This window comes from Gossypium raimondii, chromosome 13, assembly GCF_025698545.1.
Source record: "Gossypium raimondii isolate GPD5lz chromosome 13, ASM2569854v1, whole genome shotgun sequence".
In the NCBI taxonomy this organism is placed as follows: Eukaryota; Viridiplantae; Streptophyta; class Magnoliopsida; order Malvales; family Malvaceae; genus Gossypium; species Gossypium raimondii.
In genome coordinates, this window is record NC_068577.1 from 39,574,885 (window position 1) to 39,646,973 (window position 72,089).

The following is a 72,089-nucleotide window of genomic DNA, read 5'->3' on the forward strand; positions in this document are numbered from 1 at the left end:
TTTAGATACATGACAACGATGCAATTACGCAAGTCTAGAAAATTAAAATTTCTTGTTATTTTTCATCCAGTTCTTCACGACCCTTAATCTTTAGACTTCAATACTTTTTCCTAGGCTGATGTAACAAAATTTACAATTACATTTTATGAGTTATAATTGTACCTTATGAATATTTAATTCTTGGATTCCATTTGATCAAACATTCGACCTACGAGTCGGATAGTGAGTTAAATAATTTTAACATTTTAATTTTGAATACTAGTGGTTGATGATCTTATCAAGTTGATGGTATATTTTGATATAGAATATATCGTTCACTTAATTAAATATTCGTATGAAGTTTTGCTTCAGAATCAAAGAATAATAAAGCCCAACCCAAAGTCAGGTCTATAACTATAAATCCCCAAAATTGACCCCCAAAGTCAGGTCTATAGCTATAGACTTGGGCTAACTCCTCAATCGCTACCAAATTTAGAAAAATGGAAAACCAGCCCTTCCTCCAATATTTTTATGGCATTATATCCTTTCCTACAGCCTAAATATTGCAATATTTTCAAAAAAAAAAAATTATACTCATTGAAATAAAAATCATGATGGATGCACTTAAAACCTAAAACCTAAATTGAAATAATTAACAGCATTAACAGACGCCAACTTCCAAAAATGAAGTGAATTCAATGGCAAAACACTCCCTCTGCATATTTCACATCCCAACCGTCGTTCTTGCTTTTTTGCTTTTCTTGTTTTTCAGAGTGGCTGGCTTCCGTTGCTTCTTGTATTCTTCATATAACTGTAGGGCTGATGTTGTCCGATCCAACTCACCCCTTAATCTCTCGTTCTCTTTAATGTCCCAAAGAAGAATGAAATGCCTTCTGAGCTTCTTGCTCACCTCATTTTCATCTACCGGAGGAGGTTCAACACTAGCCAATGTTGAGGCAAGTGCAGTGCTTCTGCCTTTCCTCTTATTTGACTTCTGTGTACCGCCCTGTTGGTTGTACTCGAATGACCCCGCTTCCAGCAACAAGTTCTTAAAAGCTTGTTGAGGAGAAATGGAGATATAAACCTGGTTCTGTGCAGAATTCATGCTTGAGATGCCTGATGCCAGTGTTGAAATGGCCGGATGATAGTGTTTAGATAGAAGATTTAGTTCCCAAAGTACCGAAGCAAGTGCACCACTTAAGCTGGGATCTGAGCCATATGGTTGGTATTTCTGTTTTTACATTTATTACAATGTCAAAACAAAAGCAAAATCCAACAATTACATCCATGTTACTTAAATAACCAAATTCATAAACTAGTGTTTCTTCTACCAATTAATCAAAATAGTAACTAAACGGACATCAAACCCTTCTTTTTTGACACAATGGAGGTCAAAGTTTTGGGCTAGGAGTAGCATATGTTGGAAATCAAACCCCAGACCAATCAGCTAGCCTAAATTGCGGATTAGAGGGCTAATACTACAGCCTAATTTGCAGATTAAAGCACTAACCCAAATCAAATTGCCACAAAATGTTCACTAACTAAAAATTTCACGCTTCAATTCCTATATCTCTTCTGATCATTCTTCCCATTAATGACTCGCAAAGCATATAGGAATAGAACATTGTAAAAAGAATGACAATGAATTTGCTGGGATATAGGAATAGGACGTTAATGCAGCAAGTGTCACTTTCAACAAAAAGCATATGAGAACTTATTCTATCATTTAAAGAGTAACAGAATAACTTACAGCAATAGATCCTGACACAGAGCCACCACCAGCATCATTTTCTAATAGGTTTCGGCACTTCACATTTCTCTGAAGAAGCTGTTTTAATGTTACCAATGCTGCAAATCCGAAAAGGAAAACCAAATAAAAGAAAAAGAAAAAGGCCTTAACAAAACCATAAAAAAGCACTAGAAATCAAATTGTCCAACTATTCAAATAAGTAAACCCACCAGCCATGGATTCAGCAGATCCAAAGCACAAAGCGAATGTGGCTAAGCGTTTTATGAATGCAGCTGCCTTTTGCATGTCATGTTGCCTATCATCACATAGCATTATCTTAAGAGCCTCAGCTAAAACTTCACCTTCATCTCTGCAACATAGACAAAAGCAAAAAATTAACACCGGCTACACGCTTTGCAGTTTTTCCTCTGGTGACTGGCTTTTCTTAAAAGAAAATAAACCTGTTCTTGTTTCAGAAAGTTGATTTCAGCTTTTGAAAGCGTTTGCAATAAGCTAGTCTCAACCAGATTTTGCAGCTAGAAAAGAATTTGAGAAAGCTATATTTACTCCTAAGCTCTGATATTCATTAGAAAATATTTATGGAGCAGCAATATCCTACTAACCTTCCAGGCCTGAATTCAAGTACAAGATTGTAAAGCTGGACAAAAAAATCTTGTAAATCAACATTCAAAGCATCAAGATTGCCCCTCATAACTTTAAAAGCAACAATGCAGCAGCGAAGGCGCTCAGACACAGTCAAATTTTGCACTTTCTGGGCAGAACTATCTGAGCTGCTACCTCTAGCAGCAAGCCTTTTCAAATAATTCATAAGATCTCCAATGTAATCCATGTCGATCAGATGAGAAAACTTTCCCAAACCACTTAAACAAGGAGCTAGAAGAGGATGTGCCCCAGACCCACCAGAAGTTATATTACCATTTGCTTCAGAACTGGAAAGAAAATGACAGAATTAACTGGTTTGCTAGATATTTTTAATTATCAAGATAAGACTTGAAAACTTCATATTAAATAAAAACCAAATTGGTATAAATATTCATATGGTAATTACTTTATTATTTCGTCAGTATTAACCATCCTAATCCACCATTGTTTGGAAATCTCAACCAACGTTAACAAAATTTCACTCTTTTTTTGACAAAGACAATCTGTTTCATCTATATTACTACATTCTGATACATTTTTTCCCCTCTTATGGTTATGAAACACATACCAAAACTTAAGGAAATTTTAAGATATCATACAAAGACTAGTAATTAAACAAAACGAGATAGGTGTAAAGATTCATCTCTCATCACTTTATTTCACATATAAAGTAGGAAGAAATCCTGACAAAATACTAATAGTAACCATCTACAGTTAATACAACCCTCCCTCCCTCACACCCACACAGAGAGACAGGATCCTGATCATGTATTTTGTTAACAAGAGGGAACAAGTTTGGTTGGGATTGGGTGAGGTTCAATAAAAGAGCCGCCTATCAGAGAAACACAATGACCCAGAAACGGCAGTACTGAAAAGTGCAGGAATTCGTTTTTGCAATTGGTTAACAAATTCTATCTCAACATACACTACATCTGTCAAATATATAAGAGATTTTTCAATTTCTTAATGCATCTTTTTTTAAGGACAGGGGGTGTTGGAATCTAAACTTTGAACCTCAGTTGGAGTCATCAACCTCTAAATTAAAGGTCGCTGGAAATTAAATTTCATGCTATTTTCGGTTCATGTTTATGGTTTTCTCTTATCCTCCATTATTGATCAATAGGATAACTAGGCAGCATATCACACTGCCTTAAACAAATTGTAACTGAAAAACTCACAGAGTTCCAATAACCAACCACACTGTTCATTGTAATTGTGTAATGAGTAAGGACCAACACACCTGGCTACAGAAGATTGCATGGTATGCCTCAAGATGCGGAAATATGTCTCAAATACAGCAGAAAGTGTCTCAGATTGCATCCTCTTCCGTTCCTCAACATCTGGAGTATAGGAAACAGCTTTATAGTCTGCAGCAACCTGAGCAAAGCATTCAAGCATCAATGCAGTAATATTTATAAAAAGAAAGGTAAAGCAAACATAAAAGAATTATAGCTATTTTGGGGATACCTCTTCCTTCATCTTAGCTATAGTCTCTTGCTTACTTCTCTTTCTGTCATTTCCTTGAGGCTGATTTGACTCCTCAAAATTCTTTCTCTTTTTATTTTTCTTGTTCTTCATTTTGTTATTACCTTCTTGAACTTCAGGCTTCCCAAGATCATCATCAAATGACAAAGACATTAAAACCTGAAAAGTATCGAAAATTAACCAAAGAAAAAGGAAGTAAGGAGCAGGTAGACAGTTACACAAAAAAGTACATATCATGTGAATTAATAAGGAAACAGTTATCAGTAGCTAATTTGATAAACGGCCACCTGGCAGATTATCAGTTAAAAAGAGAGGATGACATTTCCACATCTTATTAACATCTTAAAGACAAACATTCATAATACAATCTGAAGTCTTCAGTTGCCGAGCTCCAACTGGCATTCCATATAACAACTTCAAATCCCTTTTATGTGAGAAAAGGTGGAGAAACAAAATGGAAAAGGAACTTGAACAAAGTCAGTATCTTCTATAGCAAGGTTATGGAATTAAAACAGATTCTAATCATGCAACTATTTCAGCTTACCATTATTTGCACAAAAAGCAAAAGGCATACAAATAACCATAAATGCAGCAGAAATGTATTCAATACCTCAACAGAATCAGGATGCAATTGACAGTCATGAACCTTGACGTGATCTGCAATCAACCGAACAGCCTCAACAGTAGCTTCACCACCATGTTTCCCCTCACTGGTAAAAAGTGACTTAATTGTTGAACAACAAATTCTCCTGTAAACAAGTAGTAGGCCCTTTAGAAAAAAGCAACAAAAATGTACTTCATGCAATCATCACTGAAGCAACAATAGTGGCATGTTTCAAGTAGGGTGCAAGACATAACTATCCAAGGTTATCCAGGATGCGCAGAAAACTCAAATATGAATGGAAGAGAACATTACAATTTTCATTGATGATATTAAAGTGACATCTGCCAGAAATAAAGTGAAACAATGCACTGTAGTCTACTCCATACTTCGTATGGATTTGGCCTTTTGGCAAGGATTAACAGATTAACACAGTGGCTGAGTAGCAGACAAGTAACAGGACCTTTCTTTAAAAGGAAGCAACAGACAATTACCATTCCTCTATGCATGAAATGATCATAGGAAAGGTATGGATGTTTAATAGGATTAATTTTCTTTAGCATAAGCTCAAGCTCATTAGATAAGGTGATATGAAATTATCGGCTGGTTTATGATTTGACTTCTCAACTATTTCTGAAACACCATCTCTCAAAGTTGATTTTAGAAGTTCTTTTATTCAAAGATTCATTATGATTAATAAGATTAGAATAAAACTTAACCTATATCCCCTCTTCCTATTAATCAGTTAGATAACTGTAATATTTCTTGTTTTGGCTTTTTTAAAGCCCATCTATTTATTTATGAGCACAGCAAATTCTACTCACTCAAAAGGATGAAATTTTATAACAATAAAGGCGGTGATAGGAAGGAAATGAAGTGAAGGGGAGGAGAGAGTTGGTGGCAGCTGAAAAACCACTTGATCATGCAGCAGCAAAACATTAGGCTAAAACACGTCTAGCAATTAAGCTAAAGGAAGTCTTTTAGATACTTTAATCTATGCTTCTTATAACTCTGTTTCAAGAGAAGAAGTGCTGAAAAATAGTTATGTACCAATGAAATGACTCCTCCAAGTCTATTTCTTATCACTGGAATAAAGTAGCAAAAGATATGCAATGCAAATAGGTTCTACAAACTAAATCCTGATCTTACAAATATGGAAAGTAACAATCAAAAAGAAAAGAACAACAAACGTAAACCAGCTATGCCATCAATCTTCCGAAATCTCAAGCTTAAAGTTTTAAAATGACCTAACATTTAAGACCAATTAGCAACAAGCCACGTGATTAATGAAGCCCATACATCAGAGGAGTAGACCAAATACATTAGATGAGAGTATTAAATTGCTTCCATGAAATTCGACATGCCAGTCCAAAAGATAGTTATAGGAGGATTTTCACATTGAAACAAGCTTTCATTTTCCTCAACAGTTTAGTCATTGGTACATATGTCAATCTCCTATAGTAGGTTTTAGAATTTTGAAAAACAAGTAAGCTGACCTTTTGTATCAATTTTACGTCATTGTGCTATCCAAGCTCAAATTATTCTACTAATATATTAAATACATTTTAATAACATCAAAACTTATAAGGCCTTTGACAAATTACTTGAGGATTTTTAACATTTCAAAGAACATCAATACAGTATACCTTACAACATCATCTGAGGAGCCTATGTTTCTGACAACAGCTACTAACAAGCTTTCTCTGAAGTTGAAGTGAGGAACAGCATCAAGCAAAGTACAAATACAACGAACCACAACATGATGAAACCTGGGCTGCTTTTCTAATGCTAACAACTTCTGCAGGTATCCCTGTTGCATATTCCCATGAATAGTATGAAAGATGCATGCCCAAATTAATAACAAGTTATTGCACTAAAAATAAACTTGAGTGATGTGGAAACATCAAATCTTATTATTAGACATACTATAAAACCAGCTAAAAGTTGGAATGCCCATAACATATCTTCACAATAGACCAATGCTTCTACAACCTTTTCATATTCATCAGCACATAATATGGTTGCACAAATCCATAGGCCAACTAAACCGTGTTGAAAGCTTTCAGATAACGGTGATCTTTCTAAAAGAAAATGTGGCAGAAAACCCTGTTTAATTCTGCTGAATACCCACAACATGCAAACTCCACTCAAGAACTGATCATATAAAGTTAGCAGTTCAAACCTTGTAAGCAGAAAGAAGTGTTGATTCATAGAATCGCATTTTCTTAACTTCCTTGGAAACTTTCATTTCTAGCTCTTTTTCAGTAGGTAGCCTAATCCGATAGCTGTATTTAGCACATTCAAAAGTTGAGTAAAAATATAAATATAATGCAGTGAAAAGGAAGATTAATTAAAAGTAGTAATTAAGGGGCAGTAGAGAAGAAAAAAAACTATAGGTACCCTGGAATAATGTCTTTGAAGACAGCCAACAAGGACAGCAGTCCAAGCTTTACAATTGAGTGATCACCATCTTTGGCAAATTGCAAAATATCTTTCAGAGACTTAATGTTTGCCTCTGGGTCTGCAAGTAGTGCCATTCCAAGCTCAGCTAGCTTACGCTTTTTGGCTTCAAATGCTTCCTCAGCCGTGAGGTCTTCTTTTACCTCTGCCTAAAAGACAAGCACTCTTAGAATATTGAATATATATTGGACCATTTGACTCCTAGACGTTCTCTAAGAAAGATCACCAATATTGTCTGAGACACTAGTGTAAAATCTAATATTCATAGTTTTTTGTTTAAATTGAAAGATACATAGAAGAGCAATCTAACAACATACTAGTGCAGCTTCTTGTTGAGTTGGTTGCACTTCTTCAGTTTTAGCCAATTCCTTCCCCATTTTCTTGGCCTCTTTCTTTGTTTTTTTAAGCTTTGCTCTCCTTTCAGCTTTCGTCAGCTTAACTACGCTCTTATCAACGTCTCCTTCATTTTCAGTCACTTCTGCTGTCTGGGAAACTGCATTATATAACAGCATAAACCATTTCATTCTCTTCCATAAGTGAAGACACTTTCTTTAGCACTGAAAGAAAGTAAAATAACTTTTTTCCATTTTTTTCCAAGAAAAGAATAAGATACATGTACGGTAGTAGACTTCTCCATCCAAACTCTTGACAGGAAGGGCATCAACAGGGTCAACTTGAACAACACTTTTCTCATTCTCTTTCTGCTCCAATGTCTTCCTTCTTCGTTTCTCATACAAAGCCTCCAAAGCATCTTCATTCACACCCTCCACCCGAGTGACTTGCCTATCCACAAAACAAAGTTCAATGGAAATATCTAATTCCCATTTCAAGTTGCCACAGTCGAATGCCGTTTTTAAATTTTAACTAATTTACACTATCCAAATATCAAATCAAAGCATGTATAACCAAAACAGAAATTAAATCGACAAATAACAAATGATTTTATTTTTATAACTAAAAATAGAAGTTGAATTTGAAAATTGAGGAAAAAGAGAAGAAATGGACTTGTTAATAGAATGAGTGTCCAAGCGAGAGACGAAGCCAGCGTAGTCTTTGTTTTCATCCACGAATTGAAGGTCCTCGTCAGAGACTTCAATATCATCATCTGCTATTTCTGGTGGGAGTTCCGGCGGCAGAATTATCTGCTTCCGCTGCTTGCCCTTCCCCTTCCCCTTCCCCATGGCAATTTTATTATTATTATTTTTACTTTCTGAATTAGATACACATACGAAATTTATATCTGCAGCAAGGAGGGATGCTAGGGTTTAGGGTTTATCCCTGTTTGGAAACTTTAGCCCACGTCCAATCTGGTCGAGTCGGGCTTGCAGCTAATATCTCGGTCTTCAATAAAATCAACCTTTTGAAAAGGAAACTATTTAAGTAAATATATTTGATATGATATGATATGATACTTTTATTCAAAATTTGATATCTTATTTATTAGTAAATATATTTATATAAAAGTAAATTTATAAATTAGGGAAAATAAACTGAATTTATCAATGCTTTTCAAAAATACTTTCTTCATTCTCGATGATTAAACGTTGTTGTTTTTATTTTTGTGACCTAAATTCGATTATCTTCTTAACTTTTTATTTTTTTATTTTTTCATGTTATTTTAAGTTTTTTTACATGTTTCAAGCCCTTTTACTTTTAATTAATAAATATGTTTCCAAGTTTTTATTTTACTTTAATTTCAATTTTTAATTAATAATTTTTTATATAAAATAATAAATATGTAATTATACAATTAATACATATATCATTATATTAAAATTTAATGAACCAAATACATAAATGTAATTTTTTTCGGGATTTTAGTTAGTACTTTCTTCCAATAACAAACGTTGTAATATTACATTTTTAGTAATTATATTCCCAAAATCACATCACATTGAAATATTATCATGAGAATGTACCAAACGTCACTTATGAGTAAAATAAATGAAAGCAAATTACATTTAAGATGAGTTTGGACATCACATTAATTGGATGAAAATGTAATTATTAAGATGGTATTTTTATTTTGCAATTGTAAAGAATTATACTTCCTTAATTACAAAAAAGATATAATTTTTATTCTTAAATTATATTTTCATCCAATTACTCTATTGTGTTTAAAGTTTAAACACAAAATATGTTTAACTAATAGAGTACAATTACATCATAATTTCCTATGTTATTTGTAAGGCCCAAATTCTACCCGTGCCCAAATTAAATAACCCCAAAAAATAAAAATAAAATAAGCCCAAAAATACAATGGCCCAAACGGCCCAATGAAAAAAAAAACCCTAGCCCAAACAACATTAACATTTTCGGCAGAAAGGAGCAAGCCCTAACCCTCTTCAGCCGCCACACCTAGGCCTGCCGTTGTTGCCGCCTCACGCCAGCCCCCTCCACAAGCATCGCACGCCTCTGACACCTGCAGATAGAAATTAATGCAAAGCAACAGAAGAATCTAACAAAATAAAGAGTAAAAAAACAAAAAAAATGATGAAAAGCAACAGTTGTAATATAGCTATAAAAGCCGAAGTATCCTCTTGTATTTTTTTTACGAACACTAGAAATTAAAAAGCAACACGGAAATATTAAAAGGTGTATATCAATCTTTAAACCGTTTTTTTTCTTTTTTCTTTTTCTTTTTTGCTTATTTTTTTATTATTTCAGTGTATTTTATTTTACCCTTTTTTTTTCTTTTTTCTTTTGCATTCAAAATAAAAAATATATAAGAAAAGAGAAGAATGAGAAACTCACCTCCCCGTGGTTGCTTGTCGTCGGCCACCAATACGTTACAGAACATGGAGAAGAAACAAAACGAGAGTTTCAGGCAGTAAGCCCAACGATGGAGGGAGGTGGCAACGCAAGTCCAACCACCCCTTTTAGAAAAAGAGGTCACCATACTTTTTATCAATACTTTGAAAGCCCCATTCATCAACCACATGTTGGGGAGTGCCCAACAAGAGCTTCTCGGATATGGTAATGTCTGGTGAAATGATTGAAAATGCAATAAGAAGCGGTAAAATAGACGCGAGGGAAAGCTCCAAAAGACCAGCCCCAAGGAAAAAGGAAAGCGAGGTGAACAACATAAGCACATATAGTAAGAGTTATTCGAAACCGATCATTGTTGGCCCTCCAAGAAGGTAGCCACTAGACATCAAGGCCCTCAAGGCAAGAGCCCAACACTAGGCCTAACACAGAGAGACTTCAATTCACGCCCATTCCAATAACATACAAGGAACTGTATCAGAATCTGTTCGATGCACACGTGGTGTCTCCATTTTATCTGAAACCCATGCAACCTCCGTACCCCAAATGGTACGACGTGAATGCCCAATGTGAATACCATGTAGGGATAATGGGGCACTCGATTAAGAACTGCACTGCGTTTAAGAAGGTGGTTGAAAGACTCATAGATGGGGATTATAAAGCTTGACGACCCATCAGGACCAAACGTAGCAGGAAATTCGTTACCCAATCATTTTGATAAAGGGGTAAACGCGATAATTGAGAGTGGGGGAAGGAGAATCAAAGATGACATTACGGAGGTAAAGACCCCATTGAAATGGGTTTGGGAACGAATGATAAATGGAGGTTTAATCAAGCAAGAATCAAAGGACAGGCCCGAAGGAGCAGGGAAATATTGTGAGTTCCATGCCAAAAAGGGCCATGATATTCAAAACTACACTGAGTTCAAGGCCATGGTACAAAATCTGATGAACAACAAAGAGTTGGAGTTTTATAAAGAGATCAAAGGATTAAAGGAGGGAGAAGTTTATGCCTCGGAGGTAGGATTTACTGGAAAAGCCCAAAAGGTTAATCACCCGGTGGTGATTATTTCGCGGCCAAGGAACATAGAAGCTGGAATACAAATAGCGGGGAAAGTCATAATCCAAAAACATGTATCCTTTCCATACAATGATAACAAAAGGATTCCTTAGAATTATGACTGCAACGTGACGATCCCGGGAGAGGAGAACCTGGTAAACGCTTCAAAGGAGGGAAATGATGTAGGCTTCTATACACGTAGTGGAAAACGCTACGATCCAGCAAATGCAGGAGTGGAGCCCATAAAAGGAAAAGCCTTGGCAGTTGAGCAAGAAAAAACAAAGACGTCCAGAACTGAATCGCATGTTAACAAACCGGTGACTGAAAGCGAGGCTAGAGAATTCTTAAAATTCTTAAAGCATAGCGAGTATAGCGTGGTGGAACAACTGCATAAGCAACCGACTCGCATCTCAGTGTTCGAGTTACTTCTAAGTTTGGAGACGCACCGTAATGCGTTGATAAAAGTACTAAATGAGACTTATGTTGCTAACGATATCTCAGTGAACAAGTCGGATCGCCTAGTTAACAATATAAGTGCTGACAATTTCATCTTCTTTAGTGATGATGAAATACCGTCGGGGGGAAGAGGAGCCACCAAAGCCCTACATATCACCACTCGCTGCAAGGGATACACATTGTCAGGGGTGTTAATCGATAATGGATCGGCTTTAAATGTCTTACCCTTATCCACCTTAAACAGGTTGCCAGTGGATGACTCTAACATGAAATCACCAGAATATAGTGAGAGCATTTGACGGCACTGAAAGGACGGTAATGGAAAGAATAGAAATACCCCTTTTGATTGGCCCGAATACGTACGAGGTAGATTTCTTGGTAATGGATATCAAGCCTTCGTATAATTGCTTGTTGGGAAGACCCTGGATTCATTCAGCAGGAGCGGTGCCTTCATCATTGCACCAAAAGTTGAAATTGGTGACTGAAGGTGGGCTGGTTACGATAAGCGCTGAAGAAGACATCATTGCGTCGGTAACCAGCGATGCGCCATATTTAGGAACGGACGATGAGGCAATTGAAAGTTCCTTTCGATTTTGGAATTCGTAAACGCAACCTTTGTTGTTGAAGGGAATAAGATCCCAAGGCCCAACATATCCAAAACCACGAGGATGAGACTGCAAATGACAGTTGGGAAAGGAGTCTTACCTAGGAAAGGACTCGGAAAGTGCCTTCAAGGAAGGGTAGAGACACCAATAATGAAGGATAAACGGACCGTTTTGGCTTAGGGTTTAAGCCAAATGCAAATCAAAGAAGGAAAGAGTTGGAAATGAGGCACGAAAAGAGGAGGGCGCGTCTGAGCAGAAGAAAAATTGATTGGAAACCTATGACCTTCCCCCACATATCCAGAACCTTCGTATCAGGGGGAACCATTTATCCTGAACGAAGGACACCATAAAGAAATACTGCAGAAGAAATGTTAGAAAACCTGAACATCAATGTCATATTCAAAGAAGAACTCGAAGAAGAAAGTATGTCAGGCATCCGCCCTTACGAGCCTAGAAGTGTTCTAGACAACTAGACTATAGAAGAGATCCCTGTAACATTTAGAACTAATTCAGAGTAATATTTAGAAATCACTTATTGCTCTAAGCCTGAAGGCAATAAGAATCTTATGAAAAAAGCACATGTCCAAAATCTTATTTCAATGAAAACATATCATTCAGTTTCACTTTGAGCAAATATTCTTTCATTCTTTTCATTCCATTTATAATCATACTGTGCATACAACTATTCTTAGATTCTTCTTTCTTTGGACCTCCCTTCGTCCTAATAACAGGTCTTCAGATATCAACGATGTGAGCGACGCTGTTACTAACTCAGGGTCCCTATTTGAACAAGACATGAGTACGGATGATCCTTAGGATTTTGAAGATGACCAAGACAGTGTTTTATCTACTGATTTGTTAAGAATGGTAGAGCAAGAAGAAAAACAAATCTTACCTTATAAGGAATCAGTAGAAGTCGTGAGCTTAGGAGAGGGAAGAGAGGTAAAAATTGACGTTTTCATTACCGAAGAAACAAGGCGAGACCTCGTTGGGTTGCTTCAAGAGTTTAAAGATGTCTTCGCATGGTCCTATCAAGACATGCCCGGTCTAAGTACCGATATTGTGGTACATCAACTACCCATAAAGGAAGAATGTAAACCAGTCCAACAAAAGCTCCGAAGGATGAGACCTGATGTCTTGCTGAAAATAAAAGAAGAAGTTAAGAAGCAGTTTGATGATGGGTTCTTACAGGTGGTCAAGTATTCAGAATGGGTAGCCAACATAGTCCCTTGTAATACCCCGAAAATTTCTACAGTAAGGAAAGTAAGATAATATCTCTGATATAGTAAAATAAGGAAATAAAGTGCTAAAAAGGGGTAATTTTGATTTATGGCAATATTGGGAAGTATATTATAACATATTAATTCAAGAAAGGATTAAATCGCAAAAGTGAGAAAAGTTTTGTTACCAAGAGTAAATACTCAAAAGTTGAGGGGTTAAAGTATAAATATGAAAAAGTTGAAGGACCAATGGTGTAAATATTTTAAGGGTGGAATAATCTAGAAACTAAGAAAAATGGATGGATTGGGACCAAATTGAAAAAGGTGAAGAAGTTTGAGGGACTAAATCGCAATTTTACCAAATTAAGTGATGACTCAAGGATGAAATTTTAAAAGATCATAAAGGGCAAAATGGTCAATTAGAAGAGAGATAAATCTAGAAGATAATGATGATGTTGGAGATATTTTAGATTAATAAATAAATAAATATTAGTTTATTAATATTTTAATTTAATTTTTTTTAAATGATATTATTTTATTATTAATTTATTTAGTATATATATGTGGAAAGAAGGATGAAAAGCATCCATCCCCACCATTTTTGCATGCATTAACGTGAGAAGAAGAGGAGAAGAAAGAAAGCTTTATTTTCTTTACAATTTGGTCCTTTCACCAAAAATCCACCATTTTCACTTAGAAATCAAAGAAATCTCCATAGCCACCAAGAGAGAAAATTGACAAGGAGACTATGGGGAGCTAGAATATCAAGTTAGATTCAAGAAATAGAGGCTGGAGGAGAGAGAAAATCAAGTTAAAGGTTGAAGTCAATTGAGCAAGGTAAGAACATCATGATTTCAATATATTTTCGAGTTTGATATTATTGAAAAAGTATGAGATTGATGTTAATGTAGGGTTTTATTATATAAGGTTATAAGTTCTTGATATGTTAGTAAAGAGAAAATAAGAGAAAGTGTTGAGAAATAGTGTAGAGAAGGAAAATAAGAGTGTTATAGACTTAGTAATCAACATTTTACACTAAAATAGTTTTGAAACAGCAGCAGTAGTCTGAATTTGAAAATCTACCAAAAATCGTATAAATTGAATTAGAGGATGAAAAAAATATTAAATTAAATCTTATTGAGTCTAGTTTCTCATAGAAGAAACGGTGTAAGCAATGGAATTGTAAAGTATGAGATATAATAGGTGTTGTGAGATAAGGTCAGAATGATTTCGGGTTCCCCTGTACTGACTTTGGACAATCATCAAAAATTGGAGAAAAATAATTAGAGGCTTAAATTTATATGTTTAAATCCTTACTGAGTCTATTTTTAATAGAAATAAACGGTAACATCATTCGAATTCTTTACGAGGAGATAGTTAATTTTTAGTGAAGAAGGGTTGGAACTGTCAGACAGCAGAATAGGGATGACTTTAAAGAATAAACTGTACTTATTGGCTAAACCAAAAATTCTGAAAATTTTATGGTAAGAAGATATGGGAATCTAGTTTTAGAGAAAATTAACAGATCTTAATTTCGAGTTCTGTAGCTCAAGATATAAATAATTTAGTGACTACGACTCATGTGGACAGCTTTGAATGAATATATAAGTAAATGGTGAAATTCTAGATAATGTTACCTATAAGCATGTTATATGCATTAAGGATGTGGAATGGAGAGGAGGAGGAGGAAAATATATGATTACTCAACTAGCATGAGTTTTCATTAAAATGACCAATTTACATGTTTTAGGTTGACTAAATAGAACAAATGTGAAACTTTATGGGTAAATTTGTAAAAATGTCAAAAAGTGACCAAATTGCATGAAATGAATTGTTTTATTATTTAAATTAGTAAATTGAATGAAATATTAATTTATATCAAGATTGGGTGGAAATTGAGAAAAAATAGAAATTTTCCAAAATATCCCTAAATTTTGTTATTTCGCAATTTAGCTTGGTAAGTTCGTATGAACTATATTTTGTATAATTTTAATAAAAGTGAATGCTATTTGGTAATGAATATTATATATGTGTGTATTTTATTATTGGAATTGAATTATTATTGGTAATAGGTATAATTATTAGATGTTTTGAAATAATTATCGGAAGCTTGATTGGGTTGGAAGTTTGTTGGAGACATATCACATTATCCATTGGTTCTATTGGAAATTTTGAATAATTTGATTCTGGTTATAATGACTTGTATAACTTAATTGGTTAATGTTAGCTCATAAATGTTTTGATTTTGATTGGTTATAAATATGAATGCTTGATGAGATGAAATGTCTGAAAATTAATTTGTAAACTCCGATAATGCTCTATAACCCTATTCTGGGGAAGGATACGGATTAGGGGTGTTACATCCCTATTCCTAAGAAAGATGGGAAAGTGTGACTGTGTGTGGACTAGAGAGATTTGAACAAAGCCAGTCCCAAGGACAATTTCCTATTGCCCCATATCGATACCTTAGTCGACAACACGGCTGGATACTCACTATTCTCCTTCATGGATGGTTTCTCCGGGTACAACCAAATTAGGATGCATCCTGCAGACATGGAGAAGACCATATTCGTAACAATGTGGGGGACATTTTGCTACAAAGTGATGCCGTTTGGACTAAAAAATGCAGGAGCGACGTATCAGAAAGCCATGGTAACCTTGTTCCAAGACATGATGCACAAAGAGATAGAACTCTATGTCGACGACATGATCGCAAATTCTAGAACAGAGGGGGAACATGTGCAAGTCCTGAGAAAACTATTCCTAAGGTTAAAAAAATTCCAGTTAAAGCTTAACCCAGCCAAATGCACTTTCAGGGCTAGATCGGGAAAGTTGCTAGGATTCTTAGTCAGCGAAAGGGGAATTGAGATTAACCCAAACAAAGTCAAAGCCATACAAGAATTGCCGCTGCCAAATGCTCAGAAAGAAGTTCAAGGTTTTCTAGGAAGACTAAATTACATCGCTCGGTTTATTTCACAGTTAATTGAGAAATGTGACCTTATTTTCCGTCTCCTTAAGAAACACAGCCTATGTAAATCAAAAGGCCGTAAAAGGGAGCGCAATAGCAGATTTTCTAGCTAGTAGAGCCCTGGAAGATTATGAGTCTTTGAACTTCGATTTCCCAAATGAGGATCTGATGTATGTGGCAACTGCTAAGGCAAACACACAATAAGGCAATGTTTGGAAATTGAACTTTGACGGAGCCTCAAATACCGTGGGTAACGAGATCGGGGCAGTCTTAGTATCTCCAGACGGTGATCATTATCCGTTCACTAACAAATTAGATTTTGATTGTACAAATAATATGGCGGAGTATGAAGCATGTATCATGGGAATCCGTGCGGCTATAGAACGCAAAATCAAGGTACTTAAGGTATATAGAGATTCTGCACTAGTGATTTATCAGGTCAAAGGCGAGTGGGAAACAAGAGACCCCAAGTTGATTAGTTATCGAAAGCTAGTCCTAGAATTAATTGAGGAGTTTGATGACATCACCTTCTGTTATCTCCCACAAGATGAGAATCAGATGGCCGACGCTTTGGCTACATTGGCTTCTATGATCAAAGTAAATAAACAAGAGGATGTGAAGCCTATCCAAATGAGCATTTATGAGGCTCCAACCCACTGTTGTAACATTTACGAAGAAGAAGGAAAAGACGACCACCCTTGGTATCAAGACATATTGCGATACGTGAAAAATTGTGAATACCCAGACCAAGCAACTGAGAATGACAAGAGAATGTTGAGGAGGCTGGCTAGTGACTACGTTTTAGATGGAGAGATCCTATATAAAAGAGGAAAGGATCAGGTGTTGCTAAGATGTGTGGATGCTATTGAGGCTAAGCAAATCTTAGAAGAGATCCATGATAGTGTCTGTGGAACACACGCTAACGGTTTTACAATGGCCGGGCAAGTTATGAGATTCAGATATTATTGGTCCACCATGGAAGGAGACTGCATTAAGTATGCCAAGAAATGCCATAAGTGCCTGATTTATGGGGACAAAATTCATGTACCTCCTTCACATCTTCACGTCATGACTTCTCCATGGCCTTTTTCCATGTGGGGCATAGACGTCATTGGGCCGATATCACCAAAAGCTTCAAATGGACATCATTTCATCTTTGTAGTGATTAACTACTTTACTAAGTGGTAGAAGCTACTTCTTACGCCAACATCACGAAATCGGCAGTCAATAAATTTCTAAAAAAGGAGATCATATGTCAGTACGGGATGCCCGAAAGGATTATATTTGACAACGCATTGAACTTGAATAACAGCACGATAGAGGAGGTCTATAGTCAATTCAAGATCAAGCACCTAACTCATCCCCATATCACCGAAAAATGAATGGCGCGATGGAAGCAGCTAATAAGAACATCAACAAGATTGTGGGGAAAATGATAAAGACTTATAAAGATTGGCATGAGAAGTTACCATTTTCCCTTTATGCTTATCGAACGTCTGTCAGAACCTCTACCGGGGCAACTCTTTTCTCATTGGTCTATGGAATAGAGGAAATTTTGCCCATCGAAGTTGAGATTCATTCCCTCTGAGTTTTATTAGAATTGTAACTAGATGTAGCAGAATGGATTCAATCCCGATATGATTAGCTGAACTTGATTGAAGAAAAGAGGTTAAGAGCTATCCGTAATGGTCAAATGTACTAGAAACGAATGATACGAGCTTACAATAAGAAAGTTCGTCCTAGGGAATTTCATGAAGGGGATTTGGTACTAGAGAAGATCTTTCCCATACAAAAAGACTTCAGAGGAAAGTGGATGCCAAACTGGGAAGGACCTTATGTAGTAAAGAAGGCCTTTTCTGAAGGAGCGTTAATTTTGACTGAGATGGATGGAAAATGCCTGCCTAATCCTGTGAATTTGAATTCAGTGAAAAAGTACTTCGCCTAAAAAAAAGGAGAGGCCAAGATGAAAACCCGCAAAGGGCGTCTTGAGACCAAAGGGGTTTTGAATTGAAAACCCAGGAATGGACAATTCAAATTTTTTGATCAAATGTGGGGCATGTGGTAGTCTTGCCCTCTCCAAATTAACAAGAAGGAGGGATGCTACATCGCGAGGCATCAACAAAATCTTCTAGAACTTCTAAACACATATCAAGTTCAAAAAGGTCCTCAAGAAGTTTGGGCAGAGAAGCTCATGCTGCGATATTTGGGGAATCTATTTTATTCATTTATATTTTGGCAAAACACGCCATCTTGATTAGTTTATTCTCATTTTTGTATTCTAGAAAAATTTGCTATCTTGATTAATTCATTCATTTCGAGCTTTGCTCTCAACGAAACTTTATCTTGTCCACTTTGATAATCTTTTTCAAGCATTTTTCATTGAAGTAACGATTAATGGACTGACAATATTCAAGCAGAAAGAGTTCTGTATATTACTCTGAAAGCTTCTAAATAGTACGAGGACCTGAAACATGGTTATTATTTAGAACTAACCAACTTAAGGGTTAGAAGCATTGGAGAAAGAATAGTCTAAATTGTGACTATTTCTTTGGTTTTTCTGTCAAAGATACCAGCTGAACAAGAAAACATTAGTGATAGAACCTTGGTGAACAACGAGGAATGACAACCCAAACATTAAAAAGGGATCATTCTCGAAAAATGACATTCTGCATTCATGCAAATATTATACATACACATCTAGTTAGGAGCATTTGATTCATTATAATTGTGACATCCTAAACATTAGGCATAAATAGGCCCATGAAATGGATTTTGTAGGTTATGTTTCCCAGAGAACAGATCAATGAAGTTACCCATACCTCTGAAGTTGTAGTGGGATGGATTGAAATCATCATATCAAGTCTTATCTCCCTGAAGTTGCAGCAGAGTAGACTAAAAACAACAGACCTTATCTTCCTGTATTGGCAGCGAAGTAGATCGAAGACACCAGCCTGACCTCTTTGAGTTTGCAGCGGAGTAAACTGAAGATAGCAGATCTTTTCTTCCTGTATTGGCAGCGAAGCAGATCGAAGACATTAGTCTAACCTTTCTAAGTTTGCAGCGGAATAGACTGAAGATAGCAGATCTTGTCTTCCTGTACTGGTAGCGAAGCAGATCAAAGACACCAGCCTGACCTCCCTGAGTTTGCAGTGGAACAGACTGAAGATAGCAGATCTTGTCTTCCTGTATTGGCAGCGAAGCAGATCGAAGACACCAGCCTCGCCTCCTTGAGTTTGCAGCGGAGCAGACCGGAGATTGTAGATTTTGTCTTCTTGTACTGGCAGTGAAGTAGATTAAAGACACCAATCCTATCTCTTTAGCATTATAGTGGAATAGATTGAAGCTACAATGACGAATCTGACTTCCCTGGCGGTGCAGTGGAACAGATTGAAGCTACAATGGTGAATCTTGCTTCCCCGACATTGCAATTAAAAGATTGAAGCCACAACAACGAATCTTACTTCCCTGGCAGTGCAGTGGAGTAGATTGAAGCTACAACGGTGAATCTAGCTTCCCCAACATTGCAGTTAATTAGATTGAAGATAGCAAATCTTATTTCCCTAAAGTTGCAGTGGAATAGATTAAAGCTATAAATTACCGATCTTATCTCTTTGAAGTTGCAGTAGAGCAGATCGTATCAGGTCTTATCCTCCTGAAGTTGAAGTGGGGCAGACTGAAGATAGCGAGTCTTATCTCCCTGAAGTTGCAGAGGAGCAGATTGAAGCTACTAATCCAATCTCCCTGAAGTTGCAGTGGAGCAGATTAAAACGATGAATCATATACCTCTGAAGTTGCAGTAGGTCGAATTAGATCTAATCGTGTCAAACCTTATCTCCATGAAGTCACAGTGGAGCAGGTTGAAGCAACAAGTCCTATCTCCTTGAAGTTGCAGTGGAGCAAACTAAAACCAAATCTCATCTCCATAGAGTTGCAGCAGAGTAGATTGAAGTCATATTTCTCTAAAGATGCCGTGAAGTGGATCAAAGTAATAAGACGCAGTGGACTAGAATGAAGCTACTTGAAAAGAAAGCACCAAAACAAATCAAGATCCGGTGAGACTGGGCAAAATTGGTCCTTTTTGAAGTATTTGCTCTATTCCCGTTACACGACAATGAGCAAAGAGGGGCAGTTGTAAGGCCTAAATTTTGCTCGGGCCCAAATTAAATAACCCAAAAAAATAAAAATAAAAATAAAAATAAAACAAGGCCAAAAATACAATGGCCCAAACGACCCAATGAAATAAAAACCCTAGCCCAAACAACATTAACATTTTCGGCAGAAAAGAGCAAGCCCTAACCCTCTTCAGCCGCCGCACCTAGGCCTGCCATTGTTGCCGCCGCGTCGCCTCACGCCAGCCCCCTCCACGCGCATCGCACGCATCTGACACCTGCAGAGAGAAATTAATGCAAAGCAACAGAAGAATCTAGCAAAATAAAAAACAAAAAAAAGTATTAAAAGCAACGGTTGTAATATGGCTATAAAAGCCGAAGCATCCGCTTGTAATTTTTTTTACGAACACTAGAAATTAAAAAGCAACACGAAAATATTAAAAGGTGGATATCAATCTTTGAACTAATTTTTTTCTTTTTTCCTTATTTTTTATTTATTATTTCAGTGTATTTTATTTTACCTTTTTTTTTTCTTTTGCATTCAAAATAAAAAATATATAAGAAAAGAGAAGAATGAGAAACTCACCTCCCCGTGGTTGCTTGTCGTCGGCCACCGGCCATCGTGGTAGTGCGGCGAACCACCGAGGTGACTCATCAGTCGGTGTTAAGGGGATTCGAAACCCTAGCAGAGGGGGGGAGACTTTTGAAAGTTTCTTCTTTTCTTTCTCTAATCCTGCAGCAAACCTTTTTTTAAAAAAAAATTGGCCCTTTTATAACACTAAAACGACAGTGTTTTGGGAACCCTCCCCAGACGCAAAACGACCTTGTTTTGGGAGGGGGGAACCCGCGTAACCCGACTTGAATAGTTGGGGAACCCGCGTGTTTGGTTCTTTGGGGTTATTTATGCAGATAGTCCCTCTGCATTTTTTGTGCTTTTAATCCAGTCCTTTTTTTTAATTTCTTTCCTTTTAATTTATCCGCATAATTTTTTTCTTATTTCGTTCTGGCCCATGTCAAAACGCACAACATAAGGGACTTCGGGCATTTATTATTTCTCCCCTTGATACTTTCAGCATGTGGCGAATCAGTCCCTTGTTCCATCTTTTAATTTTTAATTGAGCCCTTTAATTTTATCTTGGTTTCAATCACACCGTTGACCCTTTAGCCCCATTTTTCCATATATACTTTTTTTTTCTCTTTTTAAACTGCCTTCGTTTTTTTTATAGTATTTAGGAGTTCCCCTTATATATTATTTTAAACTGTTTTAAATTCATCATTATTTATTTCAAGTTTTTTATATACGTTATTTATTTTAAATATATATATACATTATCTACTTTAGTTCACAGTTTAGTTTAAAAAAATTTCTCGTCCTTTTTACATACTTATTTTAAGCTTTTATATGATATAAAAAATTTAGCTATTTATCTTAAGTCGTTATATATTATTTTATCTTATATGAGAATGCATTATATACACTAATTATTTTAAAATTGTTTTATACTTTTTCAACTCTACCATTTGTTTTGTTTTCTTATGTTTTATCTACTAGTCATTTTAAGGTCTTTTATTGGGCAAAATACCATTAAAAGCCCCTTTTTTTTAAAATTTACTGAAATGGCCCCGATATTTTATTATTTACCAGAATGGGTCCTTTTCCCCGAAAACGCGTCCACGTCAGCGCGATGTTAGGGGACGTGTCAGCAAAACGCGTCCCTGAGGGCGCGCTTTACTTACATGGACACAAAGCACGCTTTGCTTACATGGACACAAAGTGCGCTTTGTTGCCATGTAGGCTAAGCGCGCCCTCAGGGACGCATTTTACTGCCACGTAGCGCACCCCTGGGAACGCGTTTTCCCCGCGCGTGAACAGTACAACGGTCATTTTTTTGACTGTAGCAAAAGCCCGTCCACGTGGGCGCGATTTCAAAAATTCTTCTGATAAAGCATCCTGCTTGAAGCGTTTTTTATACTATTTGCTCAGAAACGTCAACTCGAAATTATTTTTTCAGGACCTACTGTAGCAAAAGCGCGTCCACGTGGGCGCGATTTCAGAAATTCTTCTGATAAAACATCCTGCTTTGATTTTATCTTAAAAACCCATAAACACGAAACCTAATATAATTTTGAAAAAATTATAATTAATTTAATTAAGAAACCCTAAACCCTAATCCCTTATTTGTTTAATTTTTTCTCCAAAACCCTAAAAATCCTAAAAACCTTAAACCCCAACCCTAAAAACCCAAAACCTAACATGGGAGAAATGACAAAAACGCATCCCCAGGGGCGTGCTACGTGGCAGTAAAATGCGTCCCTAAGGGTGCGCTTTGCCTACATGGCAACAAAGCGCGTCCTTGTAAATGCGCTTTGTGTCCACGTAAGCAAAGGGCGCCCTCAAGGACGCATTTTGCTAACACGTCCCCTGACATCGTGCTGACGTGGACGTGTTTTCAGGGAAAAGGGCCCATTCCAGTCAATAATAAAATACCTGGCCCATTTCGGTAAATTTTAAAAAAATGGACTTTTTTTGGTATTTTGCCCTCTTTTATATATCTCTTATTTTACGCTTTTATACGTACATATATATTATTTATTCTAAAATTTTTCATATACAATGTTTTTAAGTTGTATATAGTTGATTTTTAAATCTCTTTTTCTTGATTATTTATTTAAAACTCACTTATTATCATTTTAAAATTGTTCTATATTTTATTTATTTTAATTTACTTTATACTACTCATGTTGAAATTGTTATATATGTTAGTTAATGTATTCGTCTTTCATTATTAATACTACTATTTAAATGATGTACATTGTGTGATTATTGTCATCGTGTGAACTATAACTAGTTTGTTCGTATTTCCATATTATTGTCATTCATCGATGCAATATTTTATTCATAAATTGATTGCATGTTCTATATTATCATCCCATTTCATTTCATCACTTCAAAAGCCGCGTTCGATTTGTATATACCTATAGTAATAAACCAGTCTATTTTATCACGAACAAAACAAATACACCTCGTTCAAGTGTTGCACTCGTCATTATTCAAAAAAAAGAAAAATTTTAAAATAAGGTAATATTTTGCGTTTGGAAATTCGAGAAAACGTGCCCTAACGTGCTGGGTTTCGATTTCTCGTTTGACCAAATAGCCAAGTATCCTCTTAAAATTTTAAAGTATAGGTTCTAAAACCATAAGGTGATTTTGGTTTCGAGGGTTTAAAGTATCGTATTTTAACGTGCTGGATGTGATATTCCTTCAGAACAAGAGAATCTTAAATTTCAATCCATGTTATTCAAATTCTTTTTCAAGGATCGTATTTTTAAAACTCTTCAAAGTTTTCAATCTTCGACATTAAGACACTAATTAATCAACTAGGTACCAATTTTTGGGCATTACGAGGGTGCTAATCCTTCCTCGTACGTAACCGACTCCCGAACCCGTTTTTCTGAATTTCGTGGACAAAAATCGTTGTTTTAATAAAATCAAATCATTTATTAAAAACAACCACTTTTTGAGGTGACCCGATCACACCTCATCAAAAAAGATTGGTGGCGACTCCCCTTTTTTTTCGATTTCAAAATTAAAGTCGACCCCGTTCGAACAAAAAAATGGTGTCAACATTATTTTTTGTTGGTAAAAAATATTGTAGCAGTCAATGTATTATATTTGGGATTGCATTTTAGTCCCTCTATTGAAAAATAGGCAAAATGATCCTTGTATGTTAAATGAATGAACTAAATAGTCCATCGGTTAAAATTGTGCATTAAATGCTTATTTATATAAGGCATAATAATAAATTTAACCCTCAACCTTTACATTTTTTTTCTCAATTTGGCTCCTACTCTTCTATTTAGAGCAAAATGACCCTCTAGGTCTCAACCTTTTATTGATGACGTGGTCCTATTTTATTTTATATGTCATCACATAAAATAACTTAAAAATTATAAAAGAATTTAAAAATTATAAATAAAAATACAATTTCAAAAATTATTAAAACTCTTCAAATTAAAAATATATATATATTAAAAAACGCAAATTTTTTTCCAAATTTTCCATAAAAGATTTACCATTTTCAACAATCTAAGGTGTGGTCATTTTACAGACTTGATAATACTACTATCAACAATTTCATGGCAGTTTTGTAGTGTGATACACATCCCATAACATGTGTATGTTATTTCACTTTCACTAATAGTTTTAAATATTTTTGTATTGAGATATATTTCCATCGAATTAATAAATAAATAAACATTATTTTTCAGTATTAATTAAAAACTTAGTGTATTCCTTTTATGCCTCATTCAATAATAAATATACAAATATACGTATGATATTTATAAAACTTATATAGAATAAGGGAAAGCTTTATGTTAAATTATAATCTTTTGGGAGCAACAATGTAAATTTACTTTACTTTTAGCAAATGATAAATAGTATATTGCAAAACTCATGCTTGCATTCTCTTAAAATCATAAGGACAAACAAAATGCATATACACAAAATTAATTGCAACAATGTATGACCAATTATACTTCTAACAACAGCCTGATTGATTTGATATATGATGAAATTAATTATGATCTTAATATCTACTAAATATAAATAACCTTAATATTTATAATAAAAATTTATCAGTACTATAACATAGTGATGGATGGTTGAGGGTATAAAAAAAACAGAGTTACATTAACAATTATAATTTAGTCTATTATATAATAACTCAATCCGGGATCTAACCTAGAGAATCGATCCAAAAAACTCACTAAAATACAATTTCAAGACCCTTTTGAAAAAGAAACCACTCATCTCCATCTTTTTCACTACTTTCAATGTAGTGCATCAACAATTGGTGCGGTAAGCGTTGATCAAATCCCTCAAAGAGTTTGTCGTTCTCTGTGATGTTGAGGTCTCTGTCATCGTCTCTTCAATACTGACAAAACTCCTTAGGTTTTCCATTTCTGGTTCAAAAAACAGCAGCTAAGAAGCAGTAGTGCCCAGTGGCGATGGGGAGATGTCGAGAGGAAGCGAACGGCATCGGCAAAAGATACATGCACCAATTGCGGTTTCACGGTTTTATGGTTTTCTGCTTTCTGCTTCTAATCCCTTTTAAGCTCCCACATCCCTAATCTGATCTATTTATTCTCTAATTTAATCTATTTATTTCCTTTTTGAATTTGATTGTTTACTTAGCATTACATGGCTAGCACATTTCTAATCTGAGGATAAAGGGAACAATTTTTTCTGAAAACAGTAATACAGTAGTAACTACTACTATCTGAACTGATATAAAAGCTTCTCTACATCATACAATTTACATGTCACCAAAATCCTCAATCTTGGCTCAAGTTAAAATTGGTTTGCTTTTACAGCTACCTGCATTTTATTTTTGGTATGATATGCCTTCCTTTTCTTGTAATTTGTACTTCTACTTCTTCCTTAAACTAGTCATCTTCTGAATTTACTTTCGGAGTTATCTATTTTGACTTTGTTTACGGGTAAGTGCTCAAATTTTTGAACCATCAAGTTAGCTAGTTAATGGAAAAAGCTGATTTTAATGTGAATTTGCAGCCTCATCACTAAAGCGTCCCAGTTAAGTTTCCTTGCTCTCATGAAATTGCAAATTTTCTATCTTTAGCCAGAAAGTTTAATAATTTTTTTTGTAGCTGAGAGCTGTGATGCCGTTGTATACATGATGTTTTAGGCATTAATGGTCCATCTAAGACGTGAAGGGTCTGCCGAAGTTGAATGGTTGAATAAATTACAAAATCATTGGAGAGAACTCCTACATGGAATAAGGAAGGGAGTAGAAGCACCAAATATTGCAGCAGGAAAGAAAGAAGTTCATCGGAATAATAAAAATGCGGTGAACTAATATTTTTGGAAATTAGTGAATGTTCTAGATCTGATAGATTCTGCTTTGCGTATACTGTGCGTCTTCAAATCGTAGCGTCAAAACCAAATTAACTAACATTGTTTTCTCTTTTAATTTTTAAACATTATTTCTTGCAATTAATGTTACCAACTTTTATTTTTTATTATAAAATTCCATAATTACTTTAATAAATATGAGTAGGTTTTCATATTTATTTGAAAATTTCTATATTTTATTTCCAAGTTTACTGAAACTATAAATTATTAGTAGAAAACTAAATGAAGTGGTATACTATTTATTTAATTTTGTTCTTAATAATACGTTTTCTAATTCCAACTCAATAAAATCGACAAAAATATTCATACAATATGGAAAGGAAACATTTGCATTAATTATCACAAAATTAGTTTAATTACATCAGTCAATTAACCAAATAATTACGTTGAATATTGGAAATTAATTATCAGGTAAATTTTATAATTACACAAACATTTAAGCAAAAAAAATTAAGGAAAAGAAACATTGCATAGCCAAAATAAAATGATTATATCTTTTGCTCTACTTACAAAAGTAATTCACACCACTAACCCACACTCAAGGGGGAAAAAAATAAGGTAAAATAAAGCAAAAGAAATTCAATTATATATTTTACCAAACTATTAGAAAGTAAAGTAAGTCAGTTTTCTGTTAGTAGTTAGTCTCTGTTATGATTAGTTAGGAGAACAGTTAAGTAACGGTTCTTGGGTTGTATTAAATATGTGTTTTCACTGATTGCTAAATGATATATAGAATTCTTTTCTTCAAGTGCTATTCTATTATCTTAGCATGGTATCAAGAGCCAAGGTTCTCTTGGTATATTCATAATTTTTTTCTGGTTTTCTCTTCCTCTCATGGCCACCGATGCAGTCCCAGATGGTGTCCCTACTGTTGATACACTGCGTCACTCCTCCAATACTAGGGAGGCTGATCATTCGCAAGGCAATGGTATTGTATGTGCATCGACAGTTCAATATTTCTCTAAACATGACACCATAAAACTTGCCTCGCATGATTTTCTCTGTTGGAAGCATCAAATCTTGTTGATTCTTGAAGGCTATGGGCTTGAAGGTTTTGTGTTAGGTACCACTCCATCTCCTCCTCCTGTTGTTCTTGGTTCAGATGGCCAGCAAGTTGACAATCCAGCGTTTCTTGTGCATCGTAAGCAAGATAAGTTTCTTGCATCCTGGCTATTGTCGACTGTTACAGATGAGTTGTTAGTTCATCTCACGAATTCCAAAACCAATTTTGATATATGGACTGTTATTGAACGGTGGTTTAGTGCCAAATCCAATCTCAAGATCTCAAGCATACGACATGCGTTGTATTCCCTCAAGAAGTCAACTTTATCTGTTACAGACTATGTATCGAAGGTCAGACAACTAAGTGATGACTTGATTGCTACTGGTAGCTTCATCTCGGAGCAAGAACAAGTGAGCGTAATTTTGGCCGGTCTTTCAGTTGAATTCGAGTCAATCAGAATTTATGCTTCTGCTACTCCTTTGTCCCTTGACTTGTTGACAGAAATGCTGCTTGATTGTAAGTCACGACAGTTAGAATTGGTAACAGAAGGTTCTTGTCAAGCCAATCTCGCAACTCGACAACAAGGCACGGAGGATCATTTGAAATAGTCTAGTGATTCTCTTCAACGACCTAAACCGGATTATAAAGGATCGGGTAGAGGTTGGTCTCATGGTCGGTCTCGTGGAAATGGAAGGGGCTGGTCTCGTTCCAGGCTGCAGTGTCAGTTATGTGGCAAATTGGGGTACATGGTTCAAACATGTTATCACAGGTTTGATGAGAGTTTCTCTGGTGTTGCAGGGTCAAATTCAGTTCAAGTTAACTGTCATCAATTGCATGGTTCTGGATGTCCATCCACTGTTCATTCTTGCCAAACGGGGGTTCATTGCTATGGCTCGTCTGGTCATTTGCCTCCTCCAGCTACATCTTCCTCACAGTCTGACTCAATTTGGTACCCTGACTCAGGTGCAACGAATCACATTACACCTGAGGTATCTAATCTCACAACAGCTACTCCGTATGCAGGTAACAGCCATGTCACTAAGGGCAATGGTAAATCCGTTTCTATTTCTAATATAAGCTCCTCTTCTCTCTTAGCTGGGGCTGGACTACTGAAGCTTCAAAATGTTTTGCATGTTCCTGCAGTGTGCAAGAACTTGATGTCTGTGGCACAGTTTGCCAAAGACAATGGTGTTTATTTTGAGTTTCACCCGATTTTGTGTTTTGTGAAGGACATACAGACAGGGGTGACACTACTCGAGGGCCACATGCATGAAGGGTTATACCGTTTTCATCTCACTAAGTCGACACCCACTGTTGTCTCGAAACCCGGTTCCAGTTTGTTGGATAGTGCTGAACTTACTTCATTTTCCTTATGGCATAATAGACTCGGTCATCCGTGTAATAATGTTCTTGCTCATGTCTTGAAGTCGTGTAATATTTCCTTCAAACAAGATAGTTTACAACAATTATGTACAGCTTGTCAGCTTGGGAAAGCTCATAAGCTTCCCTTTTCAGCTTCAAAAATAGTATACACTTCTCCTTTTACACTTGTAGTGTCTGATGTGTAGGCCCTGCTAGTGTGTCTTCAAATGGCTTTTGGTACTATGTTTCTTTTGTTGATGTCTATAGTAGGTATACTTGGATTTACTTTCTTAAAACCAAGTCTGAAGTGGCTCAAAGTTTCCTGGACTTCCACCGCATGGTTACTGTTCAATTTGGCTGCTCCATTAAGATTCTTCAAACCAATGGGGGAGGTGAATATCGTGGCTTGACTGTTACTTTATCGCGGCTTGGTGTGCAACACAGGACAACTTGTCCTTATACCTCGGAGCAAAACGGTATCGCTGAAAGAAAACATCGACAAATCGTTGATATGGGACTGTCCCTGTTAGCACAATCTCATATGCCATTGACGTTTTGGTTTTATGTATTTGTACATGCTATTTATTTGACTAATCGATTTCCTACACCTGTCTTGAACCAGTCAAGTCCGTATGAAATGCTTTACAAAGTTAAGCCTGAGTATGGTTCCATGCGAGTTTTTGGGTGTGCCTGCTTTCCTGATCTCAGGCCTTTTCAACAGCACAAGTTCAGCTTCAGGTGTCAACGCTGTGTGTTCTTAGGTAGTGTTCCTACTACCAAAGGGTATCGTTGTCTTGCAGAAGATAGTCGAGTTTTCTTGTCTCGACATGTTCGGTTAGATGAGACCAAATTTCCTTTCAATGAGGGGTTTCAAAAAGAATCATCTTCTAGATGTGTGCCGAGGTGTTCTTCTCGTTCTGTTCTTCCTTTGGTTCTGGCGGCTAATCCACCTGATTTTTCTCACTGTTTTCCTACTACAGCACCACCAAGTATCAGTACAGATACACATTTTGATGAGGGGCCTTCTTTTGAATAGTTACAACCCAGCCAGTGTCTTCTCCTACTGGAGTTCCTGATGTAGTGGTGGAGCCTAATGGTCAGCATAATGGTCCTATACCAGCTCAAATCCCTTCTGTACCTGGAAACTATCATTCTATGCAGACTCGTTCGAAGAATGGGATTTTCAGACCTAAGGTTTTTGCTTCTATTGTGGATGAGACTGAACCCACCAGCATTCGTGAAGCATTTCAAAGTCCTGTGTGGACAAAAGCAGCCACTGCCGAGTATGACGCCTTGATTGCCAATCGTACGTGGGATATTGTTGCCTTACCAGAGGGTCGACGTGCTGTTGGTTGCAAGTGGATACTATCAGGGTTGTTCTTGCTTTGGCTATGTCCCTTAACTGGTCTCTTCGACAGATTGATATTAATAATGCATTTTTAAATGGAGATTTAAGTGAAGATATCTACATGTTTCAACCTCCAGGGTTTGAGCAAAGTGGGTTAAATGGTGAACCACTCGTATGTAAATTGAAGAAGGCATTATATGGCCTCAAACAAGCACCCCGTGCATGGTTTCAAAAGTTAAGAGATTTTCTGGTGGCTACGGGGTTTATGGTCTCAAAGACAGATAACTCACTTTTCATTCTTCGATCGGGTGCTCGGGTGTTGTACGTCCTTGTTTATGTTGATGACATCATAGTCACTGGTAGTGATTCTCAAGCCATTGACAGTTTTGTCACTCAACTAAATGATCGGTTCTCCTTAAAAGACCTAGGTAAGTTAAACTACTTCCTTGGTATTGAGGTACAGCACACGTCTGAAGGGATGGTTTTGTCTCAAACCAAATATGTTCGAGACTTACTTCGCAAAGCCTCTATGGATCGATCGAATAGCCTTCCAACTCCAATGGTCACCAATTGTCACTTGTCTGCTGGTGAAGGCAGTCCGGTCGAGGATCAACATTACTACAGAAGCATCGTTGGTGCACTACAATATGTAGTAATCACCAGACCTGACATAGCTTATTCAGTGAACAAGGTCTGTCAGTTCATGCACAATCCCCTAGATGTACACTTCAAGGCTGTAAAACGGATATTGAGGTATTTACAAGGGACGTTGAGTTATGGTCTACGGTTTACTCGTGCCTCAAAGTTTCTGTTAGAAGCTATTCAGATGCCAGTTGGGGCTCTGATGTTGACGATCGACGGTCCACTTCAGGGTTCTGCGTCTTTCTCGGAGGTAATCCAGTTTCTTGGAGCTCTAAGAAACAGTCAGTGGTTTCCCGATCCACGACCGAGGCGGAGTATAGAAGTGTTGCACATACAGCCGCGGAAATGATTTGGATCCAATCATTGTTGGCTGAATTATGCGTTCCTATTTCACCGAAAGCTTTGATCTGGTGTGACAGTTCTGCTGCGGTTGTTGTAGCAGGGAATCCCGTTATGCACTCCAAGTTCAAACATGTGGAGTTGGATGTTTTCTTTGTTAGAGAAAAGGTGGCAGCTGGTATACTTCAGGTTGGGCATGTTCCAGGGTCCTATCAACTTGCAGATATCTTGACAAAGCCACTTTCAGCACCAATGTTCAATAAGTTTCGAAGTCAGCTTCGAGTAGTTAATATTAGTTAAAAGAAGGTTGAAGAGCAGTAGAGAAGTATGAGGAATATTAGAAAGTAAAGTAAGTCAGTTTTCTGTTAATAGTTAGCCTCTGTTATGATTAGTTAGGAGAACAGTTAAGTAACGGTTCTTGGGTTGTATTAAATATGTGTTTTCATTGATTGCTAAATGATATACAAAATTCTTTTCTTCAAGTGCTATTCTAGTATCTTAGCACAAACATATAAAATTATAATAAATAAAAATGAATGGCATTAAACATTGTAATAAATGGTAAAAGTTTATGGGTTATGGGAAAAATAATTTCTTTTTCAAATGCATGGCAAAATGAAAAGCAAGGAAACAACAATTTTAAAATTGAAGGAACATAATCAAAGCATGAATTGTTTAGCCAAATTAGCCTTTGCTAAAAAGAAAGATTTACAATTCTTCAAATTTCCTCCTAAGGAAACTTTAAAATTTCTTAAAGCAGGCCAAGAAAGGGATATTTTTATTCCTTAATTAATTCCTATGTAACTTAATATGATAATTTTATTAAAAAATTGAGGGAGACAAATTTTACAAAGGAAACTCTGAATTTTTAAATTTTTTCCAATTACTTTTGTAATTTAAATTTATTCATTTACCCTCAAATTTTCCATTCTTTTAATTATTTGAAATTACAACAGTAAAATTACCACATTAGCCATTATACATGATAAGTTCATATAGGAGTTTTCTAATTTGACAAATTTTTGAATTTATACAAAATTTATTTTTAATAATCAATTTTTAATATCACATAATATAATAGTAATTATTGTATAAGTATCTTAATTGAATTTCCACAAAAAAATAATTTTTATATATTAATATGACTATTTAACTTATAAAATATTTATAAATTTAACAACTTTAAACATTCGTTTTCATTTTAATTTTAATATACTTTATCTACACAAATTATATTGAATTTTAAATATAAAATAGTATATATAGACAATCAATTCGTGTATAGCACAAAAATACAAACTAGTTTATAATTATAGTTTCATCCTTAACTTTGTTTGAGTTTTCCTTTTATAAAACAAAACCCATATGTATTGATTGCTATATAGCTTTTTTTGCGACTAGTTAACACAATCAAATTTTTATCTACTTAACATTTGTTTTAAGTTTTAAATGTGTTGAAGATTTTTAAAAGAAATTATTTTCTTTTTAAAATATTTTATTAAAATTTAAAATATATATTTAAAATTTTAGAATTATTTATGTTTTATTTTAATTCAAAACATGTTTATAATTTTGAAATTTATAATTTTATTTATGATTTAATTTTTAGAATTTTTATCATAAAATATAAAACAAAATAGTGTAAACGCTGAAAGGTTGATAGTCAATTTGCTTCAAATAAAAGAATAGGGGCCAAAATGAATAAATATGTAAATATTAAGGACTAAATTTGTTATTATACCTTATAAATGCAACACCGAAATAAGTATTTAATGGAAAATTTTTAACAGAGGGCTTTTTGCTCTTGCATCTAACGTATAATGATCAATTTGTCCATCTTTTTAGTAGAGGGACCAAAATGCAATCTAAAGTTTAGTACAGGGACTGCTTTGATACTTTTACTTGTTTTGTTGTATAAATTGTAAATTCCAAAAATATTCATTATTATAAAATTATTAATAATATTTGAGAAAGTAAATCTTTTAAGCAAGTAACAATATTTAAAATCAAATCATTGTATATAATATATTAGTCCAAGAAAATAAAATTAACATATACTTTTTGGTACCATTGATTAGTCCTTGGTCAAGTATAAGTAACTAAATAATTAATATTATGTAATTTAGTTGTATCGAGTATAAAGGAGTTTATAATAAATACATGTAATTTAGTTAAGGTTAAAATATGCTCCAAGTCCTTGTATTATTTTTATATTTGGAACTTAATCTCTTTATTTTTTGTATTTTAAAATTTAGGTCCAATTGTTAACACTGTTAAAATTGTTTTATTAAGTTCATTGTTGTGACATTGTGAAATTAAAGAAATATTGGCTTGGTAGCCATGTAAAAAACTGTCGTAATTGACTTGAATTTAACACAAATATTTTAATGGTCGAATCTGTTGAAATTGCAATTTTAAATTTGAAAAATAAATAGACTAAATTCTTGAAATAAAAGTAAGAAAACTAATTTCTAAATGTATAAAGGGTATAAAAACTTTGAGTATATTTTAAGTTTTAATTAATTATTTAGTAGGTGAAAATGTGTTGGATAGGAGGGAAGCAAGGTTATCAAATAGGATGGGGTTTAGAATTCTATGGCATGCATTGATTTTAAAATAGTCTCTGCCCTTAAAAGCAAGGTATTTCCCTAATGGACAAAGTGGTGGCATGTGGGTTGAAAGTTGGCTTCCTGCGTGGAATCTCAAAATGAGGACTTGCCGTTTTTGACGCCAAGCCATGTGACCTTATTAATTTTGGAATGCAAAACTGATGTAATAAATATGGAATTTGACAAGGATGAAGCAGATTTAGTTTGCAGCATCCCACTGCATAAGGCTGAGATTGCACATATGTTGGCTTGACATTTTTCGAAAGATGGTCAATACATGATGAGATGTGGTTACAGGTGATGCTTCTGCTTGTTCCAATGGCAAAGAAAGTACCGATGGTTCCAGCTGATGCTTCTTCCAATCCTAAATAGGTTGCTTTTATGTTCATTTTTATTCAATGCAGCTTTAATCACCATTTAAAAATATGACTTTGATAATTCGTCCTATATATTTTAATGGTGATAATAAGTGTGTTGAAAAGTAATGGATGACATCCCAACTCATCACAAAGAAGCAAATCCCAACAATTACGAGTTAAATTGAAGATTTTTATTCAAATTTTTTGTTACCGAATGGTTCCAAGACTATCAAAATTAGGTTTCTTGCGTCAAAAATCAAGACTGGAATGGGAAGAACTTATGCACTTTAATTGAATAAAGTCGTCATTTATTTATTTTTATTAAATAAAGTCATATGATTGTTCTATGATTTTATTAATTGACACTAGCATGATATCACTATGATGTATTAAGATTTCTTTTAATTGGTAACTTAACTTATTACATGAGTATATATATATATATATATATATATATATATATATATATATATTAAAGATGTAGTTTGTATTTCCTACAATGCATAGGTGAGTTGTATATATTAAATTTATTATTTTTATAATTTTAGTTTTTCAAACTTTTAATGAATTTTGTAAAAAATATTAAAAAATTCAAAGTTAATGCAATTACAAAATATTTTAAAATATTTAATTAAATTTAAAATAAATTATATTAATGTTATTTAATTTTAAAAATATTTAATATTAGAAGAATAAAAATTATGGTCTGAATATTAATATATTAGAATTTAAATAATATTATTAATAAATTCTTACATGTTATTTATTATATATTGTTAAATTGATTTGTTTTAATGTTAAAATTATTAATATTCTATTTTTAATAATTTTACAGTTATCTTTGCTCTACTTTAATCAATGAATGTAATTAACTCTTATTATATTTGAAAAACATAAATTTAATTTGATAAATGTTATTCATATGTGTCTTTTTAAAACTATATTTTAAGCCTAATAATTTAATATTCATTAATTTTAATATTATAATATAAAAATTAATTCAATTAGGTAAAATATTAAAATAAAGAGATAACTTATATAAAATTAACTTTATATTTAACATATAAAAAATTGTAAAGAAAAATTTTAACAAAAGGCATGAAATAACTTAAAAATATAAAAGGCAATGAGTAAAAGAGTGATTTAAAATAAGTGCTTCAAATAGTGTCATGTGTCAAAAACTATAATGTGAACATGACTATTTATTTCCTTTTAACCACACATTGCTATAGTATATGAGATTGGTTGTATTTACTAATTTAAATGCATTAAATTATTTTATATAAATATTTATTTTTATTAAACAATATGAAACTGGTAATTTGGTGCTAGAGAGAATGCTTACTCCTCTAGCCACCAAAATTGTGAGAAGACAGTTTTCATATTTGATGTGTTGACAATTTATTGAACTATGTATATGGGCTATGCTGAGTATATGAACGATATCTAGCTCATCAATGAAGATCATATCACTTGAGAAAACATATTTTGGAGATTGAATCGAATCGATTCACCCTTATCTAATCCATTGAATCAAGGAAGTTGGATTGTATTGAATCACAAAAGACTTGGCTGCCAAAAATTTTTGTTTATCTTGTTCATTATTATTGTCACATCCCAAAAATCAGGTTAGAAAAAGTTGAGCTAGTGAAACCAAGAATGGTCACTTCCTAAATTTTGAGTTAAGATTGTAAAAATTTATGTCAAGTGAAGTTATTTGGTTTAATGGTTAAATATTGTGTTAGTGTATGTGAGGTTTCGGGTTCAAATTTTTTTTTTGTTTGAATTTTTGTTTTAACCTCTATCCTCGATCATCTGATGTGAATAATATTTTTGGTCAATTAATGTTAAGAATAAGTTTACTAGTTCAGTAGAAAGGTATTAACTTACTCTTGGGTCTTATGTTCAAATCCCTAAGTGAGCAAAATAAAATTATTTTTGCTAACTTATGTGCGGCCCATCTAGGAGAATTTGGGTTAAATTTAAATTTTTGGGAAACTGTTTAGATGTGGATCAGATAGTGGAGTTGCATGTAGTTGGGATTTGTTTTTAATTTAAATTTTTTAAAGTAAATAAATAAATAATAATTTGTTTCCTAAATTTTTTCCAAATTTTGTTCCCACGTTTTCCACTACTTTTTTTTTCTATTGTCCCTTTTGTCACATTTCCCAAAATTTTTCCTTTTCAATTTTTGTTTCTCCCAATCTTTTCACCAAAATTGTTAGCACTCAAAACTGTTGCTTTTAAGTCCTTCTCTTTTTCTAAATTTGGTGCGTTTTTGTGGTTAAAGGTAAGTTTTATTATTCTTTTTGGTTTGGGTTTAATTATTGGTTAATGGGTTCTTTGTGAAAGAAGGGATTTTAATGTTTAGATTATGTTTCTATTTTGTTATGTTTTTTTATGAGCATATGATGTCTGAATATGTAATCTGTATTTTTTGAATCTGTTATATAACCATTCATGTGACGTTATGGTGAAACTAATTTGCTTCTGTTGGGTTGTGATATATCTATCTGCAAAACATGTAATCATATGCTTATTGGTTTCTGTTAAAAAATATGAATGCATGTTCAACATGTTTATAATTCTATTTCTGTATTTGCATGTCATGTCACATTGCATGGGGTTGGGATAATATGGTATGGAGGAAGTTCTGGCAATTTAATGATCTGCATTATCTGGTGGTTTATCCATAATTTTGTCTGGAAGCTTGGCTGCAATATGGTGGTTTGACCACATATATTTGATCGGATAGTTTTAACAGCAACTCAGTGGCATTGTCCACAATTATTTGTTGGTGTGGTTTTGTTGGACGAGTTCCCTACTTTGGTGTGTAGCGGAGTTGAGTAGGAAGTTTTCTAAAAAACATGTATTATGATTTTCTGAAAAATATCGCATTGGCATAATCATACATTCTCAGTTTTGTTTTATTTATCGTTATGAGATTCTCTATGATACTCTGATTTGTATATTGTGTTTTGTATGATCTCTGTTTGAGTTTAGTTACACATTATGCTTTATAGCTCACCCCTTTGTTTTATTTCTGACTTTTCAAGTAATCTTTGAGTTTAGGGTCGGATGACGTGTGGGAGCTCGGATTGTTTCTTGGTTAATTTAATAAGATAGTTTATGTTTTTTTTAATTATTTTAGGACTGTAAATTTGTTTTACACTTTGCATTTGGTTTTTGTTTTGTTTGCTTGTTTTTGAGTATTTTAACATGAAGTGCAAAACCACAAAAGTTAAAAATTTTAAAATTTAGTTTTCAAAACTAAAACTTTGAAAGTTTTCCATTGTAAAATTCAGTAACCTCTTAAGTGTTTTTTTTTGGAAATAAACAAATATTTTTAACGAATGTTTGCCTTAAAGCTGGGAATGACTTGCCAAAATTATTACTCTAAAAAAACACAGTTTTGAATTCAAATCCTGGGTTTGAAATAAGTGGTTTTGGACTTAAATGTTCTAAATGTTGTAAGAGCTTTGTCAAATTTTTATGCTTTCAAAATGCACTAAGTTTAATTAAGTCAATTTTTTTAAATAAATAATGTAATTCCTCAAAATTCGGTCTAACGTCTAGGCCGGGTTTGAGGTGTTACAATTATTATATTGTATTCAACTTATATATTGGTTGTTTATAAGGATTGTGATAGATCTTCTAATGTAAGCAAGTCTCGATAAACTTTATAAATTGTGAGACTTGTATAGGTTTATGTACGGAGAGAATTAAGCACTTAATCTATTCTGAATGAGGACTCTTACTGTATGAGTGTATATTGATAGTAAAACCTTTGTGTGTGGTTTTACTTACTGAATTTACAATAGGTAAATTTAATGGTGAGAGTATTAAGTCTTCAAAGTACAAGGGTGAGGGAAATTATCACGGGCCGTGATTGAGAATATTCTCTTTGTGTAATTATTAAAGAGAGTGGATATTCCTTACTAAGCTAGGCTCCGCAAACGTAGGGAAGCTGAACTGCATAATCATCTTCTTGTGTCTTGTGTGATTCATGTTTTTCATTTAGTACCTGGAGGAGTGCCCACCATCTCAAACACCAATTTAGTTGTGTAGCTTCTATTCTTAACAACAACTAAATTGTTAACAATTCGTATAACAGCCTCCCAGTTATAGTAGCTAGTGAAGACTCATGGTGTTGCTACATTCAAGTTATGGAAGGTTATTCTACTTCAAACCTCTTATCCTAGAGGTTGGCAATTATACTTACTGTAAACCACACATTAAAGCATACATTATGTCAATTGATGAGAGTACATGGAGAGCTGTGTTGATTGGATGAGAGTAATTCCAAATAGACACTGAGAATTGTAGATTTGTCAAGCTAGAAGCATAGTGGATTATAGTTGAAGAAAGGCTTGCAAGTGCAAACTCTAAGGTCTTATATGCAATATTTTGTGGAGTGAATATACAGGAGTTTAAGAGAATTGTTAAATGCACAGTTGCAAAGGCTTCTTGGGATATATTGGAGATTGCTCATGAAGGTACCTCCACTGTTAAACAATCGAAGATGCAAATGTTAACATCTATATTTTAGAGCATGAGAATGTAGGAATTAGAAACTATTGGAGAGTACTATGCAAAGTTATGTGATCTTTCAAATCAAGCATTTGCATTAAGAGAAGAATATTCAAACACCAAGCTTGTTAGAATGGTGTTGAGGTCTCTCCGTGAGAGATTTTCTATTAAGGTCATTGTTATTGAGGAGGCTAAAGATCTTGAAAGTTTGGCAATCAATGAATTTGTTGGCTCTTTGCAAACTTTCTAGATGAACCTTGAAGATGTCAAACACAACAAGACAAAAGGTGATAGAAACATTGCTTTCCAAGTGGGTGAGGGAGTGCCAACTTCCGAAAATGCTTTGAGAAATTCCAGGAACATATTGCCTCACTCATAGAGAACTTCAACAAAGCATTCAAGAAGCATTTAAGTAGAATAAAGAAGTTCAAAGCCATCACAAATGTTTCCCAAAATGAACCCAATGGGTGGTAATCAAAGAGGAATCTGAGAAAGATGAGAAGAAATGAATCCAATGCTATAATTGTCAAGGATATGGTCATTGTTGAAACCGTTTTTTTGAAAACAAAAATTTAGTTGTCGACTTTAAAAATAAAAATTGGAGTCGCCACCAATCCTTTATTAAGGTGTGATTGGCCCACCTTAAAAATAATTTTGGTCTGCGAAAATTGAGAAAACAGGTTCGGGAGTCAGTTACGCACGAGGAAGGATTAGCACCCTCGTAACGCCCAAAATTTGTACCAAATTGATTTTTTTAATGCCTTGGTGTCGAAAATTTGAAAAGATTTTAAAAGGAAACTTTTTTATCTCATGAATGAATTAAAATGATAAGACATTCTTATTTCAAAGAAATAAAACACCACACCCAGTGAGTTAGGGCACAATGTTTTTAAATCTTCAAAATACCCGAATATTGCCTTTTGCTTTTGAAAATTCTTATTTCTAGAAGAAAATGTCATGACCAGTAAGTTAGGACCCAACATTTTTGAATTCCCGAGAATAAGCTTTTATTTAAAATTTGCGAATTTATTGCAAAACAAATACTTGGCTTTCTAAACTCATCGAAAAATAACCGCAATCCAGTAAGTTAGGACACGATCTTTCTCAAGAATCATGAATGCCAAATATCTCGAAAATTTATGAAATATCATGATTCTAATATTTCAGTTTATTTGCTTCTACTATCGCTACCTCCTTTTGATAATGATATTGCTAGTGAACTGATTGGTGAGCTGATTCAGAACTACTAGAGAACTTATATTTCTTATGAATTTCATTTACTTTAATGCATTACCTCATTAATTGGTTAGCTTACTTAGTTATAATTATGGTTGGTTGGTTATTGATGCAAAGTTGATTAGGCATTGATGATTAATTTACTTAATTATTTTCTAAGTCAAGTCTATTGAGTTAATGAGAATATGCTAAGGGAGAGTTAAGGTTACTTGATGTTATAGCTTCTTGCTTTATGTATGTTTTATTCAACAAATTGTCAAAAGGGGGAGATTGTTGAAAATATGAAACTAGCAATTTGGTGTTAGAAAGAGTGCCTACTCTCATAGCCACCAAAACTATGAGAAGAAAGTTTCCATATTTGATGTGTTGGCAATTTATTGAGCTATGTATATGGGTTATGTTGAGTATATGGACGGTACCTAACCCATCAATGAAGATCATATCACTTGGGGTAACATGTTTTGGATATTGGATCGTATCGATTCATCTTTCTCTAATCTTTTGAAGTAAATAAGGTTGATTGGATTGAATCACTAAAGGCTTAGCTACCAAGAATCATTGTTTATCTTGTTAGTATTATTATATTGTATTCAACTTATATAGTGGTTGTTTTATAGGGATTGTGATAGATCTTCTTATATAAGTCTCAATAAACTCTATATAATTTACGTACCTGTATAGGTTTATGTATGGAGAGAATTGAACACTTAATTTGTTCTAAGTGAGGAATCTTACTGTAGAGTACATATTGATAGTAAAACCTATGTGTTGTGGTTTTACTTGTTGAATTTATAAGGGGTAAATTTAGTGGTGAGAGTATAAAGCCTTCAAAGTACAAGGGTGAGAGAAATTATCACGGGGTGTGATTGAGTGGTTCACTTTGTGTAATTGTTGAAGAGAGTTGATATTTCTCACTGAGCTAGACTCCTTAGATGTAAGGAAATTGAATTGCATAATCATCTTCCTATATCTTGTATGGTTACTATTTGTCATTAAGTGCTTGGAGGAGTGTTCACCATATCAAGCCCCAATTTGGTTATGTAGATTCTATTCTTAACATCAATTGAATTATTAACAATTTTATAGATAATACACATGATATGATAAAATAAATTTTAACATTCAAAAAAATGAAAATTAGTTAGTACTTTGCTAGTGGAGTTTTAAACTCCACAAATAATGTCGGAGATTAGCAAGTACCTTATAGGAGTATAGTAAAATATTTAAAAACATATATCAATTTTTAAAACTCTTTATTAAATAAAAAATACATTGCTAACGTATCAAACACTTTCCTTTAAAAATTTCAAAAGATATTATATTATATTATTCAAAACACGTATTACAATTATAAACATTTGGTGAGTCAATAAATGTTTAATATTATATGAAAATCTTGCCACATATATAATAATTAAGATTTTATATATGAAACTTTGAAAGGTTAGTGATTATTAAAGGAAAATCAATATTTACTATATAATTTTATAATATTTTTATTTAAAACAATTAAAATACTTTTATATCCTTCATAAATGGAATAATAAAATACTAAATAACTTAATAATAATTAAATCAATTAAAAATTAGGGTGAGCAAAACTCAATTCATTTCGAAAAATAAAATAAAAATCGAATTTCGAGTTAATCGAATTGAGTTGTTTGAGTTATTCAAGTCAACTCGAATAAGTAATTTGAGTTTTGAGTTCAAGTCAAGTTGAATTTTACAACTCGAATAATTCGAATAATAGATTGGTGTAAATACCCCTTTGGTCTTTATCAATTTTGAAAATAAGCAAATTGGTCTCTCTCAACAAAAATTACAAAAAATTTAAAATAATTTTAAAAATTCAAAATATTTATAAAAATTCTAAAATTTATATTTATAAAAATTATAAAATTTTAACAAAAGTTCTAAAGAATATACAAAGAATATTTAAAAATTTTCTAAAATAATATTTTGGGACCTAAATAAGTTAATTAATTATTCAAGTTTATCATACTAAAGTATTTTATTTTTATTATTTTATGTTGAGAACGTTCTTAAATATATATGGTTTCAAATTTATGTGCTCTATCATGGAATTAGTTATATTGTAATAAGATTTTAATTTGACATATTTAATTTTTTAATTTAACTCGAACAATTTCACTCGATTTAACTCGACTCAAATTTCATTTTTCACTCGACTCGATTCGAAAAAAAATCAAATCGAGTTATGATTATAAAATATGACTCCATAACTCGAAATTTTTCACTCGATTCGATCGAATGTGTTGAGGATCGACCCGTATAAATAATGAAAAAAATAGAGAAGATCAAATACACAAATTTTATGTGGAAAACTCCTCCGAAGAGGATAAAAATCACAGGCAAAGAAAACTTCACTAATGTGGCAAACTAACCTAAAAGAGGAAAACCCAAAGCCTGAATACAATGCTCTCTCAAAAACTCTCCCCAAAATTCTTGATCGGATCTCACATAAGAGATGTTCTATTAACTCTCTAAAATAGGGTTACAAATACCTTTTAAATAGACTAATATTAAAGTCCTAATATGACTAAAATATTCCTAGATTAATCAAAGTTCAATTGGGAAAAGATAACATAATTTAATCAGGAGAAAAGAGCCGATTTATGTGGGAACATGTCTCCACATTGTGAACTCATCCATTGTGTAGTATCGACGTCTCAACGCTCCTCGTCGTGATGTTGAGCCTGTTTTTTCCTTCCTTCGATTGCTCGTCAATTTTCTTTCTAAGTGCCTGCAAAAAGTCTGATAAATGCAACGCACACCCCCACAAACCTCTACCTTAACTCATATCTAACACGCCTTTTTTGCCAATGCCTACCATGGGTCTAGCTTGATCTTTGTAGGATATTAACCGAGTCCAAGCAATGCTTGTACTTTGAAGCTGGAAGACTTTTAGTTTTTTGAATTGCCAAATCAAAGCTGACTCATGTCTGCTTCCCATAAACGCAATGCTCTATCTTTCGAACTCTTGCACCCGAGAGAGAAAATCTTTTAGTCAAAACGGTCATACCTTTTTTGCTTATACGACCAAGTTGCCTATGCCTCAAATGAGTTGATTTCGACTCCTTAACAAACGAGAAAATTATTGCTTTACCAGTCACCGTTGAAACCTACAGAACATAAAGATTGTCAGTCTTTCAACCTCTTATCAGAACGAGAGCTCTACGAGATACCTTAATAACACTTGACTCAATGGTGATCCCACAACCCTTCGAGTCTAAATTTCCCAAGGAGATGAGATTTTCCTTTAAATCAGACACATGCTTGACATCTTACAGTGTCCTAATGATCCCGTCGTACATCCTAATCTGAACGATGTAACAACCTATTTTTCAGTTGTGTCAAAAATAATAGTTTTGGGACAACAATTATGATGAGTGAGTACATAATATTTATGAGCCAAGTATTATGATATAGTGAATTTTATCTGATAATTTTTATTTAATTGGATAATTAGTTAAGTATAAGTGGGTTTTCCTAAAAGTTAACTGATCCTGAGAAATGAGGTTTTGGGACCTTGCTTCTATAAACCGAGCCCGTAAATATTTTCATTAAATATTTACGGAGTTAATATATAGGTATATTAAATCTTGGTCTAAAATTTTTAACGATTGAATAGTTAATTAAGTAAAAGGAATAATTGTAAAAATTGTAAAACTTTATCGTTATTGATTTTTATTTGATAAAAGGGTTAAATATTATTAGATTGAGGTTCTAAATGAAAATAAGACCATTTTTATTACGAGTGGCTTGTTTGATGGATTAAGTTAAAGAAATAAAATTTAAATTTTATATAATTGTATTAAATAAAAGAATAAAACATAAAAGTAAAGTTGTCATCTTCCATTTGCTAATTCTCCATCATTTGGAAGGAAAGAAAAATTAAGAAGTTATTGACGAGCTTCAAGTAACCTTCGGCCCTCTTGTTTGGTAAGCAAACCAATCCCGTTTCTTATAATATTTATGTTTTTGAGATCGTTGCAACTAGGTCCAACTAACTTATATCTCCAATTTCAAAATTGTTAAAGATTTTAAAACTTTCCGTTAATAAATCTTAGGTGTTTTTGATAGAAAATGATAGATTTGGAAGCTATGAAATGTTTAAGGACTAATTTACAAAGTGATTTGTGTTAATTTTGAATATAAGAACTAAATTGTTAATATATTGAAATTGATATGTAACTTTTGAAATTTTTAATGATAGGTGGTTGTAATTGAATGTGTTTGAAGTTGGTTTAAAGTTTGAAGTCCAAATTGGGACGTTCGATAAGTTTGATTTTATGGACTAAATTGAATAAAATGTAAAAGTTTAGAAAAATCATGTAAAATGAAATTAAAATATTGTAATCAAGAATTTGAGTGTTATTATAAGATCGATATTGATATTTTGAATCTTAACTATTATATAGATCAAGTTGTTGACTTATGCGAAAAAAAAGAAAAATGTCGAATAGTCCATGATAGCTAAATTGCTATAGTTTTGTCAAGTAAGTTCATACTACTTATGTGATTATAATTTGTTATTAATTTTTGTTAATTATATAAATATAAATTGTTGAAATTGGAATCAGACTATGTGATAATGAATTGAATTATGACATAATTTCGATGGACTGAGTAAAAGTCTCATATACGAGGTTTCAGATTGATTCTCGATTGGACTGAGATCCAACATTTGTTGCGGACTCGGATATACATGTGACATGGATTTACCCTGGACTGATAATCTATTATCATTTTAAAGGTTTAGCCTGGACTGGTAACCGTATATGTATTTATAACCCTAGTTAGGCTATTTTTTTGTGTTGTCACTGGTTTAGCACGAACGGGTAACCTGACACATATATTTCTATATATGACTAGCTCAGACATGCATCATATGTTACCCTCACTTGTGTACTAAGTTCTTTTACAAAGTTCCATTGGAAAATCAAAGGATATATAGTGTGAAATTGTATCGTTAATGTGGACAAAATGCGAACTTTGAATACCCATATGTTCGTTATTTATTGACCCAAAATTTTTTGAACTATGTCGTGATAGGGATAATATTTTGAATAATTTGCAATTAACTATTAAATAAGTAAGGTAAGTTGTTGAATTGACTTGTATGAGCTTACTAAGTATTTTATACACTTACTTCTATTATTATGTTCTGTAGATTTTGAATACTTTGAACGTGTCAATCGGATCAGTAGCAGCTCACACCTACCATCTTCTAACTCGGTAGTTTTTGAAGTTTGAAAGTGTGGTTACTTGTGGCATGTATATAGGGTGTCTACTTTGCAAATTAACGATAATGTTTTAGTACTTTGGTTATGAATAAGATTATAAGTAACCTTGATATATTAAGTGCTTGGTACCTAATTGACATTTAGTAAGTTGATGATGTTAGCCAATATTTGAATGGCATTATGTGTAAGTTTAGGTAATAACATGACTTGATATTGAATGTTGGTAATTGTTGATGTTTGGAGTAAATGGCTTAAATGGTATAGAATGGTCAAAGGCATGGTTTAATAAGGTATGCATAAATTGTGATCATAGATTCTTATGTTTTAGGTCACTTATTGAACTTTGCATATTGATATCTTAGTTAAAGTAAGGATGATTGTATAAGAATGTTTAGGCATGATAAATCTTGGAATGAATGTTAATGTTTTGGATGGTTGTTTCATGATTGTATTGTGATTCCATTAAGGGCATATTGGTTAGGTTTAGATTGAATGTTTAATTAGCATGTTTTGACATGTTTTAATGAGTTTTGAATTGGTATAAATAGATGTAAATGGTATAGCTTGATTTCTAAGAAAAGATGGACGGCATTGTTTGTGTTTAAAGCTATTTTGGATACACACGGTCTGTCATACGGTCGTGTGCCCCACACAGTTCTGTATACAGTTGGTAACACGTCTGTGTGCTTGGTTTAAATTTTGAAATTTTAGGTCTACACGGCATCAGTCAGTTACATGGTCTGGAGACACGGCCGTGTGTTTCCTTCCACACAGTCTAAGCTCTGTCACATGGTTTGCCACACGTCCATCTCTTTACACCACATGGTCTTTACCCTGTCACATGACCTAGCCACATAGCCATGTGACCTCTATTTTCATTATTTACTTATATTAAAGACCCGATTTATGTGGGAACATGTCGTCACGTCATTTATCGACTCATTGTGACGTCATCCAGGCGTCCCGACGTCCCGATGCTCCACATTGGGGTGTCAAGCCTGTTTTAGTCATTCTTTGATTGCTCATCGATTGTCTTTCTAAGTACTTGCAAAGAGTCCAATAAATGTAAAACGCACCTTACAAAACGTTCACCAGTAATAAAACTTTATGAACATGAATTCATTATTTATGCACAAATAAATATTTGTATAAAAATTATAAATTCTAAAATAAAGACAAAGTTACGATAATCATATAAATATGGAAACTCCCATAAAGCAAAATTTTATGAAAAATTTAAAGTAATACCTTAAAATTGCCAACTATTATAAAAAGATAGTTTAGAAAAAATAATTAATTACCTGTGGGGCTTTGTCTTGGTTTTCATATAACTATATATTTAGTTTATAGTTACCAATATTTATCAATACATCATAATTCTCGATTGGATACATCAAAATTCTGTTCATTATTTTAAATTATTACCTTTAATTTACATTTTATATAAATATGTGAAAATTCGTAATATATATTTAATATTGGTAATCAATTGTAAAAGAAATAATTACCGATAGTATGAAAAACATTAGATATTGATTAGTAATCAATAAAACAAATTCATTTTACCAATAATATGAAAGTTTTAAAAGGTATAATTGATATATACATTAAAAGTTATACTAACAAATTTATTGAAAAGTGCATTTTATTTACTTTGATTTAAAGTTATAACATTAATTAATTGATTTTAAGATAATTTAATTTCATTTCCATATTTTTGAACTAAACCAATTTTATATCAGAGGCTTAATTAGGGTGTTGGCGGGGCTCTAACCTCCTTAAAATAAAAAAATCATTTAAGTTCTTTAAATTTTTAAAATTTTAAATTAATAAATTTAAAATTATACTTTACCCTAAAAATGATAAAATTTTGATTTAATTCTTTAAAAATTATAAAGATATAAAATATTAAAATAATAAAATTTTAATTTTAATTTTAACCCTAAAAGAATTTTCTGACTTCACCCTAAACACTAATAAGATTGTATATAACATATAACAAACAATCCCAGTAAGAGTTATAAAACTGATTATAAACCAATACAAATATATATTATTTTTATAGTGATATGAAAGGTAAATATTATTTTAGGAAGTATTATTACTTATATCCATTAGGAGTATTAAAATTGGTTTTAAAATGAACAAATTGGAATTAAGAAATCAATTATTTCTAATTAAGATTTCATAAATAATATTTAAAGAATAAAGATATATATAATTTAGATAAACTAAATAAAAAATTACAGCATTAATTGATAAATTTAAATTCATTCTCTAATTTCTTATTTAAGATACTTTAGTAAATTAAGAATATAATTTTTAGTAATAATAATATCTAAAATTTAGTGTGAATTTTACTAACTTTCGCTACAAAGAAACTTTAATGCAAATCTCTTAATAAAAAGCAAACATATATTAGTAGGAGATTGAAGGTCTCTATGACCTAGTATGGAGGAATTGTCTACACAACTACATGGCTCCTGTCTACATTTGGTATTCGCGATGTGTTCCTATGGCAGCTTTTGCAGAGCCAGAAGCTGATTTGGTACACTGTGTGGAGGAAATACTTGTAGAGGATACAACAATTGATGAGCAAAAGGTTTGGTCTACTCTGGAATCATATCTATGTGGTTGTAAGTCCAAAGTGATGCACTTCTATTTTGTTGCTCTAATCTAACCAAAGAAGAAGTTGACTGAAAGCTACAAGAGTTCGAGATGATTATCACCTCAACAATGGTGAAATTTGGTATTGAGTAAACTATCAAAATAGTCACTTTTATTTATTTCAGATTACATTTTAGTCACTTATATTTGAAATGTTATGTTTTAGTAATTTATGTTTGAAATGTTATATTTTAGTTACTTATGTTATAGTATTGTAACATTTTAATCACCTAGCGTTAATTGCTGTTAACAGTGTAACGATAAGCTGATGTGACAAACGAAAATTTCAAACGAAAATTTTAGGTCAAATTATACAATTGGTCCCTATAATTTTTTTTCATTTTGTGCAATTTAATTTTTTTCTTTTATGTTTTTTGAACTTTCTTTTTTTTTCTTTATTTTCCATTCTCTTCTCATTCTCCTCTATTTTCCTCCCTTCTCCATTTATTTTAATGCAGTTTTTCTATGTTTTCTATTTGTTAAAACAAGTCCTTATATTTTTATTTCTTTGAACAATTTAATTTTTTCATTTTTTCTTCTTCCCTTTATTTTCTCTCTTGTCACATTATTCATTGCGAAACATAATCTTTGTCCACCAAATAAACCAAGTCCTTGTTTCTTTCACATGATTCCTAAATTAAATTTCACTCAAAACCGAATATCAATAATTCTTTATCAAATCTCAATTTGAGTATAACCTAATTTTGAAACTAAAATTGGATATAACTAATCAATATAAAAACCACATCCTTAATCAAATCTAAACATAAATTGAGTTCTTTATATTTAAAACAATTTTTTTCCATTTTCAAACTTATACAGAATTATGCAGATTATTCATTTGCTTTTCTTTTATTTTCTGATGAATAAAATTAAGCAAACGATAAAATTGATCTAAACCTTCTTGGATATCCCCAAGCAAACTTGGTTGAAAGCTAAGCATGGATGAATCGAAGAGAGAAAGGGAGCATGAAACCAAACTGGTTTGGGTAAAGTTGAGGGTAAGTTTCGTATGATGGTCGTTTTAGTCATTGAAAGTGTAGAGCTCATTTGAAGAATCCTTGAAACAACATAGTTTTGAGAGGTCAAGAATGTTGTAGGTAAGATAGATAAGGTGGCCGCGGTGGTTGGTTAGGAGGTCAAGGTAACGGGCTCGGGAAACTTTGTTGAGGGTGGATTGGCATAAGTCACGATTGGCAAGGTTTTCGAGTGATGCAAGCTTGTGGACTAGGTCATTGAGAGATCCAAATTGGTTCGTTAAAGTGATGACGGATGAAGAGGGTTTGCAATTGTGGGGTGAGAATATGTGAAGCAAGTTTTATTTTGGTTCCAGCTTTCGCCTTTTCTTTTTTCATAAACATAAAAAAGTTTTAACAAATGGAAAATTAAAAAAAAAACTATATTAAAAGAGATGGAGAAAGGAGAAAAACAGATGGAGAAGCACAAGAGAATGTAAAATAAAGAGGAAAAAAGTTAAAAGAATGTAAAAGAAAAAATTAAATTGCTCAAAATGAAAAATATGAAGACCAATTGTATAATTTAACCTAAAATCTTTGTTTAAAATGATGATTTAATATGCCACGTTAGCTTACGTTACTTGTTAACAATAATTAATGGGTCGATGATTAAAATGTTACACCACGTTAATGTAAAGACTAAAATGTAATATTTCAAACATACATGACTAAAATATAACCCGAGGCATACAAAAGTGACTATTTTGATAATTTACCTTTGATATTTGGTTAAAAATAAAGTGAGATTTCGTTTGTAAAATAATGAAGGTGTGATTGTATGATTTTTTTCCAAAAATCATTTATGAGCATAACGAAAATGGAATATTTACAAATTAAGAAAAAATTATGAGTAAATTAAAAAATATAATAATTTCTATGTTTGACCAAAATAATTTCTATATAATACTATTTTAAAATGAATTTTGCATATAAAAAAAGTATATGAAGTTTTACCCATAACATAGTCCATAAATATTAAATGATTTTTGTTTAGAAAGAATAAAATTATTTAATAAAATCAAATCAAACGAAAGAAGCTTATTGTAAGAAAAATGGCATTAAAACATTTTCACTAATTTAGATCATTATATCCATTTTTCTATTATTATTATTATTATTATGTATCTTTCAATTTTTAGACATCCCTATGAAACGTGTCACTCAATAGCTATTACCACTTGTCAAAAATCTGAAGCCACCTAAGCATGCTTTCTTATTTGTATAAATTGTTATATATATATGATATAATTCGGTCAATAGAAGGATTATTTCCTTGATTCCCAGGTAATTTAAATCTGTATAGAAGATATTATCTTTTGTAGAGAGTACAACTTTGAGAATTAAGTCCATTTTTAGAGGTAAAGGATGGGTTAATTTCTGTAACTTAATTTTATATATAAGAATAAATTGTATAATTTTTATTTTCATTTCTTAGAATGTTTTCAATCTTGATTTTTAATGAAAGAAATTAAAATTTGATTGTCTCAGGATAGAGTTTTTTTTTTTTTTTTTGTTAAAAGGATGACATCGTTGGGCAAATGACCAAAAAAAGCCCCTTTATTTTCAAAAATTACTGAAATGGGCCAATTATTTAATTATTTACCGGAATGGTCCATTTTTCGCGAAATCGCGTCCACATCAGCGCGATGTCAGGGTACGCGCCAGGAAATTGTGTCCACGTCAGCGCGATTTGCTTACGTGGACACAAATCGCGCCCTCTAGGACGCGATTTGCTGACGTGGATGAACAGTTTCTCATTTTTAGCTTGGAAAACTTTGAAAGGCCATAACTTTTCATTCGGTTGTCCGATTGAGACGATTTTTTTTTATTTCGAATAACTTTTCGAGAACTACGCGCTGACAAACAGCCGAAGGTGGTTTGCCGCACTTTTCGTCGAAAAAGATCCCTTTTTGTCCCTAAATTTTGATTTTTTCGATTTAAAATTAAATTTTGAAACATTCAAATCATTATTTGTAGTGTGTATATGTTAATAGTTACGTACAGAAAAGTCAACTGAATATAATTATATATTAAATTCATTTAAGTTCTTCTCAAACGACCAATGATTCTAACTGTCTTAATTATATGAGTTACCGATGCCTTCGCCTAAGCATCGATGAGCTAACATTTTATATAAGTTATTTCTAATTGTAATTAGCACTTTCTATCATTATGCAGGCTGCTTTTCCTAACTTGGAGAAAATCACAATCTGTCATTTGAGGAACGCAAAGAGGATATGACACAGCAAATTTCATAAGAATTCATTTTCTATGCTAAAAGAGTTGACTGTTGAGGAATGTGATGTGCCATTTGAATCTTTTTTGTACTTGTTGCTATTGATTCAAAAAAGATTTAAAATTGTTACCAACAAAATTTGAACCAAGGTACTAAGAGAAAAGTATGCAAGCATCTTAACCAACTAAGCTAAACTAATTAATTGATATATTATAAAAATACTGTTCTTATCTTAATTATATTACTTACGTTCTAACGATTTATCAGACCTATTCCATACACGTGTCAAATCAGAAGAAATAATACAACAATTCTGTAAAAAAAAATCCAGTGTTTACTTCAAATAAATAAGGAAAATAATGATTTGAATGTTTCAAATTTTAATTTTAAACCGAAAAAATCAAAATTTAGGGGCAAAAAGGGATTTTTTTCGACGAAAAGTGCGGCTTCGGCAGTTTGTCAGCGCACAGATCTCGAAAAGTTATTTGAAATCAAAAAAAATTCGTCTCAATCGGACAACCGGCGAAAAGTTATGGCCTTTCAAAGTTTTCCAAGCTAAAATGAGAAAGCTGTTCATCCACGTCGACAAATCGCGTCCTAGAGGCGCGATTTGTATCACGTAAACAAATCGCTGACGTGGACGCGATTTCTGCACGTACCACGACATCGCATTGGCGTGGACGCGATTTCGCGGAAAATGGACCATTCCGGTAAATAATTAAATAATTGGCCCATTTCGGTAATTTTTGAAAAAAAGGGCTTTTTTTGGTCATTTGCCCGACATCTTTGATTATAATAATTGTACAAAGATAAGGGATACAAAAGGTAAGCTCAGTGAAAATTACAATTAAAGACATATTCATTATAGAAAGAGCAAACAACGGTTCATGACAACCAAGATCCCAAACGGTCATCCCTCTGAAACTAGAAATGAGGAGTCATCACCATTCACATAAGTGCCAAATATTAATGAGAACATTATTGCGTATGATCCCCGTTATCGGGTGCCTCTATTTTCCAATTAAGACCTTGCTTACAAAGAGAGAGAGAAACAATGAAGCACGAGATAGAGCCAAGCATCCTCAATCATCCACCCGACACTGTAAGAGAGCAGAGGCTCGGAACCACCTAGATTGACTGAAATCAGCCATTGATGACACCTAAGCCAGAACAACACCCAAAAAATGACTAAATTGACGAAGATCTTGGATCTGACAAAAACAGAAAAACAAGAAAAGTAGCATCTGGAGGCGTTTAGAACTGGCACCCATCCACCATCCGAGAGTTGCAACAAAACTCTCACAAAAAGCATAACACCACATCAGTTCTTCCTTAATAAAGGTTCGCTTGGGAGAAGAAAAATGAACTAAGGAAGCTTAGACAAGGCCCCCAAAAGGGATTATTAAACCAAGAGGAGGGCATCAAAAAATAGAGCAGAACAAGGAGAAAGACGACTAACCATCGGCAGCATGTGGTTGGCCGTTTAAATCGAGAAACAGAAAGAAAGGGTTGGAAGCTAAGTGTGGTGCTAGAAAGTGTTGAAAATGATTTGATAAACAGAAGCATAGATTGGTTGGAAGACTTGGGCAAGAAGGAATTGAGAGATTTGTAATTACATTATCGGCGTTACAGGACTCAAGAAATGGGGATAAGTTTTGGAATATTAAAGACAACAGCAAGAATAGTGGAAAGGGCAACACGCACGCACAAGTGCATTCAAGGGAAGTTACACCCAAGGAACCGTACCTAAAGGCGAATTAGGATGAAAGTTTTGATTAAAACAACACATCAGGAGGAGATTTGGAATGCTTTGCTTTTGGGCTGCAATAAGGTAGACATTGAAATCGGCTCGAAGCATAAGTTTTGGTGTTTCAATTTCATGTTCATCATGCAAGCATTTAAACCTGTTTTACTTCTATTTATGAAATCCATATCTAAACTCAATCCATAAACAAATATATTTAAACAAAACTCAGAACATGGAATAGCAAAATTCAATGAAATTAATGGACTATACCATACTTATTATTTAAAAATCAAGGGAAACTAAAAATATAAAAACCAGATTAAATTAAACAGAAGTACGTATAAGAAAACAACTATAAGATGAGCCATAGTATATAGTATGGCAAAATTGAACATGATTTTGATTTATTTATTTTCCCAAACATTGATACAAAGGCGGAATTTAATTTTAATTAAGGTCGAAATTTGCAAAAAGTTTTGAGCTCTTCAGCAGGTTTATCCCCGGCAGGTGTGAGTCCAGCGTCGACCCAAGCTGAATAACCACCTTCCATGTTACTCACATTCTCATAGCTCTGTCTCCAACAATAAACATCCCTTCATTTACTTGTATTTTCTAAACCCATTTTAATCCAAATGTTGGACAACATAAATTATTATAATAAATATATAAACTCACAGCCTCGATAAGATCAACACAAGCACGGACACCTCGTCCTCCACTGTTGCAACCCTGCCAATTATGTTTTCATCAACTCAATTTTCTAAAATATATGTAACTTTTACAAAATCATATTTATATTTTGGTTCAACTCTATTGAAGGTTATATATCATATGTTATTTCCTCCATTTAATCTCTTTATTATAATTTCATAATTTTTTCATTAATTTTACTAAATACTTTGATTCGATTATTTTTAAAATATATGATGATGAGATATATACATCTTGATATTATTGTAGTATTAGACAAATTGTTTGCACATTTGAAAAGGCAAAAAGAGAGAATGCATAATACTTGTTCAATTATACGCCACATCTTAATTTAAAAAATAAAACACGTCAAATTATTGACCTCAAAATTAAAAATACACATGTTGGATAAAAAAATAGAAAAACTCAAATGATCAGATCATAATCAAGGAATTAAATCTTATATTCATGCATTGATAACATATGTATATTCATACACAATCAATAAATTAAATGATATTATATTATTAAAATATTTAAATAAATACTAAAAATTCTATCACATGTCTCTACGTGTATGAACTATGTATTTAGAATACAAAGATGTGACAATATAAAATAATTAATAAAACACATGGTTTGAAATTAATTAATAATAACACATGAAATATGTACAGTTACAATAAATTATGCACATTAAAATAAAATGTATAAAAAAAATCAAAACGAAGTTTTGGTTAAGTGGTAAATTTAAAGTTATATTTATCTAATTGATGTGGGTTCAAATTTCACTATATGCATATTATTATTATTATTTAAAAAAGATTAAACCATTCTCAAATGAGATTAAATTGACTCCTAACACCCAATCAATAAAGGGCTTTATAAATAATAAGTACATATATACAATGATAGGGATAATAAATTTTACATATTAAAATAAAAATATATAAAATATATGAAAATGGAGCTTTGGTTGGGTAGTGAATATAAGGTTTTATCTGTGCAATTGATGTGAGTTTAAATACCATCATATACATATTTTTATTAGTTTTATTAAAATAAAAAATTAAAGTACCCTCAATTTAATTATAGAAAGATATTTGTAATTAAACTGGTGGTAAATTGAACTCAATCAAAATTTAAATAATAGTATAAATAAACAAAATTTTAATGAAATAACATGATGAGCATATATAAATGATGAAACATAAAATATTATGTTACCACAATTATGCGATCATCCTTTTTCAAGATCAAGGAGACCTCCTTCAGGAACTCTGGATTTTTCACTCTACCTAAAGATGAATTAGATATATAAGTTTAGTAAAGGCAAATATGAAAGTCTTCAACATAATTGATTCTGCATCTCTTGCTTTTCACATTTTCAAGACTTATACATGCTAACCATTTAAAACATGTGACATCAATGAATTGGATATTTGAGCTACCCATCCAAATAACTTGTATAAAAGTCAAACCAACAAATTATTGGTTTAAATTTAATTTAAATATCAACAACTGAGACCAGTACCAATTAAATAAACATCATCAGTTAATTAAATTATCTAAACCTCTTAAATATGCCATTGTTGAAGTCAACTCTTTTACTAATATAATAAATTTAATCTTTAATTTTCATTTCATTGTTTTTCGGATGAAAAATTATAACAAATCAAAATAAATTCTAAGATTGATTCAATTATTTAAAATGGATGGATTGATTAGCCCCCCAAAAAAAAAACTCCAACTTGAAAATGCCATTCTCTAATTAATAAAATAAATATTAGATAATCTAAATGAATTACCTTCTTGTGTGATGAACATGTAAGGAACATTGAAAGCATGGTGAATATGACTTTTACTGAACTCCTCGGGTGTCCTATTAACAAAAACAATATTTATTTTTTTAAGTAATGTTGTAGAAATTAATGATAAATTTCAAAAAGTAAGTAAGAAATTTATTTTTCAGGTAGCATCTAAATATATGAATAAAAAGTGTGGTGGCATGCAAAAACAACCAAACTTCTTTCTTTCTTTTGCCATGCAAATACATACAAGTTAGCTTACTTTAATCACATCACTTCTTCAGAAATTGGAGAAAAGTAAGCATAGAAAAAGGAGAGACCTCACATCCAAATAGCAGTGGTTTGATCCAAGCAAATCTTTTGCAGCTATTACATTCACAGTGGCAACATCTTCAGGCGTACAACTATTACCAAAAACACTAGGTTAGGTGGTGGTTCAAAAACCACAGAATTATAAGCTTAGCTAGAAATAAAAGAATCACCTCTTAGGGGCATCCATGAAAAATGATAATGAATTTCTCTTCAGCTTTTGCAGATCCCAAGTCAATTCTCTGAGGGCTTTATATAACAAATCTCATCTGCTTTTCCCTTCTACTTGTTAACCATTGTGCACAGAGTTGACTTTATCATTTCTATCATTTTCTTACATAATAATTTATAGTATACATATGTAATCATGACTATTATATATATCACCCTTGAAATTGAAATTGTGTCTGACAAAAGAATGATAATAAATTGCTAAAATTTTGCTATTGTATCGTGAATAAATTGTGGGTTTAGTACTTATATTATAATTTAACCATTATCATTGAAATTAAGATTGAATTACAAAATTAAAAAAATATATGAATTAAAAATGTTTAAATTGAAAAATAAAGACTAAACTCATAACTTCTACATAAAACGAGATTAATAATAGAATCAAGTAATGGATTTAATCGCTACCATTTTGATTAGGATTGAAATTTTAAATTTTTTTAAAAAATACGAAGATTAAAATTAATCAAATTAAAAAACATAGACTAAATCGGTATAGAGAATAATAGTAGAATTTTCACTAATAAATTTCTTTTCAACTTAGTAGATCTGCAAGTGAATTTTCCGGGGTTTTATATACAAATCTCATTTGGCAATATTTTGGTTGTTATTTACAGTGTATTTTTAATTAAAAAATTGTAATATACTCCTTTCTTTTATATATTTACTTTATATCATAAAATCACATTTCACCCTCTCAATTTTTCTAGTAAAAATTTAAGACCTATTTATAACCTTCCAAATGATTTTCCATCTTTTTGAAGGTAGTGGAGTTTATAAAATTATGAAGGATATTTTATTTATGATATAATATTTTATAGTATGCATCATGCAATTTTTAATTTTCCCTTTTTATAATATAGATTTTAGTTTCTTGCTTAAGTTACGCTAAAGGCAATTCGCAAGTTCAATGTTGTTTTACATCGCTGGCCCTTAGACTTTAGTGCGTAGGCCTGAGGCACGTCTAATTTATAAGATTTGACTTTTTTTAACAAGTAAGATTTGACTTTTTAATTATGCTTTAACAATCAAGCAAGGAATAAAAAATCGAATTAAAAAATTTTAAGGTAGTTTTTGTAAACTTAAATCGTAAAATTTATATTTGGATTTTAAGAATAGGGTTAATTGAGTAATAACACATATAAAAATGTAGTATTTATGACTATATCTCAAATTCATAGATTTACTCTATGCCCATATAAAAGTGATATTTTGGAAATGGACCACTTATATTGGTGTAAAAATTAACATAGTTTTACCACTACACCAAAACAGGCTTTTAGCGGCATATTTTGTGGCATTTGATAAACAAATGCTGCTAAAAATCGAGCATTAGCGGCGCTAATTCTAAAACGCTGCAGAAACCCGAACAAGTAGTGGCGTTTTAAAAAAAATGCCGTAAAAGAACATCATTAGTGGCGTTTATTTGTAAGCGCCGCAAAATACCTTAACCAAAACGTAGCGTTTGGTTTTGAGGTATATTAGAATTCGTGGCGTTTACGATAAAACGACGCAAAAGAACATTACTAGCGGCGTATTACAAAAAGCGTCGCAAATATCTTAATCAAAACGCACCGTTTGGTCTTGAGGTAGATTAGTGTTAGTGGCGTTTTTAAAAAAACGTCGTAAAAGAACATTATTAGTGGCGTTTATTTTTAAACGCCGCAAAATACCTTAACCAAAACGCAACGTTTGGTTTTGAGGTATATTAAAATTAGTGGCGTTTACGATAAAACGCCGCTAAAAAACGATATAGCGTATTACAAAAGCGCCACAAATATCAGTACTAAAACGCACCGTTTGGTGTTGAGGAGGATTAGTATTAGTGGCGCTTATTGAAAAAACGCCGCCAAATATCGGGATATAGCGGCGTTTTGATGGAAACGCCGGTAGAGTTAAGTAATCTGAGGTAAAAAATTCAGCAAAACTATACCGTTTTATTTTTTCCTATTATTGCTTTAGTGGCGCTCAGTAAAAAACGCCACAAAAGATACGGATTTCGCGGCTGTTGTTAACGAATTCCGCTATAAGTAACTAATTTGCGGCGTTTCCTTTATAAACGCCGGAACAAAAATAAGCAAAACGACTTCGTTTTATTTCATTATATTGCTTTAGTGGCGCTTGGAAGTAAATGCCGCAAATAATTAGGCAAGATGCTTTTCTTGTTTGGTGGAATGTTCGTTAAAACGATGCCACTTTTGTTTTCTGTATTGGTATTAGTGGCGTTTTATGCAAAAACGCCGCGAAAATAGCCAATTAAAATTTTAGGTTTTACGGTTTAATATTTAAGTTTTATCGTATACGGTTTAGCGTTAATGATTTAAGGGTTACGATGCAAAGTTTTAGCGTTTCGGGCTTATGGTTTATACGAGTTTAATATATATATGCGCTATCACTACTATTCTCCTATTTGATCATAGTTTAAAAGCGGTAGCATGAAATTCAATTTCACTAAATTTCAAGCTGCAGGAGACAATATTTTAGCATTAAAATTATTAATTAAGGTGATTGTTGCTAAAATCAATGGATACAATGTCGTTTATCATTCTTTCCGTTGAAACGCCCTTTCAAACTCGAGTAAATGCAATTTGCCTTTTCTTTGACTATAAAGTTATAATTTATATTTTGAGTTTTAAAATTTGGTTTAATATTGAAAAATTTCGGGATCGATTGGATATTGAATTGGATTTATAATATTCAAAGTAAAAACAATGCATAATTAGTAATGTATTGATTTCCGGACATCATAAGGGTACTAAAATTTTTCTATGTATAACTTAGAGCATAAAATTAAAATTGTAAGACATTATTGGAATAGTGTCAATAATTTATAAATTGGAATGCCGATAGTAGTTAAATAATACATATATACTTACATATATAAAATGGAATTTTTTTAAGATTTGTACAAAAAAATTGTTAGATCTGTGTCATAATTTTATACTATTTTAATTGAAATGAAAATAATAATTTCATATTAATGCATCAATTTAAAATAATGTCATAACATTTATCCAATTTGAAAATCCACTAAAAAAGAAATAGTTATAAATATAGACATATAAAATATTATTAAAATTGAATAACTAGTGGCGTTTTAACTCAAAACGCCGTAATAGGTATGCTTTAGCGGCGTTTCTTTTAAAAACGCATACAAATAAATTTGCAAAACGGCTTGTTCGCTTTCACTATATTCCTTCTTGGCGTTTTCGATAAAAGCGCGCAAATATGTCTGCAATAGGACGATAAAGCACGCCGCTTTTGATTGGATCTAGTGGTATTAGTGCGTTTTTGAAAAAGCGCCGCAAAAAAGAAATAATATATTGCAATTTCCGGATTAATATTTATAAAAAAATTGTATGTGGTTTGGGGTTTTAGGGTTCGTTACACAATGTTTATTATGTTAGGATTACAATTTTGACGATATGGGTTTAGAGTTTAGGTTTACAGCTCGGGGATTTGTGTCCAAGGTTTAGAGTTTACATTTTACTGTTAATATCAGGTTAGGCAATTTACGGCTTATAAGATAATGAAATTTAATATTTTAGGGCTTCAAGTTTATGGTTTATGATTTAGCGTTAATTATTTATGGGTTATGATGTTGATTCTTGCATTTCAGATTTAGGGTTTGTATGATTTACAATTTAGGGTTTAATGTTGTGGCGGTTTTAGGGTTTTGACTTGGTATTTTGATCTGATAAAAAATTCGAATACCATGTTTTTACTTCTTATTATGTCATTATTAGGTTTAGAACCCATGAGGTTTAGGAAACATATATATATGCATGGCACGATATCATGTATGATGAAACAATTTAAATTTGGGTATGAGGTAGCATACGTTACCAAGATTTGCATAACTTAGAGCATAAAACTAAAATTGTAAGACATTATTGGAATGGTGTGAATAATTTATAAATTGGAATGTTGATAGTATTTAAATCATACATATATACTTACATATATAAAATGATTTTTTTAAATTTGTACAAAAAAAAGGAATATGTTAAATCTGAGTCATAATTTTAAACTGTTTTAATTGAAATGAAATTAATAATTTCATATTAATGCATCAATTTAAAAAATGTCATAACATTTATCCAATTTTAGAATCCATTAAAAAATAAATAGTTATAAAAATAGACATATAAAATATTAATAAAATTGAATGATTAGTGGCGTTTTCACTCAAAACGCCGCAATAGGTAGACTTTAGCGGCGTTTCTTTTAGAACGCCATAAATAAATTTGCAAAACGGCTTGCTCGCTTTCACTATATTGTAATTTAAATAATGTGAATATTTAGTGGCGTTTGGAACCAAAACGCGTAAATTGTAATTTAAAATTGAAGAAACGGTACTGTTCATTGACGAGTATAGGGTTCGATGGCGTTTTTTCTCAAAGCGCCGCAAAAGCTGTTAGGTTAGTGGTGTTTTCTTTTAAGCGCCACTAATATATTAAGATTAAACTGTGCCGTTTTGTGGGGATATCGGTTTTGGGGTATATCCCCACAGCCAGCCCCATTTCCCATCTCAAATACCTAATCTTAAGTTCAGCGCAGCATCTCCCATTTCCCCTCCGTTTTCTTCATCTTCTTCATCTCTTTCATCTCTCTATTTGTGCATTTCGGTTTATTGCAAAAAAAATCATTAAAAAGGCCAGTTACGACATTCTATTTGTTGAAAGCCGATACTTATTTGCGGCAAAGAAGAGGGACAACGTCGACGAACATCTTAAGGTTCGAATGCCCGATTATTTGTATTTATAGATTGGGTTTTGTCGTATTTTTAATTTTGATTTTGCTTTCTTATTGGTTCAGGGTTTTCGGTGTGTTCTCTGTTTTTAGGGTTTTCGGTGTCTTCGACCTTTTTGTTCATCCTCGATCGTGAAGGTAAGTTACTGCTTCTATTATTGTTCATTACTGTTTTTTTGAATGGTTTAGGGTGTTAGGAACTGTGTTTAACTATTGTTTTTTTTTCTCCAGTTTTTGGTCAATCCATTTCATTACTTTCATTTCATTTTTCTTCATCGTTCTTAAGGTACAGAACACATGCTTTGTTACTGTTGATTTGTTGAACTCATTTTGTACTGTTTGACATGGTTATTTTCAGTCAATTTGGTACTGCTTCTATTGTTCATTACTGTTTTTGTCTGTGGTTTAATTTGTTAGGAACTGATTTTAACTTGTGTTTTTCTTCTCTAGATTTTGGTCGAATGGTTTAGGGTGTTAGGAACTTTGTTCATTACTGTTTTTTTGAATGGTTTAGGGTGTTAGGAACTGTGTTTAACTATTGTTTTTTTTTCTCCAGTTTTTGGTCAATCCATTTCATTGCTTTCATTTCATTTTTCTTCATCGTTCTTAAGGTACAGAACACATGCTTTGTTACTGTTGATTTGTTGAACTCGTTTTGTACTGTTTGACATGGTTATTTTCAGTCAATTTGGTACTGTTTCTATTGTTCATTACTGTTTTTGTCTGTGGTTTAATTTGTTAGGAACTGATTTTAACTTGTGTTTTTCTTCTCCAGATTTTGGTCAACCCATTTCATTGCTTTCATTTCAGTTTTTGTCATCGTTCTGAAGGTACAAAACACATGCTTTGTTACTGTTTATGTGTTGAACTCATTTGGTACTGTTTTCAAAGTATGGAACTTTGATGTCTAGTTTAGTTTAATTTATTAGTTTATAAAACTATTCTGTTAAATGTGGTGCAGCCAATTACATTTCCAAGTAAAGAGTTTACATTTTTAAGTTGAATTTTATTAAGCCATGTTGTTTTTTAGTATGATTTTTAAGGTCATATATATATACTCTTTGTTTGTTTCCTACTGTCTTTGATTTCTTGTATGATTTTATTACTTAACTGGAGTTTGTCTATTTTCATATGTTTTTCTCAGTTACAAGTTATCACTATTTTTTAATTTAATACTGTCTGTTGAAATATAATGTTGGGTTCCACTTTCATTTTGCGGTTTGTAAACTATGAATTCGGTTTCTAAACTTTCGATTTATGGTTTGTAATCTGATTCAAATCAGTCTGTTTACAGTTTGCTTAAAAATGCAAGTGATCATGAGCATGTGTAAGGTTTTATTTATTTGATAATGAAATATTTTACTTAATTGGTAAGAGTTTGCAATGCTTAGAAATTGAACACAAAAGATGGTTTCCTAGCAATCAATCGTGCCAAAAACGCAAGATGTTTCGGTTTGCAATACTATATCGTAAATATTAAAATATTGGGCAGAAATATTATATCGTAAATATTTAAATTTATATTCTTTTTTATATTACATATATTAATATGGGCATTTTAACCTATCTTTCATTTTTTGTAATAGTAACATTTTAAAATTAAAAAAGATTTGTAAATGATAATTTAATATCTATTAAAACCAATATTTTTAATATATCACCCCATATATGGTATGGGTATATAACCTATATTTAAAACTTGTTACTATACAATTTGTAAGTTTTCAAAATAATTGTACTTAATTGTTTTAATATCTATATAAGTTTTCTAAATTTATAAGTTTTCTAAAAAGTTTTCTAAATTTATTTGTATTAAGATTTAATAGTATTAAATTTACTTCGTTTTCTAAATAAGTGTTCTAAATTTGGGAGAAATAAAATATATGTGTATTAAGTTTATAAGTTTTCTACATAAGTTACATAATACACCACTTACATATCTTACAAAACTTCTATAATACATAACTTATATTTAAGCTTGCATAACTTACATAATAATTTACATAACTTATATATAATAACAACATAAATTACATAATACTTTATGTTATAATACATAACTTGTATATAAGCTTGCATAACTTACATAAATTAAATAACTTACATAAACTTATTATGTAACAACATAATAAACTACATAATACATTATATAATAACATAATAACTTAAATAACTTATATAATAACATAATAACATAATAACTAACATACAATATATAAACATATATAGAAACTAACATAAATTAAATAACTTACATAACTTACATAAATTAAATAACTTACATAACTTACATAAACAACATAAATTACATAACTTAAATAAACTTGCATAAATTATATAACTTACATAACTTACATAACCTACATAAATTAAATAACTTACATAACTTACATAAATTAAGTAACTTACATAACTTACATAAACTTGCATAAATTAAATAACTTACATAACTTACATAACCTACACAAATTAAATAACTTACATAACTTACATAAATTAAGTAACTTACATAACTTACATAAACTTGCATAAATTAAATAACTTACATAACTTACATAACCTACATAAATTAAGTAACTTATATAACTTACATAAACTTGCATAAAATAAATAACTTACATAACTTACATTATACATAACCTTCTTAACTTACATTATTCACAACTCACATAATTAATATTATACACAACTTACATAATACATTACTTACATAACTTACATTACTTACAGTACTTACATAATACATAATACATAACTTAGATAACTTACATAATACATAAAAATATATCATATCACAAATTTCCGTAATTCATTTATGGTTGCCACTGGCGTTATAACTTACCCGTGCAAATTCTTGTCAACGTCAGACTTTAAGAATTAAGAAACGGACCGGTCTTGGATGAATTTGTCAAGGGTTAGCAACGATTATCGAAATGGAGTACAGTATTTTCTAAATTTTGCATTTCAATATGCAAGCCAAGAGAACATGATTCTTTGCCCCTGTAAGAAGTGTGTCAACATAAACTGGCATTATCGTGAGGTTGTATACGAGCATCTAATTGTTGATGGGTTTGTTCGGGGTTATAAACAATGGTTCTTTCATGAAGAATGCCCGCCTAGTACTTCCTCTTCAAGTACTGCTTACCATCAGTCTGATAGAGGGGATGACATGGAAGGTATGTTGCGGGATGCATTTAATATGCACAATCATGGTGTCCAGTCGTTCCCAGCGGACTTTGTGGCTTCTGATGATTGTAATATAGGGAGAAATTCTTTTACCGAACCGGGAAGTAGTGTACCTCATGAAAAGCCGAATAAAGAAGCGATGAAGTTCTACGTGCTACTTAATGACATGAACGAAGAACTGTATGAGGGATCAAAATTTTCAAAATTGTCTTTCTCTGTTCGTCTTTTTCAGTTAAAATGTTTGGGAGGGTGGACCGGAAACTCGTTGACAATGCTGTTAGAGTTTTTACGAGAAATGTTTCCGTTTGCAAAAATCCTTCAGTCATGCAAAGATATGAAGAAAATGATAAAAGATTTAGGCCTTGGGTACCGCAAAATCCATAGTTGCCCAAATGACTGTATGTTGTAATGGGGCGATCGAAATGACCAACAGTACTGTCATGTATGCGGCCAATCCCGTTGGATTAGTAGAAACACAGAAGATGGGAAGAACGATGAAAATGGTGTACAGTCGAGAAAGAAGCCAGTCAAGATTTTACGCTATTTTCCCTAGTTACCAAGGCTTCAAAGGCTATTCATGTCGTCCAAGACAGCGGAGTCAATGACGTGGCACCATGATGGACGAATCGATGATGGATTACTAAGGCATCCGACAGATTCTTTAGCTTGGAAATCATTTGACAATAAATTTCCAGGCTTTGCAAGCGATCCTAGGAGTGTGAGGCTTGGGCTAGCATCTGATGGATTTAATCCTTTCAAGATCATGAGCACTGCGTCGATGACTTGGCCGAAGAGTGCTTGTTCCATATAATCTGCCTCCCTGGATTTGCATGAAGCAATCTTCCCTTATCTTATCTATGATTATCCCTGGTGAAAAAGGGTCCGGGAATGATATCGACATTTATTTACAGCCACTTATTGAAGAGTTAAAACAATTATGGGCTGGTGTTGAGACATACGATATGGTGAGAAAGGAGAACTTTAATTTACGTGCGGCTTTGATGTGGACCATTAATGACTTTCCCGCTTATGCCAATTTATCCGGTTGGAGTACAAAGGGTCGTTATGCGTGTCCTTGTTGTGCTGCACAAACATGTTTGCAAAGGCTATACAATGAGAAGAAGTTTTCTTACATGGGGCATCGTCGGTGGTTACCAGAAAATCATAGATTTAGATTTGAGTTACATGATTTGACTAAGACTTGAAGAGTTCAGAGAAGCTCCTTCCCAGACCAGTGGCTCTGAAATCTTGTTCATGTTGGAAGATATGAATTTCATTTATGGGAAGATGAACCAATCGCCAAACACACAGAGAAACAAAAGATCAAATGATGAAGCTGATGAAAGCTCCGACAAAGAGGACGATCCTAATGAGGCAGACTTGTGGAAAAAAAGAAATATTTTTTTTGAGTTGCCTTATTGGGAGCATCACCTTTTACGACACAATCTTGATGTTATCCACATTGAGAAAAATGTCTGCGAGAACATTGTGGGTACAATTTTGAACGTCGACGGAAAATCAAAAGACAATCTTTAGAGTCGACTTGATTTAGTCCAAATGGGAATTCGGCCTGGTCTTCATCCCAATCCACTTCCGAATGGGAAATATCAGTTGCCGCCTTCTATTTTCTCAATGTCCAAGACGGAGAAAGAACTGTTTTGCATGGTGTTGAAGGATATAAAGGTTCCGGATGCGTATGCATCAAATATATCTCGATGTGTTAGTGTTAAAGATCGAAGATTATATTCGCTAAAATCACATGACTATCACATCTTGATGCAAGATTTAATGTCAGTTGCTCTACGATGTTGTATGTCCAAGAAGGTGACGTCTTGTATCATTGAACTATCCAACATAATGAAAGCCATTTGTGGAAAAGTTTTGGATGTTCAAGAACTTCAGAAGGTACAGGATCGAGCCGCTTTGACTTTATGCAACATAGAGAAAATCTTCCACCTTCCTTCTTCACCATTATGGTTCACTTGATAATTCATCTCCCGCACGAAGCAATTCTTGGCGGACCCATTTTCTATCGATGGATGTATCCCATAGAAAGGTGTTAAAGAAGTATTTTTAAAATTTTCCTAAAATCTTCCTTTTTCACCTTTAGTTACAACTTTTGATAATGTTGTATATTATTTTTAGGTTCCTATCCAAATTAAAGTCTTACTGCCGCAACAAGCGATATCCAGAAGAATTGATTGCTGAAGGCTACTTGGCAGAGGAATGTATGACCTTCTGCTCAAGATATTTGGAATATGTTGAAAAAAGGTTAAACAGACCAAATAGGAATGCTGGACTCACGGACCATAACTTAGCCGATACTTATTTGTTCCAAAGTTTTGGAGAACCAATCGGCAAAGTTGAAATTACAGAATTAGATTATTTATCGTAGGTACAAGCACATCGATATGTTCTGTTTCACCACGAATTATTGGAACCTTTACGGAAGTAAGTTCTACAAATTTGATAAATATTTATCAAACTAATAACTGTTTATCTTCTAACAAGGTGAACATTTTTTTAACATAGTGAGTACAAACAAATATTGAGATCTCGTTCGCGCTCCCGAAGAACACAACATCGAGATATCAATAAGATGTTTTACAAAATCTTTTTATGAATGGTTAAGCCAAACGGTATGCAGTTGGAGCTTCCGCTTGCAAATAATAATGTTTTCTCATAACATTTTTAATTACTCAGTTTACTTTCCGTTCAATAGGTTTGGAGTGGGAAGAACGTAAACGACGAAGTTAAATGGCTCTCCAAAGGTCCAAATCGAGTGGTTAAAAGATATGGTGCGTTCCTCATCAACAGATTCAGATTTCATACAAAATATCGCGAGAGGTTGAGGAGAACGCAAAATTGTGGAATAGTTGTCAATTCTACAATTACAAGTTATGCTAGTGCTAGTGTCACGGGGCTAGACCTTTCGTCTCGCAAACCGTGCGGCCTTAGGTGATCCGTTTGCTCCAAACTCGCCTAAGTTAGCCTTTACGCCCAAAAGTGAGGATTCCTTAGAACTCCTCCAAGGCACCAACTTGTAAAGCGGAAGCGATTGTGCCAAAAGAAGCTAAGCCAAAGAACAACAGAAAGAGCGCTCACAAAGTGTTTGAGTAAATGCTCTCAATTCTTATTCACAATGATTAATGAAACAATTCAGGAGTGAGTACAAATGAGGGGCAGGCTCTCTATTTATAGTTGAGCTCCCCCAAAATCGACGGTCAAGATACAATTACATCGATGGATGAGATTTAACCATATCCCTTAATTTTAGGGATTTACAAGATAAGCCTTATCAAATCAAATCTAATCTTTACAAGATATGATTCCCTCTATCTTCTAAGATTAGTTACCATATTAGCCTAAGTTGCCATCTCTTCACTATCGGGCCAACCAGGCTTTAATCTGACAGGCTTGTCCAATATCTCTTTGAATCGGGCCAGTTCTTGTGGGCCAAATGATCCCCATCTGAGCAACAGACCTCCATTGGATACATTTGGTGCGCTGGTCACGGGCTTTGAACTGCGGCCCGTGACATTCTCCCCCACCCATTCTCGCAACGTCCTCGTTGCGACTTCCGAATGGCACTGACTAGATTCGCCTCGGTCTAGTCTCAACGCCTTAGCCTTCCCCTTCCTTCGGGACTTTTGCCTAGGCTTACGTCGCTTCTTCACTCGAACCGTCCTACTCGTTTGTACATCTCGATGACAAGAAGCTATGTCGCTCTCTTGCCCACATTCTAACTTTGCTCGAACAGAATCCTCTTGATTTACCACACTTGGCTTCGCTTTGCCCACAGTCTCTCGGCCTCTTTGCTCAAGAACTTCGAAAGGGCCCCTACGTTCTCGCCAAGTCAACAAGTTAGAATGCAAAACACTATCACAGTGTTCGGAATGTACCTTCGCATTTACTCTGGTCAACTGTCCCTCATGCATCACTTCTTTTCCTTTGAAGTCTGATGCATCACCCACCTCTCCCATAGGTGGAAGCCTTGTCGATGACTCGGCCAACTCTGACGCTTCACTCAACTTGAGCCTCATTGGACCCAGCTTCACTGTTTTCATCGCAACTCTTTCCTCTAAGTCCGATGACAAACTCACCTCTTCCTTGGGTGGAAGCCCCTCCGATGACTCACCAAGCTCAGACGTTGCCTTTCTTTTGACTCTGGCTTGCTTTGGACAGTTCCGCAACTCATGCGGACCACGGCACAAGAAGCACTTTACTCGCTTCTTTTTGATCCTCTTTGCCCTCTTGGCTTCGACTTTTCACTTGCTCGAACCAAGCTTCTTGGGCTCCTTGTCTGCTCCATCGTTCCTCTCGATGACAGACTTCCTCAGACACTTTCGCAACCTATGCGGACCATAACACAAGAAGCACTCCACTGGCTTCTTCTCGCTTTCAGCCTCCTTGGCTTCGACATTCCTTGTGCTCGAACCAAGTACCAAGGCCATCCCCACCGGCTTCTCCTTAAGCGCGGATTTCTTCGGACATTTCTTTAACATGTGTGGACCGTCACAAAGAAAGCATTTTAGCTTGTCCCTTTTCCTCTTGGGTGTCTTCTTCCCAACTCGTGGTTTCCCATTACCACTATTGTCGCCGTTGCCATTGCCATTAACACTATCTTCCTTGTGATCCATTTCACATACGCCCCTTTCCTTGGACTTGGAAGACCGAAGCTTGTCTTCCCTAGACCAAGCTTCACCACGGACTCAACTACCGTCATGGCTTCCGACAGCTTTTGGACACCTCTTTGTTCCACCTCCTGTCTGACCGACGGCTTCAATCCCTTTTGAAAAGCAAGCAATGCTTCTTCATTGGTCACATCTAAAACTTGGAGCATGAGTTCCTTGAACTCTCGAACATACTCCCCCACTGTGCCCCGTTGCGTTATCCCTTGCAACTTTGCTCGAGCTTCTTCCTCGGCAAACTCTGGGTAAAACTGTCCTTTCAATTCGCATTGGAACTCTTGCCACGTCCCAATCTCACCATGCCTTTTATCTGTGGTCCTACCTCACCACCATAAAAGCGTAATGTCAGTAAGAAACATTGAAGCAGTGTTTACCTTAACCGCATTATCCACGATGCCTTTGGCATGAAAGTAGTTTTCCATCCTCCATAAGAAATTGTCCACATCACATGCAGACCTTGTCCCCACAAACTCTTTCAGCTTTGGGACATCCTCGTTACTGAGTGCTGCATTTGCCACTCCTTTCCCCACGGCTGCTCGACACAAGGCCAGCTCTCTCTCGAGCTCCTCTATTCTTGTGCTCAGAGCCCTCGTCGTGGCCATTGTTTCCTCCTTCAAAGCCATCATCATGGCCTCGAGAGCATCATTCCTTTCCGACAGTTTATCCCTGTGTGAATTAAACAACTCGTTTACCTTATCCATGGTGGAACCAAGAGATATCTTTACATAGTCTCTGGACTGCTCCTTCCAGTTTGCTATGCGATCCTCGACCCCATCGAGTGCCTCATTTACATCCTCCACGGATCCCTCGAGTTTTCCCACACATTTCTCTACTGCCGATAATGTCTCCCTCAAAGACTTCCTCGCCCACCTTTGTTCGAACTCTTCTTTTGACATCCCAACGGTGCCTTTGAACCAACAACCCGAATATTACTTGGTTCAAACCTTGGCTCGGATACCACTTGTCACGGGGCTAGACCTTTCGTCTCACAAACCATGCGGCCTTAGGTGATCCGTTTGCTCTAAACTCGCCTAAGTCAGCCTTTACGCCCAAAAGTGAGGATTCCTTAGAACTCCTCCAAGGCACCAACTTGTAAAGCGGAAGCGATTGTGCCAAAAGAAGCTAAGCCAAAGAACAACAGAAAGAGCGCTCGCAAAGTGTTTGAGTAAATACTCTCAATTCTTATTCACAAAGAATAATGAAACAATTCAGGAGTGAGTACAAATGAGGGGGAGGCTCTCTATTTATAGTTGAGCTCCCCCAAAACCGACGGTCAAGATACAATTACATCGACGGATGAGATTTAACCATATCCCTTAATTTTAGGGATTTACAAGATAAGCCTTATCAAATCTAATCTAATCTTTAAAAGATATGATTCCCTCTATCTTCTAAGATTAGTTACCATATTAGCCTAAGTTGCCATCTCTTCGCTATCAGGCCAACTAGGCTTTAATCTGACAGGCTTGTCCAATATCTCTTTGAATCGGGCCAGTTCTTGTGGGCCAAATGATCCCCATCTGAGCAACAGACCTCCATTTGATGCATTTGGTGCGTTGGTCACGGGCTTTGAACTGCGACCCGTGACACTAGGGACAATAATCCTGTCGAGGGAAATGTGGAATATTTCGGACATCTTACTGACATAATTGAGTTGGATTACTATGGCAAATAGAAAGTTGTCTTATTTTGAGGTGATTGGGCCGATGTTAATACAGCTCGTCGAATTAAGCAAGATCAATTTGGTTTTACAATGGTGAATTTTGACCGATTGATTCACAGAGGACAACAACTGATAGATGAGCCGTATGTATTCTCATCTCAAGTCAAACAAGTTTTTTACTCAAAAGATCCAACTGATGAGGGTTGGTACGTTGTACTCCGTAACATCCCTAGAGACTTGTTTGACATGGGCAGTGGAAGTAGAGATAACATCGACGATAGATCAGAAACTTTGCCCTTTCGAGAACAAAACTTAAACGACAATATCCCTAGTACTAGTGCACACTTTCAATGGGTTCGTCAGGATACCGATGAAGATATTTACGAATATGTAGTAAGATTTTACGATTGTTTATTTATATGTAATATATTATAATTTAAATCTTGGTCTTATTATATATTCCAACTGTTTTATATGTGCTGATATTGTTGTAATTAGTTATTAAGTTGTCAACTATTTTATGTGTATTGCAGATAAAATGCCTAGAAGAAAAATTCTAAGGGGAAGCATTGTTCAAAATGATCCTAACTTGACAGACACAAATAGTCTTGAGCAATGAGACAAGAATTGGATCTTGAATGTTCCGATTACATTGAGGATCCTCTGAAGTTCAAAGTAATTTTACGTTTAATTTACATGCGTGTTTCATTATAGTTTATTTATTTTTCAAATTCTTATATTATAATATACCATTTGTAGCTGAAAATGGTGGGACGCTGGAGAGGTCGAGGACGACGCTACTTAGAGAGTTATACGAGTTAGATCCAATCGGCGTGTCAAAGTTGGATTAAATAGCTTTTGGTCACTGTTGGAATGAAGCTCGACTTTTAGCGAGGATACATGGGCATTTTAGCACGAAATCCGAATATGTTGCCTATCAACTACAAGTCATGGCATCAAATGCCGAAAGCAACAAAAACCAAGCCCTCGATAATATTAAGGTAACAAAATGTTAATGCCATCTCGTAATGCTTGGGAAATAGTTTCATTTATATTTACTTTATTAACTTGTGTTTTTTGTTTTTTGTAGGCGAGGTTTGCTTTAGAGGTCTCGGATGCTTACGTAAAGAAGGCATTGGGAAAAAGATGGAGAGACAATAAAAGTACTTTGAAGAAAAATTATTATAAAACAAAAACAACCCTCGATGAGAAATTGCAAAATGTCCCGTCGGGTATGTTGAGGTACCAATGGGAATATGCGGTTAGATTTTGGCATTCGAAGAAAGGCGAGGTATGACGTACTTCCAAACTATTGTAATTATTTTGGTTTATAGTATTTTCTATTTACGTACTAAAAATTTCATAACGTAGGATCGTGAACAAGTTGGAAAAAGTAGTAGGCAGAAACAAAAATTCACCCACACAGCCGGGTCGAGAAGTTTTGCATGTGTAGCAGAGGCGGATGTATTTTTAATTTTTTTAATATTTTCGAATATGTATAACTTTCTGTTAAATAATATTTATACTACCATATTGTAGGAACTGTCGTCCGATCAAAAAGTTGGACGCCTTCAACTTTTTGAAATTACACATAGGAAGAAAGATGGATCTCCCATGACTCCTGAAGTTGGTGAAATAATGTTACGTTTACTTAATAAGATTTGACTTATTTTAGTTATTTTTAGTGTTTATTTTCTAATGGTTTAATTCATTGCTTGTAATGCGACTATTGTTATGTTGCATATGTTTTTTAATATATAATATTGCGTTCCTAACTATGTGATTTATTTATTAGGAAAAACTAAAGGATAAAAAGGCGGAGTACGAAGCGATTGCTTCTAGTGATAGTTCTGTTCATCTTGAAGACATTGATAACCGGATTATTACTGAAGTTTTGGGTCTTGAAAGGTATGGTCGGGTTCGATTTCAAGGATCTTTTGTTAGCCCAACCCAATATTTTGGATCCAGCTCCCACCAATACATGGCTTCGGGGAGTCAGGCTCAAGCTGAAGTTCAGAGGTTGAAAGACCAGATGGCTGAGATGCAAGCGACCACAGTTGAGGTTCAAAGGAAATATGAAGAACTCCAGCTACAACTTAAAGCAGAGGCGGCAGCGAGGGAAGCAGAAGCTGCAGCGAGAGAAGCAGAGCAGGCCAAAAAGTACGACGAACTCCAGCAACAGCTTCAGGCTGTGATGAAGATGTTTCAGTCGCAACTTTCGCCTTCATAGTGTATGACATAAATATTTTTATCATTTTAACATTTAACATTTTTTGCAAAAATACTATGAATTCACTTTTATTTATTGATATTAATATTATTTTATTCGTTTAATTTGAAATATTATATAAATTTATTGCTTT

The 72,089-nt window shown here is 33.4% G+C and overlaps 3 protein-coding genes across 3 annotated transcripts; 1 reads left to right on the forward strand and 2 right to left on the reverse strand.

The window, feature by feature from the left end:
- Positions 1-361: 361 nt before the first annotated feature.
- On the reverse strand, positions 362-8,260 carry LOC105783301 (nucleolar complex-associated protein 3). The gene is made up of 13 exons (XM_012608676.2): positions 7,923-8,260; positions 7,531-7,700; positions 7,235-7,410; positions 6,858-7,066; positions 6,640-6,742; positions 6,104-6,267; positions 4,467-4,605; positions 3,839-4,015; positions 3,612-3,748; positions 2,332-2,658; positions 1,939-2,078; positions 1,730-1,827; positions 362-1,210 (listed from the first exon to the last, which is right to left on the reverse strand). Exons 1-13 carry the CDS (start codon positions 8,096-8,098, stop codon positions 704-706), a joined length of 2,523 nt encoding a protein of 840 aa, XP_012464130.1. The 5' UTR covers positions 8,099-8,260; the 3' UTR covers positions 362-703.
- A 22,475-nt stretch (positions 8,261-30,735) lies between these two features.
- LOC128036188 (uncharacterized) lies at positions 30,736-38,477 on the forward strand. Its single transcript, XM_052627098.1, has 3 exons — positions 30,736-30,983; positions 38,124-38,193; positions 38,262-38,477. Exons 1-3 carry the CDS (start codon positions 30,736-30,738, stop codon positions 38,475-38,477), a joined length of 534 nt encoding a protein of 177 aa, XP_052483058.1.
- Positions 38,478-52,702: 14,225 nt separating this feature from the next.
- On the reverse strand, positions 52,703-55,523 carry LOC105781902 (protein HIGH ARSENIC CONTENT 1, mitochondrial). The gene is made up of 6 exons (XM_012606430.2): positions 55,377-55,523; positions 55,215-55,298; positions 54,895-54,968; positions 54,314-54,384; positions 53,072-53,125; positions 52,703-52,967 (listed from the first exon to the last, which is right to left on the reverse strand). The coding sequence occupies exons 1-6, from the start codon at positions 55,391-55,393 to the stop codon at positions 52,848-52,850; spliced, it is 420 nt and encodes a 139-aa protein (XP_012461884.1). The 5' UTR covers positions 55,394-55,523; the 3' UTR covers positions 52,703-52,847.
- Between the last annotated feature and the right edge of the window lie 16,566 nt (positions 55,524-72,089).

Coding starts and splice junctions, on each gene's coding strand:
- LOC105781902 (XM_012606430.2), bottom strand. Junction 54,385..54,894: donor CATGTTCATCACACAAGAAG/GTAATTCATTTA, acceptor ATTCATCTTTAG/GTAGAGTGAAAAATCCAGAG. Junction 53,126..54,313: donor AGGATGATCGCATAATTGTG/GTAACATAATAT, acceptor CATAATTGGCAG/GGTTGCAACAGTGGAGGACG.
- LOC105783301 (XM_012608676.2), bottom strand. CDS start 8,098: ATGGGGAAGGGGAAGGGGAAGGGCAAGCAGCGGAAGCAGATAATTCTG. Junction 3,749..3,838: donor TAGCTAAGATGAAGGAAGAG/GTATCCCCAAAA, acceptor TGCTTTGCTCAG/GTTGCTGCAGACTATAAAGC. Junction 1,828..1,938: donor ATCTGCTGAATCCATGGCTG/GTGGGTTTACTT, acceptor TCGGATTTGCAG/CATTGGTAACATTAAAACAG.
- LOC128036188 (XM_052627098.1), top strand. CDS start 30,736: ATGATTTGGATCCAATCATTGTTGGCTGAATTATGCGTTCCTATTTCA. Junction 30,984..38,123: donor AAGCCACTTTCAGCACCAAT/GTTCAATAAGTT, acceptor GTGAATATACAG/GAGTTTAAGAGAATTGTTAA. Junction 38,194..38,261: donor ATTGGAGATTGCTCATGAAG/GTACCTCCACTG, acceptor ATGAGAATGTAG/GAATTAGAAACTATTGGAGA.